The sequence below is a fragment of the Sorghum bicolor genome, chromosome 7 (genome assembly GCF_000003195.3).
Source record: "Sorghum bicolor cultivar BTx623 chromosome 7, Sorghum_bicolor_NCBIv3, whole genome shotgun sequence".
NCBI lineage: Eukaryota > Viridiplantae > Streptophyta > Magnoliopsida > Poales > Poaceae > Sorghum > Sorghum bicolor.
In genome coordinates, this window is record NC_012876.2 from 5,766,113 (window position 1) to 5,835,154 (window position 69,042).

Consider the following 69,042-nt stretch of genomic DNA (forward strand, 5'->3'; position numbering starts at 1 on the left):
CGGAGAAGCTCAACAAGCCGAACAACAACCAGAAGACTGCTGCTTATGCGGCAACAGTGAATAATGTGGCTACAGAGACAGTTCAGGAGGGACCAGAGATCATGATGGGTACGTTCAGCATCAACTCTATCCCTGCTACAGTTTTATTTGATTCTGGAGCTTCGCATACATTTATATCACAAGCATTTGTTAGAGTTCATAGCCTTCCACTAGTTGCAATGAAAACTCCTATGCTAGTTAATTCACCGGGTGGGACTATACCAGTTTCTTTATGTTGCCCCTCAGCAAGTCTTTCTTTAAGGGGGGTAGATTTTCCTATCAGTCCCATGGTTATGAGAACTTCAGGCATAGATGTGATCTTGGGTTTGGATTGGATGAAGCAACATGCGACAAATATTAATTGCAAAGAGAGAGTAGTGGCTCTGACAACGCCAAAGGGAGAAAGAATCAGTGTTGATGTAACAATGCAAGCACCACTCACAGCTAAAGTGAACCAACTGACTGATGATGTTGATCCTCCGAATCTGGTAGTGGATGAGTTTCCGGATGTCTTTCCAGATGAATTGCCAGGTATGCCACCTGACCGAGACATTGAATTTATTATTGAGTTACTACCTGGTACTGCACCCATAGCTAAAAGACCATATAGAATGGGGGTTAAAGAACTAGAAGAACTTAAGAAACAAATTAAGGAATTGCAAGATAAAGGGTTCATTCGTCCTAGTTCATCACCATGGGGTGCACCAGTTATCTTTGTTGATAAGAAGGATGGTAGTCAGAGGATGTGTGTTGATTATCGGTCACTTAATGAGGTCACTATCAAGAATAAATATCCATTGCCTAGGATTGATGACTTATTTGATCAGCTAAGAGGTGCTTGTGTGTTCTCTAAGATTGATCTGCGTTCTGGTTATCATCAATTGAAGATTCGGAATTCAGACATACCAAAGACAGCTTTCACAACAAGGTATGGGTTATATGAGTATACAGTTATGTCTTTTGGTTTGACCAATGCACCAGCTTACTTTATGTACATGATGAATAAAGTATTTATGGAGTATCTTGATAAGTTTGTGGTGGTCTTTATTGATGACATTCTGGTATTCTCTAAAACCAAGGAAGAACATGCTGAACATCTGAGATTGGTCTTACAAAAACTTAGAGAACATAAGTTGTATGCTAAGCGTAGTAAATGCGAGTTTTGGTTGGAGGAAGTTTCTTTTCTTGGTCATGTTGTCTCTAATGGTGGTATTGCAGTGGATCCTAGTAAGGTGAAAGATGTGTTGAATTGGAAACCACCTACAGATGTAAGCGAAATTCGCAGTTTTCTTGGTCTAGCTGGTTACTATCGTAGATTCATTGAAGGGTTCTCAAAACTTGCAAAGCCTATGACTGCTTTGTTAGAGAAGAATGCTAAGTTTGTATGGTCTGATAAGTGTCAAGCTAGTTTTGAGGAGTTTAAGAAGAGATTGACTACTGCACCTGTGTTGGTATTGCCAGATCTGAGTAAGAGTTTCTCTATCTATTGTGATGCTTCTCGTCTGGGTTTGGGTTGTGTTCTTATGCAAGAAGGTAGAGTTGTTGCTTATGCATCCAGACAGTTGAGGAAACATGAACTGAATTATCCTACTCATGATTTGGAGTTAGCAGCTGTGGTTCATGCACTCAAGATTTGGAGACACTATTTGATTGGGCATAAAAGTGACATATATACTGATCATAAGAGTTTGAAGTATATCTTCACCCAGACCGACTTGAACTTGAGGCAACGAAGATGGTTGGAACTGATAAAGGATTATGATTTGGAAGTGCATTATCATCCTGGGAAGGCGAACGTCGTAGCCGATGCACTTAGCAGAAAGAAACATGCTAATGAGCTTCGGGCGACACCTGAATCTGAAGAGTTGTGTGCTGAATTTGCATATTTGAACTTGGGAATCGTAGTAAATGCTATGGAGATTGAGGTCACTCCTACTCTAGAGGAAGAGATATTGAAAGGACAGTTGGAAGATGAGAAACTGAAGGAGATAGCACAGAATGTGGTACTAGGAAAAGCACCAGGATTCAGAATAGATGACAATGGTGTACTATGGTTTGGAAAAAGGATATGCGTTCCAGAAGTGAAGGCTATTCGTGATATGATTCTGAGAGAGGCTCATGAGTCAGCATATTCCATTCATCCTGGTAGTACTAAGATGTATCTAGATCTGAAACAGAAGTACTGGTGGTATGGCTTAAAGAGAGATGTGGCCGAATATGTTGCTTTGTGTGATACTTGTCAGCGAGTGAAGGCTGAACACCAGAGGCCAGCTGGACTGTTGCAACCAATGAAGATTCCTGAGTGGAAGTGGGAAGAAGTAGGCATGGATTTCATAGTGGGTTTACCACGTACACAGAGGGGATATGATTCAATATGGGTAATAGTGGATCGATTGACTAAAGTTGCTCACTTCTTGCCAGTCAAAACCACTGATTCAGGAGCTCGACTAGCAGAGTTGTATATGGAGCGGATAGTTTGCTTGCATGGAGTGCCTAAGAAGATTGTATCTGATAGAGGCACTCAGTTTACCTCTATTTTTTGGAAAGCAGTGCATGACTCATTGGGAACCAAGTTGAATTTCAGCACCGCGTATCATCCACAGGCAGATGGACAGACTGAGAGGATCAATCAGATATTGGAGGATATGTTGAGAGCTTGTGCCTTGCAGTATGGGACTAGTTGGGATAAGAGTTTGCCATATGCAGAATTCTCCTACAACAACAGCTATCAACAAAGTCTTAAGATGGCACCGTTCGAGGCACTATATGGTCGGAAGTGCAGGACACCTTTGTTTTGGAATCAGACAGGAGAAACTCAGGTGTTTGGTACGGATGTGCTTAGACATGCAGAACAACAAGTGCGAACCATCCGGGATAATCTGAGAGTTGCTCAGTCTCGTCAGAAAAGTTATGCAGATACACGTAGGAGAGAACTAGCTTTCGAGGAAGGTGACTATGTCTATCTAAAGGTGTCACCTATGCGGAGTGTGAAGAGGTTTAATATGAAGGGAAAGCTAGCTCCAAGGTATGTTGGTCCGTTTAAAGTTTTGCAAAGGTGTGGAGAAGTAGCGTATCAGTTAGAGTTGCCTGAAAGTTTATCTGGCGTGCACGATGTGTTCCATGTGTCACAGCTCAAGAAGTGTTTGCGTGTACCTGAGGAGCAATTACCATTGGAAGAACTTTCTGTTAAAGGTGATCTCACTTATGAGGAGTATCCGGTCAAAATATTGGAGATAGCTGAGAGAGTCACCAGAAGTCGGGTCATCAGAATGTGCAAAGTACAGTGGAATCGACATTCGGAAGCAGAGGCAACTTGGGAAAGAGAGGATGATCTGAGAGAATCGTATTCATATTTGTTTGAGTAAGTTCTGCTCAATCTCGAGGACGAGATTCTTTTAAGGGGGGTAGAGTTTGTAACACCCGAAATACTGATTTTCAATTTATAGGATTTAATTTAATTTAGTTAAGTGTTTTTGTGGGCATTTGAATCTAGCAAACAAATAATTTTGTGAAAATTAAAACTCATCATAAGTTCAGAAACATGTTATGCATTCATGCTGGAGCATATTTAATTCTGTGCTTTTGGCTTTTGGTTTGAATGTATTTGATTCAAATTCACTTGTGAAAATGCTTTGGAAAATAATAATAAAAAAAAAGGAAAACCCAGCCAACCCCCTGGGCCTAATCCCTTTCCCCCGGCCCGCTTCCCTTTCCCCCCACCGCACCGCAGCGGCCCAAACGGCCCAGGCAGGTGCGCTCCCTCTCCTCTCTCACCGCCAACCGGGCCCCGCGCGTCAGTCTCCCCTATCCCACCTTCCTTCTTCCTCCCTGCCGTGCTCGAGCAGGAAACGATTCCTCACCAAATCGGATCCGCGGATCCCGCGATTTCCTTGCCAAGCGCGCAATCCGACCACTATAAAGCTTCTAGCATCGCTCCCTCGACATGTTTTCGCATCTAGGTCGCCAAAACCGAGTCCCCGTGCCTTGTTTCGCGAGTTCTGGATCTCGCCGGGAGCTCTTTCCGCCGCCGCGCGTGGACACGCCCCTCTGCTAGCTCTCGGCCCGAGCCAAGCCCCTAGCTTCGTTCGCGGTGAGCTTCTCGCCCTCCCGGTATTTTCCTTTCAAAAAACGGTGCTCGGAAAGGAGAAGCCGAGGAGCTCCGGCGAGTTTCCGCTCTCCGGCCATGGAATCCACCGTGCCGGAGCTGGGAACCAGCCGGCCTCCGCCTGCTGCCCCCTGGAGAAGATGTGGACCGTCGGATTTGAGATCAAGGGCTGAGAATCAAAGATACCTTTTCAGGGCATATTTTGCTAAAGAGACCCTGGAAAATTCAAATATATAACCCGCAGTCCAAGGCGCCCTGAGTTTAATACGTTTTCCAACTGAGAAAACGTATTCTAACCGGCTGAGTTCAAAATACGTTTTCTGCTATTTACAGTTTTGCCACTAGATTTGTTTTGCTTATAAAATGCTCATTTTAACTCCGTTTTTGTCCATTCAAATTCCGTTGGATTCGTATTTACGATATCTACATGTTAGAAATATTAGTTTACTGTTTTGAAACTTTTAATTTCCTGGTTCTATTTAATTAATTATTTCTCTATAGAAATCTTAGAAAATTCATAACTTCTACGTTTTAAATCCGATTTTCGTGAACTTTACGTTTGTGTGATCGTAGCGCTGCGTAGAATATTTTGATAAACTTTTACATTTGTTTTACTACTGTTTGGTGTATTGCTCTAATTATATCTTGTTTGCTTCGTGTATGATTGTCTACATTGGAATGCGTGTTGTTGATTGATGATTGGGATTAGACGGTGAGTCGTACGTTGGTGACCAAGACCAAGCTTTTGAAGACCAGCGGGCTCCGGAGAGCTTTGATCAAGGCAAGTATAACTTGGGACTATCCTTGTTACCTATACACAATTAATATAACATTTATCATATGCATGTGTCCACCTTGATGACCTTAGCAAAATCATAGATGATTGTTATCTTGAATTCCTTGTTACCTATTTGGATATGCATTTGGGTAGTTCTTGCTAGTGCTTGATTATTAATCCATGATCTTGTGACATGAATATTTGAATATACAATAAACAATAAAATAAACTTTCTAGCAACTTGAATATAAAGGGTGGAAAGAACTCTGGCTTTTGCTAGATTGATCTTGACCCTCCATAAGGACTTATCCCTTGGCAAAAGCTGGGACAACTCGTACAACCATGAGGGCTATATGGCTCTGGCTTTAGTCAAGTATGAGTAAGCTTTTCTAGCTTGTTAGAGGTTACCCGAAAGGGCGGAGGGGCTGAACCGTTTTGGGTATAGTGCGAGCCCCTGTCCCTATGTGTATAGGCTGCGCGTCATTGTGCCATTCGGAAGGGGGGTATCTATATCTGCGCGCAAAGGAAACCTTGCGGCCCTAACTTGCTAGACGAACCTTTGAAAGACTTCATAGTGAACCCTGCCGGCTTTCCTTGGAAGTGAGCTAAGAGGTCGACGGGCCTCGGGCGAAAGGGTAAATCATGACTCATGGGTAAAGATGTACAACCTCTGCAGAGTGTTAAATCTGGTATACTAGCCGTGCCCACGGATACGGGCGGCCCGGAAAACTGACGGAATAGATGGACACTGATGAACTTGATTAATGATGATAAATGATAGTTTATTATGTTGTTTATATGTGTTATTCATAATTCCTGTATACAATTGATCATGTGGTTATGGGATTATTTATGCTACCTTGACATTTGTTATTTAATTATGAATATGCTATCCACCATTACAAGCAAACTGCAGTCAAACCAGTGTCAGCTATTTGAGCCTCATGAACCCCTGGTTATACTTGTTGAGTACGATATGTGCTCACTCTTGCAATTTCCCAACACCCCAGGATATGATATTGAAGATGACTGGAATGAGGATTACCGTAAGGAGTACTAGGTTTGGAGTCAACCAGTCAACAGTGTCCCTGTGTGGAGCTTCCGTCGAGAGCGTTGTTTACTTTATGCTATCATTTTTGTATGAGACTATGTGATATTTTATATTCCGCTATGTAATAAACACTGCGATGGTACATTTGAGATTTGTCTACTTATGTGTGCGACTGTTTCTGGGGCACATATGAGTCTTTTATGCATCCTATTTTGTTCTTAAAATATGGGTGTGACAATAACAAGCATTTCATTCTTGTAGATTAGATAACTAGATTTTGATTGAGTTATTATTTCTCTAAGGGGAAAGCAAAAGAAAAGGAAGATTGTTATGACCGGGCAAGTCTACTAGCGCCGTGAACGCAGGAATGGCTGAGGACCAGCAAGAATTCTGCATGCATCACTAGTCTCCAGGAGTTTGTTCATTCTCGTTTGAATTATTCCCATTGCATGTTAGAAGGGGACGGCAGTCCTTAGTTTCAGTATTTCCATTGCATGTTAGAAGGGACGGCAGTCTTTAGTTTCAGGAGTAAGTTTGCTTAAACAATTTGTATAAATATCGAATGTTGATGAAGGAAAGGATCAGCCTGGGATTGAGACACATTGTCTCCCTTGGGCACCCAGCCATACTATTCACTGTCATCCTCTTGTCTCCAACACTCAGAACCCCGGCGCCGAGCCACGGCGCCGCCAGTTCGTCGCCGCTCCTTCAAGCCTCGTCCTCCTCCCTCCCATAACTACCACCTGAGATCCCTACGCCATACCAACCTAGTACCGGAGCCCATGGCGACCTCGGGCACCGAAATTCCCCCCATCGCTCCCACCACCGCAACGCCATCTCCCAGCATCCCAGCGTCGAGGGACACCCCGTCCATCGGCGTCTCCGTCATGCCCACCGCTCCATCAGCCGAGTCCCCAATTCACTACACCGCTGTGCCCACCGATCAACTCACCACCCTTACATCCGCAATCTATGGCCTGCAGCAGCAGATGGGTCAGATCTCATCACGCCTTACAGCCGTAGAAGAGAACCGCCCGCCACCAGCCAGTCCTCAATTTGGCCTGCCGGGCGCTGGGAGCCCTCCGGCCCTGCCTGCCAATGCTACAACGGGAGTGACCACCGCATCCTCCGCGATCGTCTCTTCCCTTCCAACTCCGACCATATCAACGCTCCCGGCCCCAACTCCGGCCGTGACCAACACAACACCACCACCATATGGCCTCCCTCTGAACCAGATATGCTGGCCGAAATCACCATCACCAATCCCATCACTCGCCTCCATACAACAAATGCCCATGCCCATGCCATCAGCACCCATGGCGTCACCACCACCATTCCAGCATATTCCCCCCGCCCCTGACATGCCACCCAGATTCCACAAACTCACTTTCCCCACCTACGATGGCAAGGAGGATCCGCTGGGGTGGTTGAACCGCTGTGAGCAGTTCTTCCGTGCCCAGATGACGCGCCCGACCGATCAGGTCTGGTATGCGTCGTACCACCTCACCGGAGTCGCCCAACAGTGGTACCTGGTCCTGGAACGGACTGCTGGCCGACCTGATTGGGCGACCTTCAGGGAGCTGTGCCACCAGCGCTTTGGCCCTCCGATGACAACGAATCACCTGGCGGCGCTCGCGCGACTTCCGTTCACGTCCACGGTCGACGCCTACGCGGAGGCATTCCAGGCGCGCATGGCGCACGCGGGGAACCTGGAGGCTGTACAGCAGGCGCGCCTCTTCACCGGTGGCCTCCCTGATCACATCAGGGTGGACGTCGAACTCCATGAACCCCAAGATCTTCACCGTGCGGTCCGGCTCGCCCGCGCGTTCGAGATCCGCAACGCCCCGCCGCAGCCACCGGCGGCCCTGCACCGGCCGGTACGTCGACAACTTGCTACTCTGCCCGCACCAACCTCCACAACGTCGACTCCGTCCGCGTCGACTCCGCCCAGGCCATTCAAGCGACTCTCGCCGGCGGAGATGACTGAGCGTCGTAAGCTGGGCCTTTGCTATAACTGTGATGAACCTTATGTCAAGGGCCACAAGTGCCCCCATCTTTTTTATCTTGAGGTCACAGACTACACGGTCGAGGAGCCGGCAGACGACGACCGACCGCCACCAGCTCCGGCAGCCTTCGACCCCGACGAGCCGCTGATCTCGTTACATGCCATCACCGGCATTCGTACCGAGGAGACCATGCAGCTCTACGTCTCCATCGGCAACGAACAATTCATCGCGCTGTTGGATTCCGGCTCCACCAGCAACTTCGTCAGCCTCGACGTCGCGCACCGCACCAAGCTGGCATTCGACCACTGCCCCAGCTCTGGCGTCGTCGTGGCCAATGGTGACCGTGTCGCGTGTCGCGGGTACGCACGCGATGTCGCCATCCGCATCACCGACGAGTTCTTCGACATCAACTGCTACACCATTCCCTTGGGTACCTACGACATGGTCCTCGGCGTCTCCTTCCTCCGCAAGCTGGGCCCCATCCTATGGAACTTCGACGACCTGTGCATGGCCTTCTAGCACCAGCAGCGCCGCGTCTTCTGGCGCGGCATCGGCTCGACTCGCTACGACGTCCAGTCGACTCGGCTGCACGCCATCCACCACAACGAGACGACCCTGCTCGACAAGCTGCTCCACTCCTTCGACGACGTCTTCGCCACGCCCACCGATCTGCCGCCGGCTCGTTCCTGCGATCACAGGATCCACCTCCTGCCAGGGGCGGCGCCGGTGGCGGTCCGGCCATACCGGTACCCCCAACTCCAAAAAGATGAATTGGAGTCGCAGTGCCGCGCCATGCTCGAACAAGGCATCATCAGGCCCAGCACATCAGCGTTTTCTGCGCCAGTACTCCTCGTCAAGAAGCAAGATGGAACGTGGCGGTTCTGCGTGGATTACCGCGCCTTGAACCAGCAGACGGTGAAGGACAAGTTCCCGATCCCCGTCGTGGAGGAACTACTCGACGAACTCCATGGCGCATGCTTCTTCACGAAGCTAGATCTCTGTTCGGGCTACCACCAAGTCCGAGTACACACCGAAGATGTGGAGAAGACAGCCTTCCGCACGCATGAAGGGCACTTCAAGTTTTTAGTGATGCCATTTGGCCTCACGAACGTGCCAGCGACGTTCCAAAGCCTCATGAACACCGTCCTCCGGGTGTTTTTTGACGACATCCTCATCTACAGCCCGTCGTGGTCAACCCATCTACAGCACATCAACATCGTCCTCACCGCGCTGCACGAACACCACCTCCGGCTGAAGCTCTCCAAGTGTTCGTTCGCCCAGCCAACGGTGAACTACCTGGGCCACGTCATCTCAGGCCAAGGAGTGGCCATGGACAATGAGAAGGTCGCAGCCGTCGCGTCGTGGCCTCAACCCCGCTCGGTGCGCGGCCTACGCGGATTCCTGGGGCTGGCGGGTTATTACCGCCGGTTCATCCGGGACTACGGCACGATTGCCGCGACGCTCACCGCCCTCCTCAAGAAGGAGAGCTTCGCATGGACACCGGTGGCAACAGCGGCCTTCGACGGCCTCAAGCACGCGCTCTCTACCGCACCAGTCCTGCAGCTGCCGGATTTCGACCGCCCGTTCACGGTGGACTGCGACGCCTCCGGATCGGGCTTTGGCGCGGTGCTCCACCAGGGCGATGGCGCTCTCGCGTTCTTCAGCAGGCCCTTCGCCGCAAGACACCTCAAACTAGCGGCGTATGAACGGGATCTCATCGTCTTGGTTCAGGCCGTTCGACACTGGCGCCCCTATCTCTGGGGGCGGCGGTTTGGCATCCGCACCGACCACTACGCGGTCAAGTTCATGCTCGATCAGCGCCTGTCGACGGTGCCACAGCACCAATGGGTAAGCAAATTGTTTGCCTATGATTTCACTGTGGAGTACAGACCCGGCCGCCTCAACGTCGTGGCCGACGCCCTGTCGCGCCACGACACCGACACCGACGCCAACAGCATCCTCGCCATCTCTACACCAACATTCCGGTTCTACGACGACCTCCGCCACGAGCTCCCCACCGACCCTCACCTCCGCGAGTTCAGGGACACCGTCGTGGCGGAACGCGGTGCCCCCTGGCGCGTCGCGAACGGCCTCGTCATGCGCGACGCGCGCGTCTACATCCCGGCGTCCTCCACAACGCTGAACGCCGCGGTACAGCTCGCACACGCGGGCCACGAAGGCGTCCAGAAAACTCTCCAACGACTCCGGCAAGACTTCTTCATCGACCACGACCGCCGCATCGTCCGCGAGTTCGTCGGCGCCTGCAACACCTACCAACGCAACAAGACCGATCACCTGCATCCGGCGGGCCTGCTCCAACCCCTCGACGTTCCCACCAAAGTGTGGGCAGATATTAGCATGGACTTCATCGAGGGCCTTCCTCGCGTCAATGGTAAAAGTGTCATCCTGACGGTGGTCGATCGATTCTCCAAATATGCACATTTTTTGCCTTTGAGCCACCCCTACACGACGGCATCCGTCGCCAAGGCTTTCTTCGATGGCATCGTCAAGCTCCATGGGTTACCGGAATCCATCGTCAGTGACCGTGACCCTGTGTTCACGAGTCACCTGTGGCGTGACCTGTTCAAGATGACCGACGTCAAGCAGCGGCTCAGCACCGCGTTCCACCCCCAGACCGATGGCCAATCGGAGGTGGTCAACCGCACGATCGGCATGTACCTGAGGTGTGTCACCGGCGATCGCCCGCGTTCGTGGCTCGAGTGGCTACCGTGGGCGGAATACTGCTACAACTCCTCCTACCACTCGGCGTTGCGCACCACGCCGTTCGACGTCGTCTATGGACGACCACCGCTGGCCCTTCTACCGTACACCGCCGGCGCGGCCAAGACGGAGGCCGTCGATGCCATGCTCAGTGATCGGGACACGTTCCTGGCTGAGGTGCGCGACCGTCTCCTTCAAGCACAAGAACATGCCAAGAAGAACTACGACAAGAAGCACCGGCCCTTGGAGTTCAACGTCGGCGAGTGGGTTCTCCTACGCCTCCTGCACCGCCCAGCTCAGTCCTTGCTCCCCGGTCCGCGCGGCAAGCTGTCTCCCAGGTTTGCTGGTCCGTTTCAGGTGGTGGAACGGATCAGGCCCGTCGCATATCCCCTCCGTCTACCCGACAACGCTCGCCTTCATGATGTGTTCCATGTCGGCGTGCTCAAGGCATTCCAGGGGCCGACTCCTGCAGCACCTCCAGCGCTTCCTCCTCTACGCCATGGTCGTCTACTGCAGCAACTGGTCCAGGCCGTGCGCAGTCAGCTCCGCCACGGAGTCTGGCACGTTCTGATCAAGTGGAAAGGACTCCCTGACGATGAAGCTACTTGGGAACCCGTGGAGGCCTTCCGTGAGCTCTTCCTGGACTTTCAGCTCGAGGACGAGCTGTTTCTCAACGGGGGGAGAGATGTTATGACCGGGCAAGTCTACCAGCGCCGTGAACGCAGGAATGGCTGAGGACCAGCAAGAATTCTGCATGCATCACTAGTCTCCAGGAGTTTGTTCATTCTCGTTTGAATTATTCCCATTGCATGTTAGAAGGGGACGGCAGTCCTTAGTTTCAGTATTTCCATTGCATGTTAGAAGGGACGGCAGTCTTTAGTTTCAGGAGTAAGTTTGCTTAAACAATTTGTATAAATATCGAATGTTGATGAAGGAAAGGATCAGCCTGGGATTGAGACACATTGTCTCCCTTGGGCACCCAGCCATACTATTCACTGTCATCCTCTTGTCTCCAACACTCAGAACCCCGGCGCCGAGCCACGGCGCCGCCAGTTCGTCGCCGCTCCTTCAAGCCTCGTCCTCCTCCCTCCCATAACTACCACCTGAGATCCCTACGCCATACCACCCATGTGGAATTGTGATGTGCCTGATTTTCTGGTTCCAACACCTCACCACACAAGCCCAACTAGAAGCGGCCTAGCTACCTCAAAATTCATCCTCCTCTTCTCAACTTTTAATAGCTATACTCCTCCTACCATTGATATATCCCTTGGGTAATGGTAATGCTCCTTATAGGGCGTCCATCCATCCAAACGGACCTCGACTCGACCGAGCCACAAAGCCAAGCCAAGCAAAGTGACACGCTCCTGGCTCTTTATCCATTTGTTCGCCATCTCGTCCCTATGAACCCTGCCCACTCTCTACTCTGCTCACCTGCTCCCCCTCTGTGCTCCTCCACACGGCTGCACCCACCGCTGCTCTCGCTGCTGCTCTCTGGGACGGCTACCATGCTCACATCCATCTCGCTGTCGCCTCGACTGTTCACACTCCCTTCCTCTCTCCCTCTATGACCTCCATGCACTAGAGAGGAGAGTGATGGTGGTGACTTCCGGCGAGCCGTCCCTCTCTCCCTACCTGCCTCCCTCCCTCGCTCCTCGACCTCCATACAACCGGAGAGGATGGTGACGGTGGTGGCTTTTGGTGAGGTAGGTCGATCTGAGCCGTCCTCCTCCTCCTCTATCCCCTCCTCTAGATTTGAGCTATCCTCCTCCTTCTCCCTCTCTTTCTAATCCTCCTCCTACTCCTTTGGATTTGGATCTAAGAGACGTCATGGTGGCTAGGGTTCCAGCAAACTCTGTTGCAGTAGGCTTGTTTTGAGGTTTCAATAAGCAATATTTCTTTGTTGCATTAGTTTTTTTATGTTTCATCTTGCATTGCTTTTTTGTTTCTGTTGTTGCAATAATGTTATTTTGCAGTTGGAACAAGTAATTTTTCTTTGTTTCATTACTCTTTTTTTCCTAATGTTGCATCTCACATTTGCCTTTTTGTTTTTGTTGTTGTAGCAGCGTTTTTTCCTATTACAACAAATAATTTTCTTTTTTTGCATTAGACTTTTTTTTGGTTTTGCACTCTTTGGCATTTGCTTTCTTGTCATGTTTTTGTTATAATAGTGTTTGTTATGGTGTTACAGCAAGCAATATTCCTTTGTTGCATTAGTTTTCTATTTTTCTGTTCTTACAATTCATGTTGCAGTAGTTTTTGTTCTGTTGTTGTAGTCATTTTCTTACGATGATGTAGTAGAATTTGTTCCATGGTGAAGATGTCATGCACCTAGCAGGGCGCGGCAAGGGATGGGTCGGCACAACGGAATGGCAGTGCGACGGACGGCAGGGTGGGATGGCGGGATGGACGCGCGCTTGCCTTATTCGCCGATGCGGCTCGACTCCCATCCCGCTCTGTTGTGCTCCGCTCCTCTCTCCCAACCCACTGTCTTATGCTCTGCTCCGCGCTCCCTCCCATCCCGCTCTGCTCTGCTCGCTTCGTGCAGGGGGTGTTCCGTACGTGCAGGGGAGGAGGCGTTCTATGTGGGGCGTTCCATGCGGGAGGCGGATGGATCCTAAGTGCGTTCGGATGAGCCCCTGGATCCAGACATCCTAGCGCTAGTAGTGCCACTTTGATAACGTGCTTTGGTAGAGTAAATTTCGCTATAGGTTTTAGGTAAAATTGGTTTGAGGTATAATTGGCATTGCAAAGTATGTGAATTTGTAGATGCACGTACTTAAGGTAGAAGATTTAGGATATACTGGTCATAGTGTAGATGCTTTTGATAGCCCTGTATAGCACACTCGTGTAAAGTATTATGTAGATTGATGATTTAAGTTAAAAATATTTAACTTCTCGACAAGTGGAAAGCGAGAATAACCCTTATTTTGTTTTCGGATGGAGGGAGTACAAGGGTCTATGTGTTGCTGATGGTAAGGGTTCTGGAACAAGTGGGCCATAGTGGGCCACGCAGGTACTGTGGTGCAAACATGGACGTCTCTGGATCCATGAATCATGCACGAGTGATGTGTGGGGAATTTTTTTTTTTATTTTTAGTTCAAATTTGAAATAAATTTCAATTTTCACCCGGTTATGAAATTTTTTTTAAAACTAGACCGTTTGGCCCCGCCACCATGCATGGCGAGGCAAATATACAGTACCCCGCCATGCATGGCGGCGGGGTAGAGATGCCACGTGGCTACCACCTGCCAGCCCGTGCTGACGTGGACCCCGCCACGATCCATGACGGGTTAGCCGACCCCGCCGTGGATCATGGCGGGTTCAGTAGAAAGCCGGTGTCAGGCTCATGCTTTGTATTATTTTACCCAAAAATTAAAAACTTTTTAAGATTTCTCGTCACATAAAATTTTAGAGCACATGAATGAAGCATTAGATATAGACGAAAATAAAACTAATTGCACAGTTTGCCTGTAAATCACGAGATGAATCTTTTAAACCTAGTTAGTCCATAATTAGATAATATTTATCAAATAAAAACGAAAATACTATAGTGCTAAAATCCGAAATTTTTTCGCAACTAAACAAGGCCAAGGTCATTGCATCATGGCGGGTCTTTGCATGCAGCAGGCAGCAGCAGCAACACGGGCCAGCCTGACGCCTTGTTTAGTTCACAAAATTTTTTAGATTTCGACACTGTAGTACTTTTATTTTTATTTGATAAATATTGTCTAATTATAAAGTAACTAGGCTTAAAAAATTTGTCTCACAATTTACAAATAAACTGTACAATTAGTTTTTATTTTCATGTATATTTAATATAATATATATGTGCCGCAAAATTCGATGTGACGAGGAATCTTGAAAATTTTAGAAACTAAACAAAACATCATCATATGCATGTATAGGCCTGAACATCATCATAGGCCTGAACACCACCAGACCACGACCCGGCGCGGCGGTTCACTGTGCTCTCCTGTCACGTGTTGTTGCTAGGAAAGCTGCCGCTATGCATTTACGATGACGGATGAGGAGACTATATAGGTGACAACACTTTGGCTTTGTTAGTTACAAAAACATTTCAAGATTCATATAACATCGAATCTTGCGACATATGCATAAAGTATTAAATTTAGATAAAAATAAAAATTAATTATATAGTTTAACTATAATTTATTAGATGAATCTTTTGAGTCTATTCCATAATTAAACAATATTTGTTAAATAAAAACGAAAATGCTACGCTACTACCTAAAATTTTTGACAAGGCCTTTGTTTATTACCAACTAAACGGGTAAATGATGATGAGTTGCCCCCAGAAGATAATGAAAAAAAAAAGAGACGCTCGTTTGGGAACTAAACAAGGGCGAGGGTCCTGGGCTCCTGGCAGCCTTTGCTGCTGCTGGGCGTTGTCGGCTGCTGCTTGGTTAGCATACCATACCAGACTACTCCTCTTGCTAGTCTACGGCCTTGTTTTCTTTCAAAACCCTAAAATTTTTCAAGATACTAACTTTAACTTGTTTACAAAAGATATGTGCAATATTTCTAACTTCAAATAAATTTATTAAATAATTAGATATAAATATCTAACTAATGATACTAATATTATATTATATATATTAATATTTTTAATAAATATTTAATCAAAGTTTTTTTAGAAGCGAAAACAACAAATATTTAAGAATAAACAGTTAGCATAGGACACCACTGCGCACAAATCTCCCCGCACTGTGCAGCACACTGTGCAGCGGCACCGTGCACTGTGCAGCACTGTGCGCACTGCTGCGCCACTCTTGTCTCTGTTTCTAAATCTGTTATTTTTGCTCCTCGAAAAATAACTTTATTACATATATATTTAAAATATTAATATTTATAATATAAAATTAATATCATTAAATAGATATTTAAATTTAAATTTTTAATAAATTTATTTGAAATTAGACAGAAAGGGCGGAGGCCTGGGGTAGACACAAAGAGCAGGTCATTTTCTCTGACAGGGTACCCCGTCATGATACGTGGTGGGTTGTAACCCGCCATAATAAACGGCGGGGTGTCCTAACCCGCCACCGCCATCGGAGATGGCGGGGTCCACGTAAGCCAGCCCCGCCAACCGAGCGCTACGTGGCTGCCCTACCCCGCCGCCATGCATGGCGGGGTACAGTAAATTTGCCCCGCCATGCATGGTGGCGGGGCCAAACGGCCTATTTTTGAAAATATTTTTCAAAGCGGTTCAAATTCGAAATTTGTTTTAAATTTGGACTAAAAAAAAAAATTCTGTGTGGGCGGCTCAATGATGGAGCCTAGCTAGGGCCTTGTTTAGTTCCAAAATTTTTTTTTGTTTTCAGTACTGTAGCATTTTTATTTTTATTTAGTAATTATTATCTAATCATAGATTAACTAGACTCAAAAAAATTAATTTTGTGATTTACTGATAAATTGTGCAACTAGTTTTTATTTTTATCTATATTTAGTGCTTCATGCGTGTGCCGCAAGATTCGATGTGACAGATAATCTTAAAAAGTTTTTGGTTTTTGGGTGAACTAAACAAGGCGGACCAGCTAAGATCGGTACATGCTACATTGCTACTGTAGCTCGGTACATGCTAGCTCGTACGTACTGCACAGGCTCAGTGATCGTGATGGATTGTTTTCCTTGTGCTCAACGTGGATGGTCCAGGTGCCGAGCAAGAGGAAACTCAATAGGACAACGCATCTGTGTTGTGGGACCAATATATACAGAGTGTATCCGAAAAGCCTGGTGATGACAGCAAAGGCAGTGGATTATGTGACGCTTAAGGCCTTGTTTAGTTCGCAAAAAATTTTAAGATTTTGGGTCACATCGAATCTTTGGTCGCATGCATAGAGTATTAAATATAGACAAAAATAAAAACTAACTGCACAGTTTACCTGTAATTTGTGAGATGAATCTTTTAAGCCTAGTTACTTCGTAATGGAACAATGTTTGTCAAATAAAAACGAAATGCTACAGTACCAAAAACACAAAATTTTGCGAACTAAACAAGACCTAATTATTAGAGTCCAGGGAGCCAGATTGTGAGATATGGCGGCCAGGTTCACTGTCTGATGTCGTTTATGTTAACGATTTTCAGGCCTTGTTCAGTTCCTAAAAAGCATGGTTTTTGGTTACTGTAGCACTTTCGTTTTTATTTGACAAACATTGTCCAATTACGGAGTAACTAGGCTCAAAAGATTCGTCTCACAAATTACAGATAAACTGTGCAATTAGTTTTTATTTTTATCTATATTTAATACTCTATGCATACGAGATTCGATGTGACGAAGAATCTTGAAAATTTTTGCGAACTAAACAAGGCCTCAGTTTTTGTGAATAGCCTACTGCCTAAACGAGGCGTGGTGCCAACAGTGCCACACAGTGAATAGCCTGATATGGAGGGCAATAACAGGAACAATGTCCAGCAAAGGATGTGCCAAGCAAACAGCAGAGGCGAAGCCAGCAAAAAACTTCACTTGGTCTTTCAACATTGAAGTATGAGATTTTCCATGTTATAAACATTGTATATATAACAGTGATTTATCACTGATTTTGCCAAAAACAATTGGAGTCAGCTCTGCCTCTCTGGAGCCATGACAAACGTGAACGTAATTATCAAGTAAATAAAAAAAAGTCAAAGCTATATATCTAGTGTCAATAAAACAAACTAAAAGCTACACACATTCGTATTGATTATTTCCATGGCATTGGAGGACTTCGATCACTACTACATAAATAATAGCTTTCGCCAACACCACTTCCGCTGATGCTTTTTTAAAAGCATTAGCAACCCTAAACGTTACTCAGTAAAAAAAACAAGACTAAAAGATATATACACGTATGTATTGATTATCTCCATGGCATTGGAGGACTTTGATCACTACTACATAAATCATTTTCACCAACATCACTTTCACCACCGCATTTTAAAATTGTTTGTGATGATTTTCCGGGGTGAAAATCGGGCCAGTTTTTATCAACGGTTCGTAATACAAACCAACAGTGGAAATCATTTTCACCAAACATTTTTAATCATTGGTCTCTTATTTAGATATAGAAGTCAGAAGATATAATAAGCACTTGGAACATAATGCCGTTTAATTAAAAAATAAATAAGCAGGTAGATGTCAGGGCAACATTTCAAACGTAACACATAGTCAGAAAAGAAAAAACGCCACCTGCATGAAGAGACCGCTGTCAACGTCACAAAGGTGCCTGGCTGGAGCAGTATTGCTTGGCGACCTGAATCGCCTATAAATACATCTACAATGCAGCACCTATAGGCATCAACAAATAATCCATCAGAATTATCTGCAAGAGAAGAATATCTAGACCGGAATTGAGAATATGGCGTCTCCTTCCAGCAAGGCAGAGGAGGTGCGAAAGGCTACTACCTTCCACCCAAGTCTGTGGGGCAATTTCTTCCTGACTTACCAGCCGCCAACTGCACCTCAGGTAACAATTAATTACATGTCACTGAAGATGATCAGGGAATAAACTTTGTTTGCATATAGATGAAATAGACTTTGATCAGGGAATACATATATGATGAAATTGACATGTACATGTCCTCCGCAGCAAGCATACATGAAAGAGCGAGCCGAGGTATTAAGAGAGCGTGTTAGGAAGGTTTTGAAGGACTCAACTGAATTACCAGAAACATTGAATCTTATATTAACACTGCAACGACTTGGACTGGATTACCACTACGAGAATGAGATAGAAAAGTTACTGCACCATATTTACAACTCTGATTACAACGATGAAGATCTTAACTTAGTTTCACTGCGGTTTTATCTTCTTCGAAAGAATGGTTATGATGTGTCATCAGGTATAATATCTTCCAATCAAGACCAAATGTCAGATCAAATATTTTAATTTTGAAAATAGGACATGACTATTATTCATGAGCCGATTTTTGTAGATGTATTTCTAAACTTCAAAACAGAAGAAGGTGGCTTTCGTTATGATGACACGAGAAGCTTGTTAAGCTTATATAATGCGTCATATTTGAGGAGGCATGAAGAGAAGGTACTAGATGAAGCAATTTCTTTCACTAGATGTTGCCTTCAAGATATCCTTGTACTTCCAGAATCACCATTTGCAAAGGAGGTGTCTTCTTCCCTTCATACCCCTCTTTTCAGAAGGGTTGGAATATTAGAAGCGAGAAATTACATACCAATTTATGAAAAAGAGGCTACACGGAATGAAGACATATTGGAGTTTGCAAAATTGAACTTTAACCTTCAACAGCTTATTTTTTGTGAAGAGTTAAAGCATTGCACAGTGTAAGATTATTTTAATCTCACTTCAAATTGATGGTTCTGTACATTTATTCAGTCCTAATTTTTAATTGGCTTTTCTCAATATGCATGTGGTAGGTGGTGGAAGGAGTTCCAAGCCAAATCAGAGATGACTTTTGTTAGAGATAGAATAGTAGAGATGTATTTTTGGATGAATGGAGCATGCTATGATCCACTATACTCTCGTTCACGAATTATACTAACAAAGGTCACAGGTCTCATTGCAATAATTGATGATATGTTTGACACATATGGTACCACAGAAGAGTGCCTGGAATTCACTGAAGCACTTGGCAGGTAACAAAATCTTCCAAACCACATGTCAGATAATTTTTATTTTAAAATTAGTACATGTATTAACTATTTAATACATATTAGATGGAATGTCATTGATTTAAATACAAATAAAACGAAAGAAATTGAAATTTTTCTTTGTGGGTCTGTAATGGGATGACATTTGGTGATGTGTCCAGGAACACAGCCCTTTTGGTACACGCATAGGCATGGCATGCAATGTGCCTTGCATCATTTACAATGGTTTCAGTTAAATAAAAGAGGACAAAAGCTACATTGTATAGAAAAATTTTGTGTTGGAAAAATGCTCTCCGCACTCCCCAGCAATACAGTGAATCGAGAACCTTCTCACTCGGTGCCGTGAGAGGGTGAACAGTAACGAACGGTGGGCTCAACAGTAGGTGAATACAATGAATGTCCTCTCTCTTTTATTAATGACGGCGTCACGCCCCTTATATAGGGCTCAGAAACCGACCTAATGATATTTACAAAAATGCCCCGTGACGGTGGGGAATATTCCAGCATATTCTTCTATTACAGTCTACTGGCCCTAAGTCATCTGTGTAATTTCACATTGCAAACCCTACGCGTGTCTCCTGTCTAGGGCTTCAGCTAGTCGGAGGCTCGGATCCTCCGCCCAATCGCAGATCCTTCGTCACTCCGTACGTCGGAGGTTCCTTAGCTTGGGCGCGTCGGAGGTTCCTCGGCTCAGCTGCCCCGGAGGTTCCTTAGCCCGCTCGGTCGCCGATCCTTCGACGCTTCTCCGTCGGAGGTTCCCTGGCCTGGGCGCGTCGGAGGTCCCTCGCCTCCGCCGCGTCCCTGGCCATCCTCGGACTTGGGAGGGTCGGAGGTTCCTCCTTTCTCTGCTTGTAGGCCTCCGCCAATGTCAGTCCCTGCACACATTTAGCATGACAAGACGAGTCATCAACGCGAGTCTTTTTTCAGGGTCCTCCGCATGCATTTGCACGGAGGCTCCCTGGGTGAAGGTTATCCTCCGATGCTTCAGAAGTCGGAGGTTACTCGAGTAAAGGGTATCCTTAGACGCTACCGGGGGGAAGGATGCGGCCATCCCCCAACAGTTTGAATCACAGAAATCATTGATATATATATTTTATAATGCAAGATGTAAATTAAGAAAAACATCAAACAAACTTATACAAGCAACAAAGTTAATTGACTATATCCTCAAATAATAATGTTGTTCAAGGAAAGTTAGAGATCATTTGTCAATAATAATAATATTTGTAACTTTCTTTGAACAGCTTTAATACTATAGGAAACAAAGTTCTAATTTTGTAAAATGCAGATGGGATGAAAGTGCAGTACATCTCCTTCCAGAGTACATGAAGGGTTTCTACTTATTCCTGTTGGAGACATTTCAGTCATTTGAGGATGTGTTAGGGCCAGAGAAGAGCTACCGTGTGATTTATCTAAAACAGGCGGCAAGTATTCTACATATGTATACCCTCTTATGAGTGCCTTTATATATGCTTGACCATTCCCAATAAGGAACACAATCATTACAATCAGCTAAACACTACGTTCTATAATAATGAATTATGCCTGACATGAAAACAAAAACAAAAGATAGTCTACATCGAATTTGAGTATTAGGTAAAGAACACTGAGGCTGAGATGTGACTATCTATTGTTGTCTAAAAAATTCTCAAAAATATAAAAAATGCTGTATTTTTTCATATAAATATATCATAATAGCGCATCAGAACCATCGGAAGTTGCAGCCAGAAAATAAGCTTCGTGACTGCAGTCATAAGTGAAGCAAAACCCGTAGATAAATTTGGTTGCCAAATATTAATAAAATAGAGTTCTTGTAATAAGTTAAAACATGGATGTGTGTTTGTAGGAACTAGTCTGATGCTTCTCGAGTGGATTTTTTTCCATTAACTAAAAAAACTAATACAACTGGAGTAGATGCCTAAAATTATTCCATGACTTAGATACATGTGGTTTTGGGCTATTCATGAAATGCCTTATTTGCTAGTAATTGTGTATTGGTAATTAACAGACATGAAAATAAAAAAAAACAGTGGGAGTTAAGCAACCAATCTTTCTTTTGTTTCAAGCAGACAGCAACAATATCAGAACCATAAGTAACTTTCACACGTTTTTATATTTCATATAGATGGAGCGCTTAGTTCAGCTATACTGCAAGGAAATAAAATGGCGTGATGAAGATTATGTGCCCACAATGAGTGAACACCTTCAAGTTTCAGAAGAAAGCATTGGATCCATCGCTCTAACATGTGCTGCATATGTTGGAATGGGTGATATAATAACAGAGGAGACCTTCAAGTGGCTTTTGAGCTATCCTCAATTTCTAACATCTTTTGGTACATTTGTACGGCTCTCCAATGATGTTGTATCAACCAAGGTCTTTTTCTATCCTTAAACAAGTATAACATTGTGTTTGTTCTAGAAAGTAGATTACTTTGTGCAAAATCTGTAAATTTGAGTTCCTTTCATTACTGGACTGTCTAATGAATTGGGTAACTTCTATTCATAATATTCATGACAATGTTTACATCAGCAATGAAGCTGGATGTAGATCTATTTTAATATAATGTCAATGTTATTAGGAGCATTATTAATTAACTAATTTATGTTATAGCATACCTGACATTCCTTCTTACTACGTGGCAGCGTGAGCAAACAAAAGACCATAGTGCCTCGACTGTCCATTGTTACATGAAGAAGCATGGAACAACAATGAATGATGCATGTGAAAAGATAAAAGAACTTACCGAAGATTCATGGAAGGATATGTTAGAGCAATGCCTTGCACTGAAAGAATTACCAAAGGTTGTGCCACGAATAGTGTTTGACTTTTCAAGAACCGCGGATAATATATACAAGGATCTTGATGCATTGACTTCTTCAGAAGCACTCAAAGAAATGATACAACTACTACTCGTGGAGCCAATACCCGAATGAAGCTTGAGGCTTATCAAGTGGTGCAGGCGTACAGCCATATAAGTAATTATTACATATATTATGTGCTTTTGAAATAATATTAATCAGACTCTTCTTTAAGGACAACTACTATATTATCAAGTGATAAAGCTTATGTGACACCCAAAATCAAGTCAACAACTATATATGATGCTTGATGGAACTTAATAAGTATTGTCATATAGCAAAATGAATGTACTATGTTCTTGCTCCAGTGTAGAACGACAATAGTCCTACTGGTTGTTCTTGGGTTCTACTAGAAATTGTATTGTATTTTGCTTGTACTCTCAAGTGATAATAATTCCAACGTCCTCACCGACACCAGTGACACACACACCTACTTCCCTTAACCGGCACCACCAGAGCAGGTACAATAATAGGCTTATAACCAAGCTAATGCTGATGTGAAGGAGACCAAAAAAAAAGAGATGATAGCTTGGCTCTTATGTAAGCACCAAGCTGGGCAAGTGTTGTGAGAAGAAAGAGAAAAGAAAATATGTTTTAGAGACAAATATGAGACAATTTATTGTATAACTTGGCTCTAATTACTTGGCTTATAGCCAAGCACTTGGCTCTATTATTGACCTTGATCCCCTGCCATGCATCGATATGCTGCATGCATGGCTCCCCATGCATGGAGGATTTCTTGTGGTGCTATAGACTCGAATCACAAGTGATGCTATACTTCACAAATAAGAAATTTCTGAAAGATTTTTTTTTGACGTAGTGTTGGAATTAATAAAGGACACATCATGATAGCTATTAGGCCTTGTTTAGTTCTCCAAAAATTTTGCAAAATTTTTCAGATTCCCCGTCACATCAAATCTTTAGACGTATGATGATGTATTAAATATAGATAAAAACAAAAACTAATTGCACAGTTTGGTCGAAATTGACGAGACGAATCTTTTGAGCCTAGTTAGTCTATAATTGGACAATATTTGTCAAATACAAACAAAAGTGTTACTATTCATATTTTGCAAAAATTTTTGGAACTAAACTTGCTAGATACTAAGCTAGTTACACGTTCATCATGGAGTGACACTATAAAGCTTGTTGGTTTGATCTTGTCAGCCAAATTTATCAGTCATTTAACAGTATTTTTCTCTTACAATAAATTAGCTAACAATACTTTCTGTCATGGCTTATCAGCCAACAATAATTGGTGATGAGTGGCCAAAGTGCCAAACCAACATGCTGCTAGTGCTAAAGGTTTTCTGGGCCGCAGTTCAAAAGTTACACCTTTGTCTAGTGCCAAACCAGAATGCAAGAGAAGAGGTTCAAAAGTCTCATGGAGTATATATGTTTTATATATAAATGTTTCAAAAGTTCTATAGTCTGTCTTATTTAGTAATTATACATGGAATTAATTTGGGCCTAATAATTCCCTTAATTTATCTCAATAATCCTTCGAACACCACACACACACATTCCTCCCATCCAATCTCCTCATGCCTCGGCGGAGTTGAGCGAGCTGACCCCGAGCGCTGCCACCGCGCCCAGCAGGTTCTCGTGCGACGACCCGCCGGCGCCGGCAGCTTCCTCGGCCACCGCCTTCCACCTCGCCGCGCTGCTCCGGACCTCCTCGCTCTCCATCACCTCGCCGACACGCGCAGCGACCTGCTCCCTCCTCACCTCCGCGTCCAGCCGGCGCCCCACGCCCCACACCTCGCACACGTACTTGCAGACGGTGAACTGGTCCGCGAACACCGGCCAGCACACCATCGGCACGCCGGCGGCGAGGCACTCGCACGTGGAGTTCCACCCGTTGTGCGTCAGGAAGCACCCCACGGCGCGGTGCCGCAGCACCCGCTCCTGCGGGCACCACGCGGCCACGCGGCCCCGCTCCGCCGTCTCCGCCGCGAACGCCGGCGGCAGCAGCGCCGCCGCCGGCCCGCCGCCGGCGACGGCGACGAGGTCCTCCCTGATGACCCACAGGAACGGGCGGCCCGTCGCCGCGAGGCCCCACGCGAACTCCGCCAGCTGCGCCGCGGTGACCACCGTCAGGCTGCCGAAGTTGGCGTACACGACGGAGCCCGGCGCCTGCGCGTCCAGCCACGCCAGGCACTCGGTGTCGTGCTTCCACAGGCTCAGGTCAAGCGAGCCGCCGCCGGCGGCGGCGGCGGCCTCATCGTCGTCGTGGTGCCGGAGGCGGAGAAGGGAGCCCAGCGGCCCGACGGTGTAGACGCGCGGGTACTCGGCACGGAGGGCGGCGAGGACGTCCGGCTCAAGGGCGTCGAACGTGTTGACGACGAGCGCGCCGGCCTTGGTGCAGTTGTTGGCCTCGGTGTCGTTGAACCACAGGCCGAAATCGTCGGGATCGGTGGTGCGGACGAAGCTGGAGATGTCGCCGAGGCTGATCGGCGGCATGCCGGGGATCCAGTCGATCATCGTCGTCTCTAGGTAGCCGTTCGTTAAGCAGCTGTCATCTGGAGAGATGAGATTAAAAACGAGCAAATCCATACATAATATACATATGCTAACTTTTGGTTCCCAGCTACTGTTTTTTGAATAATAACTATGATCGATCCATTCACAAGTTTGAGTAATTTTTACTCAAAATTTGCTAAATTCCACCAAATTTAGAGAAAAAACAATAACATCTACGGCACCGAAAGTCAATTTTGAAAATCAAGTCTAGGCTGTTGGACAATGAAGTACTTAGCTCCTTTGACTCGCATGTTAGATTGTGAGCTAGTTGAGCTAACTCATTAACTTAACGAGGTAAAACACGAGACTGGCTCAATTTTTTTTGTGGCTTAGAAAAAGTAAACAATCCAAGCCGACCAAGTAAGCTAGCAAGTTGTAAGTTTTTCGGCCCTACGTACTAACCTGACAGAGTGACGGTCATCCCCCGTCCTCCTATTGGCGGTGCGTGGGCCCTCATCTTCCTTCCCGCAGCGGTGCACAGTCCTTGCCCTTTGTAACAAAAATGGACCATCGGCCTATTTAGTTTGGATTTTGGTCTTTAATATCAACAAGACTAAATTAGACTAACGTGTTTGCATGTGTTTCTTTTTGTAGTCCAACAGGTTGTGTAGCTGACATAGATTTATTTGGAGCAAGAAGACTTTGATCCAGGGGCGGAGGCTCATGGAGGCGAAACTGCCCCCACCCCCCTCCCTCTGTGACACCATTAGTTTTGGTTGCCTATAAAATGTAGTTGTAGTTTCTACAACTAGCTAATACAGCAATAGTTTTTACAATCTGGCCCTCCTTGCTTTTGATCCACCCTCCGCCCCTGCTTTGATCACACTGAAAATAGCATATTAAAAGAGGTGTTGACAACCTAGAAGATTCAAGAGGCAAGTTGGAACCAAGCTCTGGACAAGAGATGGCGAAGAAACAAAGGGAAAAAGAGAAATGTAGGGCATCTCGCCCTGTCATCATCTAGGCGTCAAACCGTCACATGTACAGTCCGACGGTTGAAGCAGCAGTACAGGCAGCAACGTCAGCGCGCCGGACTATAAGCATTCATTGTTTATTAGGCGCCAGAAATGTGAGGCTAGAGCCTACTTACATGGTAGCATTGAACCATATACCTTACATATATAATCTGATGGTTCCTCTTTTTTCTCGACTCAATTCTTTTATAATTTAAGATGCATCAGAGTTACAATCTATGGTCACCAGGCCATTGACACATGATGGGGCATACTACCACTCACCCAACCTAGTGTCTCATGAGACTTACAAGATCTGCTAGCATATAACAATAGTCCGCGGTTCCGAGCGTCAGATCTAGTCTGCCCTGAGGGCGTTGAACCGTCTGACAACGATGATGCAATGGTCGGGAAGCTTCGATGGTCAGCTCACAATAGAAACCGCAGCGGGGGCATCGGACCAATCCGACAATATGGACAGCTAGCATGGTTCGACGTGTGGCAAAAAGATCCTTTTGGATCCCAACAGCTACTTCATCCCCATGGGGCTATAAAAGGGACCCCAAACCGGCCATTTGTGATGTGGAGAAGCTGGGAAAAATATACCAAGTGAGGTAATACTCCATTTTAGTGATCTCAACATTCAAAGTGCTTAGTGAAACATTTGGTGATTAGCATATGTGCTTTGTGAAGTGCTTAGGTTAGTTAGACTTCCGTTTTGCGCTTACTCTAGGTGTTAGGCCTAGTGTTTAGTGAGGTTTGCATACCTCTTACCACTTGGTGTTTGTGCACACCATTGTTGTACATAAGAGGGGTTTCTAGTCTTGCGAGACCACACTAATCGTATTTGTGGTGTAGCCACCACCGTGAACTAGAGGGAATAAAGCCCATGGCATTTTAGGCGGAAGCTTGATAGTGAATACGGCAGAGAGCGGTCTAGAAGAGGCTTACCGGAAGCCAAACCAGAGACCCACATGCATGTGGGGAAAACACATGGCTATCCATGGAGTAGTTACACGACCGGGAGCTTAGCTCTTTGCAAGGGCTTCCTTGAGAGGGGCTCCAACTAGATCGATGGAAAAGCTTGAGAGCTTCTAGATACCTCAGTAAAAATATTGTCGTTGACGGAAGTTTGCGTATATATCTCTACCTTACTCTTTAGCTTCTGTATTTATATTGTAATCTAGATTGTATGCTTTACTTTCGTAACTTAATGATAGGCTAGTTGATAGAATTGGAGCCTAGGTTGCATAACTCTTTTGCGATAGAGATAGCAACACACTAGTAAAACCGTAGTTACACTTTTAGATAGTTTGTTTATTTGCATAGGTTTTTGCTAAGGTAAAAATTAGAGGCCCAGTTAGAAGTAGATTCTTAAGTTAATTCACCCCTCTTTTTACGCGTCATGGTCCTCCCTCCATACCGACGGCAGCACGGATCAGTCACAACAATCACCGGGCCTCAAATCGAGCGGATCGGGCAGGGGGCGGTGCTCGGATTCAGTGACAACAAACGCTGAGTTCAATCCGTTGGGTCTCTCTATCTCTCTCTTTCCCTTTGGATGAAATTCGTGGATTTGATCCAGTCTTGCTGTCTCAAGCAGGCTCGGAAATGAGAATGGCACGTACAACTGGAAGGCATCAGGAGCGTCAACAAGTCTCCGCATTGAAGTGATCTCAAAGGGTAGGCACTGTGGGCTGTTTTCTTTCTTTTTTTTTTCTATTTTATTTGCAGATGTAGGCATGTACATCTGTCTATGCATCTAAGTCTGGATTTACGCAGGCATTTTGCCACTGGCGGTCTTGACACATCCACCTCTCAAAATTTGTTTTTGCCTATCTATCTCTGTTAACCTATGCTATTCTTCTGACATGCACAATTGCACATATTGTAATGGTAAATATATAAAATGTATACTTGACCATGCATTTTACGTGAACATAAGCCTGCATCATATATTATATTATTTTTCATAACCTGAATATAACCATGCACTACCAAAATGGTGGAGTTCTCCTAGTGTTTTTAGTTAGTAATAAAACACTACCACTAGTTAAAACACTAGGGAATCCTTACTATGAGGTATTTACTAGGGAAAGTTTATACTAAATTTTGAATGCTAAAACACTAGAAGAACCCCATACTACTGGGAGAAATTAAAAAATGTGGTTGTGATGCATTTTACTTATAAAATACTAAATGAATTAAGTATCAAAAGTTTAGATGAGCGTAGCCCAAATTATCATTTTTTCTAGGCGAGTAGAAGTTCAGAGACGGAGCATCAACGGATCAACCAATAATGGCCTCTACAAGCAAATAATCTTGTGATGATCTACACCCTCCGTCTAAATTAAGCTCGGACGACCTCGAAGCATTAATTACTATGCGTTGGGCTTCGCAGAATTTGAAAACTAGTGCGGCCGGCTGTAGTCCAGCCAGGATTCATACTTTACGTGAAGCTACTTGCAATGAAAAATGTGAAGTAAACGCAGCTGGCCAATAATACAGTTAATAACATAATATAAAAACAACTTGATCCACGGAAAAGATATTTTGTCACTGGCACTAGAACGAAGAATAGTTATATATCATCTAGCAGTTGCACAAACGACAGATCTGTGAAGGAGTACTACTAAGAGCTGTTGTTTCATCAACTACTAAGAGCATCTAGCTAGGTGATCAAAAGAGGCCAAGGCAAAGAGAAGAGAGACAAATATTGGTTTAATTTTACATGTTTTCTAGGGCGATGGAGGCGGTGATTAATTGGCTTTAAGGGGCAACGGCATTAGATAGGAATTGGCTTTAAAAGTTATTACATCTAGCTAGGTTAAGTTCCACGTCAAGATTTATTAGCACAACAATAGCAAAACGCATGAACATGAATTTTGCTTTATTTGAAGTTTGAGTTTGAAACAAACGAGGCCTGAATCATAAATTTGCCAAACTAGGTTTATTGCCATTGCGTTAGTTTGCAAAAAACTCAAAAAAAAAAATGCAAACTAAATCCATAATGTCCCAGCGAAATGTTTCCTTCACCTTCTAATTTTCATTTCGAGCCTATTAGATTATTAGATCATTACAAGATGCATGTTTAGGCAAAAGATTAGACTGCGGTACCATACAGTACTATTTATTTGTATATTCAAGGGGCCGGGGCGTCGAGAGTACCTTTGAGTGGTAGGTAGCCTCTTTCCCTGAGCTCCCGGAGCCTCATGTGGCCCATGAGCGCCGCCGCGCTGCTGGTCCAGAGCACCATGCTGGGGACGCCGAGCTCTCGGGCCACCTCCAGGGCGAAGCTCATGAGCGCCGTGGGCAGCACACACGTGACGGGAGGCACGTCGGGCGTCGCGCCGCCGCCGCCGCCGCGGAGCCGCGCGACGAGCTCCCTCAGCGGCGCCGCGCACCGGTGGGTGGTGGCCTTGGACAGGCCGAGGTCGTAGTCCTGCTGGTCGCGGTCGGCGTCCACCAGCCCGTCCGGGATGGTCTCGATCCGGAACGCGTCGTCGTCGCAACCGCTCACGGCGCCCTCCTCGGTGGCGGCGGCCTGGGCGCGGCGGAGGTTGTGCTCGGTGACGACGAAGGTGACGAAGACGCCGTGGTGGCGCAGAAGCAGGGCCAGCTGCAGCGCCGGGTTGATGTTGCCGGAGCCCGGGTAGGGCACCACCACGACGTGCGGCTGCGGCATCGGCGGCGTTCGTGTCGCTTGCACGCTCGATCGGTGACTGGCAACTTGGCTTGGCCTCCTTGGCTTCGATCTGTGCTTGTCCTAATGCCCTGCCATTGTGCATGTTAGTCGCTTTTATTAATCATAATTAGTCAATTGAAATGAATAGAAGGTCCCTGCGAATCAAGCGACGCCGATATCTGGAAAAAAAAAAAAAACAGTTTCAACTAACGTTGCTTCGTTTTTCGAGGTCCAAGAAGTCTTAGACGCTAGTGGACATATCAAATGGTGGAGAGTTGCTTCTACGATACATGCTATTTTCACTAGGGCATTGTTTAGTTCTAAAAAAATTTATACAATAAACATGGTAGTACTTTCGTTTGTATTTGACAAATATTGTTCAATCATAAACTAACTAGACTCAAAAGATTCGTCTTATAAATTACATGCAAACTGTGCAATTTGTTTTTATTTTTATCTGTATCTAATACTCCATATATACGTCGTAAGATTCGATGTGAAGGAGAATTGAAAATTTTTTGCAAAATTGTTGGGGAACTAAACAAGACCTAAGTGTCAAACAAATTAGAACTTGAGTCCTCAACATTCACGTTACCTCGAGCGGCCATACCAATACTCGAGTCCTGAGAGTGTTTTGATTATGGATTAAGAGCTCTTTGGTTCGAAACTTGGAGCCAGCACTGGAGCTACCGGATCTGCCAACTGTGCATGTCCACGTTAAAGATGTACTACTACTCCTAGAATCTTCAAAATCTGTAGCTTCAGTTATACACAAATCCATTGTCGTCTAGTCCGGTTAGGATACCTGGCTTTCACCCAGGCGACCCGGGTTCAAATCCCGGCAATGGAATATTTTTATTTTTTTTCGTTTTGTCACTGATAGCACTGACTGATATGTTATTTTTCTGCTGTACCGGTACAGCCCAGCTCTCTCTGACCTATACGGAGAACCAGATACTCTGACGTCACTTTTTGCAAAATCAGGTGTGGATTAACACTAATTAATAGTTTGTCCTAGTGTAAGAAACATTGGCAGAATACCAACCCCCTAGCTCTTAAGAGCCTAAGTAATTTGTTTTCTGAAGTTATTAAAGTGCTCCGGTATCTTCAGAAAGAATGGCGTTGTTTATGTTTTCTCTCATAATAAATCAGCGAACAGCGAACAATATCATCATAAGCTAATTTTTAACGAAACCATGCAAGAAGATGAGAAACTCTTCTGGACTATCACAAGGATTTTGACTTTATGCTCCACTTAGACTTAATGTTGTTTAGGACTTTCTCATTGTCCACTATATTGATCGCTATAATCCAAGAAACAAAAAAGCAATTGTACCAATGATCAACAAATATATATGATTGCTTGAACCTAGTTGTTAATTTGCGGCTTACAAAGTTTAGTGGTCATTTCAATGAGGTAAACTTTCAGCTGCTTGTATTGTGCCTTCGATCCCAAGAATTTTTTGAGGTCTTCAAATTTGAGAGTTTAATATAGTTGGCTAAATCATACCGCGATGATTTTAATTCAAAGGTTCTTGATCATAGGCTTAATATTTACATTGATAATATAGAAGCTGATGAAAGATTTGCCAACTTGAACACTATTTCTGAGGTTGCTAGAATGATGGTGGGTAAAAACCATTTTGTTTTTCCTTTGGTCTATTGGATTCTCAAGCTAGTACTTGTCTATTGGAGAGGTGCTTTTTAGCAATAAAATTTATGACTATAACACTGAGAAATCACATTGGAGATGGATTTATGAATGATTATATCATAAGCTTTATAGAATAAGGATTTCTAGCTACATTTTTAATCGATGATCTGATAGTTCTCTTTCACAAGATAGAACATCATAGCCATAGAGGGAAATGTATAACATAACTACCGTTGTGAAAGCTCATTTTGCCATAATATATCAGTTGCCATTTTATTATTTTGATGCTATGCATGACATCGATATCATACTTGTCGCAACACCTCGTGTGCACTTAATACCATGCATAGCATCGAATTAATAAAATAACTGATATATAATTGTGGAGGATTATAACATGTGCCAATTATTTCCAATTTTATAAAAAAATATATAAAGATATTTCGTAAAAGACCATTCATTTTCATATGAGAAACACAGGATTCAAAAAAAATCCTATTAATGAATCCAAACAGATCCACTCCCTGTGGACGGTCTGACTCAGGATTACTATTTGGGCCAAGTGGCCCTGCTTTGCGAGCTTAATCCGGCCCGTAAAATCCCGGGTCATGGGCCGGCCCAACTGCTTCTGGTCGGACCGGCCCATGGTCCACCCCGATCCGCATCTGACGTCATGCCAGCTTCTTCTTCTTCCTCCCTGTTGCCGTCCTCCTCTCTCCCCAATCTGGTCGGCCTCCGACGGAGCGGAGAGGAGGACGCCTATCCAGCCAAGCTCGCACTCGGACCTCTCTCCTCGGTAAGATGCCCGGCATCGCTTCGGCGGATGTGGATTACCCCTTTTTTTTTCCCCTTATTCTTCTGCTCAACGAATTCCGTTCCATAGGATATGTAGCATGTCTTGATCTTTCCCAGCTGCGGCGACCGAGGAATCAAATCGAACCCTTTCTCTGTCCTCCCCATCAGACCGTGTCGGATTCGATTGCTTCAGGGTGGGTTGCTACTGATCCAATCCGTACGTCATTCATCTTGGGCCGATTGCCAGGGAAAGAGGGAAGGATGGAGTTCGGGAGGAGGAAGCCCATGAGCCTTCTGGAGCTCTGCATCCGGAAGGCCATCGACAACCTCCGCTACATCGAGAGCGTCGACGGCATCGAGATGGATCTGCTCAAGCGCATCCTGCCGCACTGCACGCTGGAGCATCTCACCAAAATCGAGGAGAACACCAAGGTCAGCCAATTTCCATACCTTCTGCTTCTCTTGCTACTGAGAAAATTGGATATTTGGGAGTCAATTCTCTTGCTACTGAGAAAATTGGATATTTGGGACTCAAAAGATTGACTCCTTGATTATGTTGCCACTCGGGTGGGATGATAAATGGATATTATCAACTTTCAAAAAAAAATGGATATTATCTCTGCATTGTTCTTACATTCTTTCTTGGAGATTGGATTGTTGTGATTGTGTATGTGTGGCTGCCTTGTTGGAACAGATGGATCTTAGCTCGGTAACTGATCCGCTGTGGAAGCGATTCTATTTTCGAGAATTCGGTGAGGAGCATACGAACAAAGTTATCGCGAGACTGAAGAGTCTGAAGGAGACTCGGTCAGACACGAAATACACATGGTGGAAGCTCTTCGAGGTAAATTCTGTTCCTTTCTTCATTTTATGCTTCCATAATGTTGCTGGGGGTTTTGTGTTTTCAATAAACTAGTTGAATTCCCCGCGCGTTGCTGCAGGATTTTCTTAAAAATAAATCATTATATACATAGCATTACTATATGGTATTCAGTCTATTATGTATATATACATATGAATTTGACTTGCATGTATTTTATTGTATTAGATCTAGTAAAAGATAATAGAACAAAAACTAATATTTGGTTACATTATAGAGGAATTAATTGGTGATGAAACAAATAGTGTAGTACATGACTTGTATGTTAATAGATTAAAGATTTAAAGTGTTTCACATGATATAGATGACATGGTCATTTTTTGTAATTAATATGGGATGACATGGACTTAGTGGGAAATGATGTGGACACCTTGTATGAAGAGATAGAATATTTGGTGGGTCACTTAGTGAAGAATGATGTGGACACCTTGCATGAAGAGAGAATTCATCTAGTGGGATTTAGCTTTATAAGAGTTATAGATTACCTTCACCCTGTACTAACTTGGTTCCTGTTAACTTTTGTAGGCGAGACAAAAGAAACAGAAGCAAGCTGAAGATGAGATGGTTGAGAAATTCACAAAGAAGTTTCAGGCAGAGAAAGCTGGTAAGTCTAACTTTATTGTGGAGTTAAATTAGTTGTACTTTGACCAGCTCAGCTCAGTTTCAATGGGAGAATACACATTATATACGGTGGCCTTGACTTTTGAGAGTTTTTAGCCTACTGACAGAATGTCACTAATACTCTCTTCCTCTAAATCCTATGCAGAGAAACAAAGCAAACAAATTAAACTTTGTACAAAGGTGCCTCCAAGCAGCAAAAGAAGTTTCTTTGGAGGTGATCTCCTGTTTCTATTTCTGCTTCTGCTGAACTTTCTGTCCACTCAGCTATTTCCCGTACTAATCTAGGATGTATTCTTACAGGAAGTGGACCTAGCAGTCTATCCAATTGCAGCTACAAGAGCCCTATGCTGAAAAAGGCTAGGATGGAGGCTACCAGGTAATGGTTACTCTTGGTATTATGATCATAAATAGAAGTTGCTATTTCTGAAACTGTCTAATTCTGTGTTGCAGTCAAGCAAGATTGCAATCTGCTATCCAAAAGAACACTTTTGCGAGGTTTGCCCCATTACTGTCCCACCAGTCCACACCGACATGAATAGTTTCAGAAAAAAATGCACTTTCAAGTGTGAAAATTTGTAATTTCAACTTCTCATGTTGCAGGTCATCTCAGCCAATAAGGACGACCTCTTTTAGTGGACAGCCAGTGAGAACAACTACCATTCATAGACCCAATTCAACCATCACTACCACCAAACCGATTCATAGACCCAATTCAACCATCACTGACACCAAACCGATTCATAGACCCAATTCAACCATCACTACCACCAAACCGATTCATAGGCCCAATTCAACCATCACTACCACCAAACCGATGGTAAAAAGCAGGCAAATTCAGAACAGCAAACTGATGGAAAAAAGCAGGCAAATTCAAAACAGCAGGCCCAAATTCTAGAAAATGGTTTGCTGCGATGTCGCAAGATCAACTTCCAGAGCTCATGTGTCCTCTGCAGAAAGCACCTCTTTTGTACAAGATGTGTTACTTTGCACCCGTAGCTGTGCACTTGGAACTGTATCTCAAAAGGAGTAGCACAATTTTTTTGCAAAGGAGAGACTTGCCAATTGTAACATATGAGGGCGCATTACCAATATTTGTAACAAACAATTTCTTGTATTAAAGAAAAAAAGGTTTTGTTTCTTGGTTTCTCTCTTTGTTAGTAGACAAATGGTTAATGAATTATAGAGAATATTAAAAGTTGAGAGAGAGAGAGAGAGAGAGAGAGAGAGAGAAGCACAAACATTGGCCTCTATTTTCACATCAAATGCAATCTCCTGAACTGAAGCAAATGGCATTTTTGAGTGGCTACAAAATTCAAAACATGTAAAAAGCAATGGTACACAGAAACAAGGGGCATCAAGTAAAGAATCTGTAGAATGGTAATTTGTATAAAAAGCAATTAATATTGAGTTTTACAACAGAGGAATAACAATGAAGAATTACTATTACATTAACAAAAATCATCTGATAAGAAAATATGGGTCTTTGTTAGTAGACAAATGGTTAATGAATTATAGAGAATATTAAAAGTTGAGAGAGAGAGAGAGAGAGAGAAGCACAAACATTGGCCTCTATTTTCACATCAAATGCAATCTCCTGAACTGAAGCAAATGGCATTTTTGAGTGGCTACAAAATTCAAAACATGTAAAAAGCAATGGTACACAGAAACAAGGGGCATCAAGTAAAGAATCTGTAGAATGGTAATTTGTATAAAAAGCAATTAATATTGAGTTTTACAACAGAGGAATAACAATGAAGAATTACTATTACATTAACAAAAATCATCTGATAAGAAAATATGGGTCAAAACTTGATCCTGAATTGCCCACTTGGTCCTCTGGCTTATCTGATGATCTGAACCTCTCATGTGATAATTTTACAAGACCGTAAAGATTAGAAATCAAAGGGTTCTTGAGGAATGGTGTGATAAACCCTTCAAGGTTTGAAAATTCTTGCAAATAAATTGCACGGTTGTCCTCCAATTGTTCCAGAGAGCCAGATTGCGTGAGTGCATATAAGCCTAGCAGAACTGCATACACTGATATGAACACGTCCTTGTGGTTACCTATGCCTCCAATCCAATTGTTCTTCCCCTCTTTCTCAAGATACCCACCAGTCAGTGAGGTGAGCTGGTTTAAAAAGGTCTCCCTCCAATCCTGCAGGAACAGTTTAGTTTTTGCTCCTGCTTCCATCTGACATTTTGAATGCAAAAGTTTCTGAATATTCGAACAGCAGATTTGACATATCAATAGCTTCTCCTCATGGTGGTTATCTATTTCTTTATCAAATATCTGACGGACCAAATCGCCACGGGAGTTCAGAGCGTTTCCAGTGTCCAAGACTACCCTTAACAAGAATTCAATGTATTTCAGCCAGTGGCCAAATAAAGAAGTTAAATAGTCCAAGCTTAATTCAATGACTCTATCAACTTGTAGTGGTGTGGAATCATCACAGAAGGTATTAGCTGAACCCTTAGCGATTATTTTCTGAATATCCTTCGCAAGTTTTTGTCTCAGATAGGCATCCTCATCCTCCAGCAACTGAATACATACAAACCATAAGTCAAGTATCTTGCATGCATAAAGACTGATAAATTCAAAAACGCTAGCTTCCATGCATTTCTCTTTGATAGGGCCTTCATCAAATTCTGGAGAGTACATGTTGGACACAGATGATGCAACGTAGTTTGCTTCTTCAAGAAGACCAGAAGCAACAATTGCCTCAGCAGCAGCCCTTCGAGCATTCACACTTTCCGATGGTTCACTTTGGTTCTTGACAAGAGTGACAAACAAGTTTACTCTAAGCATGACATCAGATAATCTATTCCCTTCATTGATTCTGACAAAGGATGCAGAGATCTCACTGGTCTTAAGACAATCCATTGAAACACCACCCCTAGATAGTTTAGTGAACAGTTTCATGCACATACCCATGCAACATAGAACTATTTCTCTGGTTTTTGCATGTGACATCGTGCTGTTTAAATGAACTAACCTGTCCCACAAGGACAAAAGTGTGCTAGAATCTTCTCCATTGTTGAATGGGAATTCCATGTTCCATGAAAAGATGATCTTCAGATTATAATAAAGGCACTTAGGGTGTTCTTCCACAAATAACCGTTCCATTAAAGCAGGCTGCAAATTAACTCCTGCCCACTGGTGCAAAATGTTTTCTGCATCACCATGTCTGATTGATTTTGTGAGCCAAAGAATCCTCTTCAGCACTGTAATTCTAACATCATATGAAGGATCAGTGAGACATGACATAATCTCCTTGTGTAGTTCATGAAGGGAGTAGTCCTCTCTAGGCATCTCTGAGGTTGGTTCACCAAGTATTTGCAACTGCACATCTTCATCGTTAGTTTCATTGTTTTTCTTAGAAAGACCAACACAGCTCAAAAATGATTCAGTTGCTTGTTGTTTTAGTTCAATACGAGTTGGATCATGGAATGCGTACTGGGATGATACTGTATTGCTCAAGCACTGAGAACTTAACTCTAGCAGCAATGCCTGAATGACTTCAGTATGTCTGCTTTTCCCTATCCTTGCAACATCAAGCATGAGATCCAATACCCGCAAGTAAGATGTAATTACGACAGGGCATGAGCATAATTTCGTGCAGCCAAGCCAAGAACATCTTGAGAGAACCTCCAGTAGTAGGCCAATAATCTGATCCTTCGTGCTACCATCTGTCAAACATCTAAAGTTGTTATCCAGAAGAGAAGCCAGCTGCAGCAGAAGGCCATGGATTGAATTGAATGACTTAGAAAGCAGTACATTTCCATTTCCCATATTAGCTGATACGGCAGCATCACTATGCTGAACACTGTGAACCATTGCTTTGTGATTTCCATGAGGTAAACTATCCAGTATATCACTAACAACATACTGCAGTCTCTCATTAGATACCAAACCAGTTAATGCCCTTGATGCAAGGATACGGACCCGGTAGTTACTCTGGGTAGCACATCTTTGAATGAAATGCAAAAGCAAAAAAGGGTCTAAAGAATCATCAGTTCCACAGCTTATAGGTGAAGGCTTAAGTCTTGATAAAAGAATAAGAATTGGACACAGGCTAGGGTGTATTGCTTTTGTAATGTGTGACTCTAAATTGCTGGACACTCCATCAGCTAGTTGTTCAGTTGCGGTTTGCAGTTCACTAGAAAGGAAAGGATGAAGGGCTGGGTACCTACATAAGAAAACAAGGAATAAATCTCAATTGAAAAGCTGACCTCATCTACTTACGTACTCCCTCCACGTTGGTAAAAGAAATTGTTTTGGACAGCGACACAGTCTCAAAGCATAAATTTGACTTCTTATTTTTTATAAAAATATTTATTGAAGGGTGATATATGTATGTTTTTATTAAGGTACTTTTCAAGACAAATCTATTCATATGGTTTTCACATTTCCAAACTCAACAACTTGAAAGTTATTCATGATTTGTATTCCCAATGTTTGACTCAAACCTTGTCCATAGCGACTTCTTTTACCAACCTGGAGGGAGTGCAAATTAGTTTGAGCACTTAGGATATTGATGTTTCACCACAAACACACACAATAATAGAAAGTTTTTTTTTTCAAACACACAGGAGAGCTGTGCATCTTTGTATCAAAGAGAGAGACAACAACTATCTGACCTCAAAACAGCAACGATGATAAATTCTTTTCTGATCAATTTACTCATGTCCATGTATCATGTAAAAGCTACTGAATTGCTCAACCAGAAAAAAAAAAAGGTTACAAACTTTATATTTGCAACACATTACGTTTCTGTCTTTCACAAAGAGAAGTGATGCACTATAACTTCACATGACCACAATTATCATATTGCAAACTATGGATAAACGTTATGAACTTGCCTGTGGAAGAATTCAAGGCCCGTTAAAGATCGACGTGCCGATTCACGCTTCTGCACATTCAGAAACCCAACCATGCGACGAACTAGCGCAGTATACGCAAGGCAAGCTGCATTGCGCACTTCCCAGTAAGGAGATGAAAACGCACGTATAGCAACCATTGTTGCATCAGCACTGAAACCCGAAGTGTCAGTTGCCAGATTTGCATCATTGAAGGCAGCTCTAAGCACATTGAACACATGCACGGTGGGAACAACACCCTCATCTCGGCCTTTAGATAGGTTACCGTTAGAATGTACACTTATTGTAGTTTCTGATTGTGATTCCAATAGCTCTCCAAGACCATCTTTCATTACTCCAGACCTCTGGTTGGAGTCTTTCTGGAAATTAGCTAAAGAGTTCTTAGCAAACTCTATCAGCCATTCCAATGCCCTTGGAAGTAGTTTCTTTGGTGTTCCTTCTGGCTCTGCCAGGAACAGGGCGATAAATGCTGCCGGAATTCCTGCACTCCTCCTTATCAAATCATCCACAGTTTGACCTTTAGCAATTGTCCTATCCATTAGTAGCACCATCCATGATTCTGTCATTTTGCACAGCCTGTAAACAACAAAGAAAGATCCTCATAAATGTGTACAAAAATAACTAGACCAACCTAGGTGACATTGTAAATACAAAATAGGCACCCAAATTTATCTTGATTAGGACTCAAACCTTAGTTGTGGGGGCTGTACACCCACACCTCCCACCAACAGAGTTAGGCTCACTTCCGCACAGAAAGTATACAAGTTATCAAAAGTTTATATTTACACACGATATGCAATTGTAGACTGGTTCAGATGGCAAAATATGTGGCGGGAACCACATACTAGGTGGAAACATGGAAACCAATTCAAAAAACGTATTTTGGTCAGTCAAAAAAAATGAAATTTGGTATATCATAGCGCATACAAATATGTACTCACATGCAAAAGTTGAGATGCAAACTCAAAACTAGAAAAATTCATATGAAAATGACAAATTTTAGATGCATATGCATGTGCACTAGAAAACATTTAGTGGCATGCACCTGAAATTTGCCATTTTCATATAAACTTTTTAAAAGTGAGTTTGCATCTCAACTTTTCCATGCGAGTATATATTTTTTTAAAACTACCAAAATACGTTTTTTGAATTGGTCTCCATGTTTCCACCTAGTATGTTGTTTCCACCACATATTTTCCCAGTTTAGATGAATGTTTCAACTCCAGTATTACACATACATGAAATCAGGTTCAACAAACACCACAATAAAGTAATGACGCCTATTATACCATGATTCCTTTACTACAATAAGGCATTTATAAATTATTCAAACATCGGATTGTTTTAGTTTGACAGTTATGTTTCAACCTTCAGAATATACCAAAATTATTGGTGTGCAGAGTTAATGCATGTATATGCACCAGCAGTTGATTCAATATGCTTATATAGTTATATATATGGAACAGATGAAAAAATAGTAGTGTGTTTTTTTGGGATGCCTGACAAACTCAAGGCTTAAATTTCATTTGTTATGTAAACATTCTGAATCTAAACAGAAACTGAAACATAAGGTTTTATGCATATGAATTCCCATCTTTGGGTGAAGAGGTTCATGAACTGGCCTCTGTAAGAATTGAACATACCTTGAATCATTTGAGCAAAGAAGACGGTTGCAAAGGGCAGTAAACCCAGCCCTTGTTTTATCTATTGCACCGTTATGCTTCATTTTAAGAAGAACCTGTAAAAAATGGTCACCCATCATCTTTAACTGCCCCACATCAAGAATTTCTTCAGACATGCTTGTCTCAGTACTGTCAGGCAAACCATTCTGAGATGAAGCTGAATGAGAACAGCCAGGCAATGGTATCTTCCTGATGATGGTTCCAAAAAGTAAACTGACCTGAAAAGTAAAATGGAGAAGTTACATCATGAAAACTTAAAAAGACATTTAAACATACCTGCAAGTCTGCAATGCCACAACAGTGTGAAACTAAAATAAACTAAACAGCTTATCAATGGCAGGCTAGTATAGCAAACGGCCTCGTGCTATAGTAGAGGATGTACTTATACTACCCTAAAGAGGATCCATTAATGGGGTGCATTTTTCTTAAGACAATTCTAGGCAAGACCTTGATGTGGGGCGGATTGGCGTAGATTGGTGTGATGAGACAGATGCCATGAGAAAGCTTTTTTTTTCCTTTTTTGACTGGAATCTACAGTTGTCAACCAATCCAGTGAGTAAAACATAGGGGAGGGCATCATGCATATAGTATGATCACAGTATGATGGTAGCATGGCACAGGTCGTGGCATTTGTGAATCTGCTGAAACGTAGTTTTTACCAACAAAAAAAAAGAAGGTTAAGGGCCCCTTTGGGACGCAAGAATTTCACAGGAATGATACAGAAGTTTCACAGGAATCAGTTCATTTTCACAGGAAAAACGCAAAACGGGAAAAAAAAAACCCACATTCCAAAGAGGGTCTAATAAGGGGTAAGAATCAACTCATTACCTCCTTCATAGCAAGCCAGCAACCAACCATAACAACTTGTTCGGCTGGTTTGCCATTACTCCCTGGTTTTGTGTTCTCCTCTCTTTCTGAAGCAGGTTGATCCTCCTCATGTATATCTGAGAGGAGGGAACCATCATCAATCACGTCATCCATGTCATATGGCAGACACAATGCGTCTGAAGAAACCACCCACAGGGCTACCGAAGTTACACGCATTATGAGTTGAAGTAGCTTTTCTACCAGGCACCTCATTTCAGAAATACATGATTGTACTACCTCAGAGTTCCAATCCATCTCATCAAATGTGTAGCGCAGAGTAAGAAGAACTCCATGAACAAAGCTCTTCTTACATGCTTCAGAAAGATCCCTCTCGCCCTCTTCGACAACAATACAGAGCCATTGAATGAGTGAAGAGATATACTGTGCAACTGGGTTTTGACTAGTCACAACTTCTGTATCTCCATTCATAGATTGTGTGTAACATTCAAGGCAATCACTTTCTTTAGAAAAGACAAGAATACATCCAAGCTCCAAAACATACTTCCTAAATATAAGGCGGAAGGTTAAAGCACCAGCATCACTTTCTCGGACTCGTGGGCTTAGAACAAGTTTTTTTGCCCATCTGATAACATCATTTATGGATGTACTCAAGGAAATCCCAGGAAGTGGCGTTGGGAACTGCAGTAGAATGCGAAAAGAGTTTTCCCTTAATCTGTCCCAGCTATCAATTATAGACCCTACAAATGAAATTGTTGAAACTGGCAATATTATGCTGTCATTGTAAGGATAAAGATCAATTTTCCCTTCAGAGCGGCAAATAGGCCATACATCTAGTAGTGTAAGAATAAGTTTCATTGCAATTGTTTTCCTTTCATAAGGGCCAGAGGGGTAACAAGAATTAAACAGAAAGGAACTCAGCCACTTCATGAATCGGAAGAGATCTTCAGCCCTCTTGACAACTGTGGCCTCAGAAGTATCAATAGAGTCAGCTGCTTTAACACTAGACGTTAATGATGGAATCCATGACCCCTGCTTTACCTGTCTGTCAAGTGCAGTTCGCACCCTAGCAAAAAACTTCCGAAATAAACTTGTCCATTTCATTTGAAATGCCGTTGAGCTACAACGCATATTCAATGGAACAGCCTCTTTGAGCAAGCTCAATTCCAAGGAGGATGGAAGACTTGATGTCTTTGGATTTAGAAAGAGGGATTCAGCTGCATCTATACGGAGACTTTCATCACTGTGTGTCAGTGCCAAAGCAAACCAATTAACAGGAACTGTAACCTTAATCCCTTTAATAGATATAACAGCAGCACCCTTACTATCCATCTGCTGAGGCTGTGACAATTCATCAGGATCCAAATCAATGTCCCCTTCAACAAGAGCCAGATTTCGTGAGACCTTAAGCAGAGAAACCAGTGCAGCTATACACTGGTCATTTTTCAAAACAACATCTAGTTTAGTTTCCTTTGTGCTAGGACCAATGGAGATGAATCCAAGCATTGTGAATATGCTCTCTGCATCAACTTCAATTAGAGCAGGTAAAGCATAAGTATTTAAGTTAGAACGTAGTTTTGAATTTCCAGATACAAGTCCCCGCATGAAAGGAGGCAAGCACAAATCTCTGAAGGCATCATATCCTAGCTCAACACCATCATCATTCCAACATTCACCTCTTAAAGTCTCCAGGAAGGATTTTAAAAATGTTGTGGCAGCACAACAAACATCATCATCTATGTACGCATAAGCTGTTTCTGAAAGCAGATATGATTTCAATATTAGAAGAGATTTGGCACCCAATCGCTTTGTCAAAGAAGCTAAAGGGACGTATCTCCCTTTGCATCGCGGACCTAGGCGAAGTAAATCATTTGCAATATTGCAAAGGAACAATTTGTTGTTATGTTCATGGTCTTCTGATGCAATACACAATTCAATATCTAATAGGAGATCAAAGATCAAATGCACCTGTTTTACTGTCTGACTCAAAGGATCTTCCAGGTTGCGCCATATGATTCCTAATATACGGTTGACAACATCTCTTGAAAAAGGCTTATAGTCCCCAGAGAAGTCAGTGAAATCAGATGAAATCGATGTCTTTATCTGCTGCAAACATATTTGTGTCACTGTAAGAGCATGGAAATTGAAGTGGCTATCAACTGGGTTCTCACAATGCTTGCAAAGCTCAGGTAAAATTCCATCATACAAAATAGTCCATAAAGGTCCACTTGAATGAAGTTGGCGCATGTTGAGTACTGTCCTTGGAATAGATGTCAAAATCCCTCTTAGCAAACAAAGTCTACTCAAAACTGAAAGATCTCTGATTTGTTCACACAGATCAAAGTCTGAAAATACATTGTGCACAGATTGATTTTTTCTATCTTCGTGATTTGCACAGATGTCAAATAGACCTTGATAAATAAACCAGGAAATCTCCTCTGAGCTCATGAAAACCTGAATTGCAGCACAGAAGCTCACTCCAGAGGCCACCAGGCAATCCCTTGAAAAGGCAGATGACTTAAGAACAGATAGTATTGTCCTGACAGCACTCTTGAAGACACTTGATGCCTTGTCAAGGCCCGTAAACTTAGACGGGTACCGCTGCAGCAAGTAGTACATGCAAGACATGGCCTCTTGGCACTGCTCCATCACGACAGGAGATGGTCGTGACCCTTCATCAATGTCATTAGTCACTCCATCAAGCCCATCAACAACATCCAGTGCCATGATCTCTGCACACCTCTCTACTGCCTCATCCAAAAATCCCAACTTTGGGTACCCAATAAGCGACAAGGCTGCCCGAGATACCATAAATCTCTTCTTTGCCTTACTACCAGAGCCACCATACTCCTCACAGAGCAAGGCAAAACACCCACTGATCGCTGTGGAGAATTTCTTGCACTTGGCGAGCACCGATATGAGCGTGCGGTGGAGAGGGAGGGAGTTCTCAAGGAAGAGGATCTCCAAATAAAGCTTTGTGGCAGCGAGCACTGCATCATCAGGAATCCCTGTAGTGGACAGAAACTGCACATATGCCGAGGCAAGATCCTTGACCGCAACAACTTGCGAGTAAGTGGAGGTCAGGGAAATCAAGTCGTTCAATCGGACAAAGAAATCGGACGAGGAGACCTCAGCCGGCACGACGGCTAGGGCATCATGGTAGTGTTTCGGGAACACAATCGAGGTGTAGGTGTACCGGTGCCTATGCTGCAGTGACCGCCACTTCGCAGACATTGTTCCCCCAAATTAGCTCTTTGACTTCAATCTGAAGGATAACAATGAACAAACAAAACTGAAACTTCCAGCAAAACCACATTGAACCCTTAAACAGGCATACATAGGAAGCAGAAGCCGATTGATTCACCTGAAGTCAATACAGTTCCACCAGAAGTCTTCCTCCGGGAATTTGAAATTAACGTTACAGGCTGCCAACCACAAACCTTCCCTCCCTAACAAATCACACAAAGCTTGTTCAGTAGATTTTCACCCGTGTGAACACAACAACGAACTATTCGGGCTGCATTAGAACACGCCTTCTACTACAGACAGCGTAAACAAGCAATCAGAGGTTCCATAAGCAGCGATAATCGGCAAACAAATAACCTTCAATCCCGTAGACAGCCGTGCCGCTCTCCTCCTCCTGGAAGGCGGCGGTGCCCGTCGAGTGCAGCGGCTCGGGAGCCCGGCGAACAGCAACCGGGATCAGGCGGCCAGCGAAAGCAGCAAGAGGCAAGGCCAGCAGGCTGCTGCAGCGAGAGGAGGCGGGAGCGGGGGTTTAGGGTTTGGTCCTGCGATTCTCTCTCCCCTTCCCCCCTCGCTTGACTGTTTTCTGCATCGCCCTGACCAAAATACCCCTACGCCTCCGCGCGCCCCCACCTGTGCTTTGAGATTCGCGCTTCGTCGCCTCCTAGCTACCTCGTGTCTCCCGCTGACTCGCCGGCGAACGCTCGCCTCTTGGAGATGCCGCCCGCCGCGGCGACGCTCCTCCGGCGGGCCCCAGCGGTCCCATTCACGGCACGCCGTACCGCTGTTTCCCGCTCGGGCATGGCGCGGCGTCTGGTGACAGCGAGCGCTGGGGCCGGCGGGCGGGCGCCGGCGTACGGTGGGCTGCTGCTCGACGCCGGCGGCACGCTGCTGCAGGTCGCGCAGCCGGTCGCCGAGACGTACGCCTCCATCGGCCGACGCTACGGTCCGTACGCCTCCAACCCCAAGAATCCACCGCCACCTATTCCTCAAAAAAAAAATTCCACCGCCACCTCGCACTTTTCTCCCACTTCGATGTCTCTCGTGCTCTGCATTTCGTCAAACGTTTGGCGTGTGGTCGGTCTCGTGGTGCTCCTGACTTTTGGTCACTCGCTCTCCAGGTGTGATGAAGCCTGAGAAAAGAATCATGGAGGGGTTCAAGCGGGCATTCTCGGCGCCATGGCCCAAGACACTCAGGTACCAGGTAATGGACATGATGAGACGCACAGGAATTGCATTCGCAAGGCTTGAAATTGTGTCGTGGTTGCTCTCGAGGTGACGACGTGTTGGGTCTTGGACTGTAATTGCAGGGAGATGGGCGGCCATTCTGGAGAATTGTCGTGGCAGAAGCTACCGATTGCACCGATGACGATTACTTTGAGGAAGTGTATCAGGTATACCTCATGTGACCTTCCGGGAAAGCGTAATTTGTTTTTTTTTTCGAAAATATGGAGTGTGTCTAAGGTTGTTCGGACGAATACCTTTTTTGTGAATGTGGGTTTGTTGGAGTATTTGAGCATGTATTCATGTGCTTGTGCTTGGTATCTGATTAAAGAAACTCGTGATCTCACATGCTAGCTTTTGTTACTACTATGACGAAATTGAGCAAGAACTAATGTTTTGAGTCCTGACTAAGTGACTATGCTGTTAGTGAACAGAAGCCCAGGCGATAAAGTTCACCGCTCTCAAATATATTTAGTTTTTTCTAAGTTGAAGGATTCCAGTTTATTAGTATGTCGAATGTTCAAACCCATACAATGTGGCTAATGGATGGATCATTGTTTCTTTCAGTATTATGCACATGGAGATGCTTGGCGTTTGCCTGTTGGAGCAGACACAGCACTGCGTGAGCTGAAGGATGCTGGAGGTTAGAAGATACTTCCTCTGTTCTTGGTTCCTGAATTTCAATTCTCAGTTGTTTACTGCAATTAATATCTGGCTTTCCACATTCAGGCCCTTATCTTACTCCATCAGTATTATTGTGTCTCAATTTCAGTTAAGCTAGCTGTTGTATCTAACTTTGATACAAGGTTACGGAAATTACTTAAGGACCTTAATGTCTCTGATATGTAAGTACCTATAAGTTGGCCTATCTAATTAATTACTTCAGTCGTACTTCAAAACGATGTCTTTTTACATATATATTGTTTTGTGAGTAATGGCTATATGTTAACAGACCTTGAGCTCTCCAGGTTTGATGCCATTGTGGTATCATCAGAGGTCGGATATGAGAAACCTGCTCCAGAGATATTCAAGATAGCATTAGGTATAAAGTCGAATCTCATTTGTGAAAGATCATGAAATTTTTCTATAAAACTAATAAATGTGGTTGTTTTCTGTTTGTCAGATAACATTGGTGTGGAAGCCAGCAAGGCAGTGCATGTAGGAGATGATGAAGCTGCAGACAAGGCGGGTGCCAATGCTATAGGACTTGAATGCTGGTATGCAGAGTACTTTTTCCTTTGTATTTCCATATTTGGACCATGTTAAGTCTTCGATTTGTTAAAATGTGATTGGGTCGCTGATTACTTTGTCATTTTCTCTAATGTAACTGTTTTAGGCTGTGGGGTGATGATGTGAAGACATTTTCAGAAATACAGGACAGGATTCTGACAACAGATGATCCTCAATGAGTGTGGATTTAGCATGGTGCAAGACCGCCACGACAGTTGTTTCTTTATTCCTTCCTTTTTTTTTCTCTTAATGCCTTCTTTTCCTTTCACCTCTTGTGCTGGCATGTCCATTTTGCTTTCATGAAATAAGCTCATTCCATGACTACTGCTGTCCCGTCACATTCTTTTGCATTCTGTGATGAACACTTTTATTCGTCACAGGCAGCAGATTGCAGATGAGTCATGAGTGATTCTGCTTGCTATGTGAATGTGATTTGCATGTAAACATTATCCTAAGTACAAGTGTATAACTGACAGAACACACATGTGAAAATGTTGCATACTGCTGCTGCTCCCCTACATGGATTGCTGCAGCGATGGAATGTACACGTAGCCTCAGGCTGCAGCTACGAGCTTATTGTGCTGTGTCTACAGAAGATTGCTGTTTGGCTGCCGGCACACCGACAGCAAGCTCTATCTCTATTATTATCATAGGAGCCTCGACGGGCTCTGGTAATGGGCACCAAGGGACGACGAGGATCAGAAGATGATATCCTCGTCCCTGTCGCCATTCTCTAGCATGCTCTCCGCAGTGTCGACGGAAACGACGCCGCGCTTGAGCGCGACCTCGCCGGTTGGTCGTCCTGATGGCCGCGTCCAGCGTCAGGAACGTCGTCTGCAGCGACGCCAGCTCCACCAGCACCTCCAGCGCGCGCGCGTGCGCCGCCCGGCACGCCGCCACCTGCTGCCCGCCGCCGGCCAGCCCCGCGAGCGACGTCGAGCTGCCACCGTCGTCGGCCAGGTAGCTCTGGAAGCGAGGGAGGCGGACGCCGGCGATGTTGTCCTGGTGCGCGCGCACGCGGAGCCTGGCGGGGCCCGGAGAGACGGACTGCTGCACGACGTGGCGGAGCGGCGCGCCGGCCACGTAGAGCGCCTCGGCGAGGGAGAGCGAGGCGGCGCGCATGGCGTCGCCCATGGCGTCCTTGGCGGACACGATGCGCTTCAGGATGGCGCGGAACTGCACCGTGAGCGCGTCCGACTTCTTCTTGAGCAGCGCGTGGCCCCGGGTGGCGCCGGCCAGCCGCGCCTTCACCATGCCCAGCGTCGTCACCGTCGGCACCACGTTCAGGCGCTGCTGCCCCTGCCCCGCCATCGCTCGCTCGCACCACACGCCGCCGCGCCGCACTTGCGCTCGCCGTCGCCGAAGCCGAAGACGATCGAACGCTGCTCTTGGAGCTCACCATCGTGTGTCCATGCCGCCCTGGGTGAGCAGCAATGCATGATTGGGTCGGCGGGCATGGACGCGTGGTGTCACGATGGTTCAGGAGAGACTGAAAGCGATGGCAACATCTGTGCTGTGGATGCACTGCGACTTCAAATACTTGTCGTCGTGCTCTATTTGTGCATACCTGAGCTGGCTACAACATATATTAGCAGCACATCAAATGAAACAAATTAATCACCAAATGGATCTGGCCTCCATATATAATAGTACAAGGTAACAAAAGAATTTGCTTATCTGTCCATCGAGTTGAAACGGAGCCATTCCTCACATCCCCGTTCCATTTTGGGGCCCAATATAAATTTGATACCATGACAAATCATCCCCGATTACCCGACCATAATCTCTTCTCAAATCTTGACAAATTATGACCATAATCTCTACTCAAAATTTAACAAATGACAAGTCAAATATACGATCAACAAAATTAAGGAGGCTTTACGCTGAAGCACCAGCAACTTTTTGGTCATAAATCGCAATCCAGGACAAACCAACTGTCATAGCAATGCCACCATGTGACATGCAGCACACTTCTGGAAGCCACGCACCTCATAGCATTGCAAACGATAGCACAATTTTGTAGAATATCATCCTAGCATCATTTCAGTGACATCCAATCATCCATCAAGCCACAAAAGGTCAACCTTGATACCTTGACAGCAACCAGATCGCCTTTCTGAAGCAGCAACCAAAAAGAGAGCATTGCTTCGCAGCCAGCAAGATCATATTCTATAGCATTAGCATGTATCCCAGCGCAAGATGTTATAGAAGCTAAGCTAGCAACTAACTGGACAAACCCAGCAAAAACCAGTTTCAACTAAAAGTATCACGGGATGCAGAGACCCATTTCCTTCTATGCATAAGTACATGGATCAAGGTCTGTTTATATGATACGGGTAGCATATAATGAAATTAAATTCCAAAGACAGGGGAGGTTGTTTTTAGGCGAGATAACGGTACATCTTCCTGTCCGTCTTGTCCCGCTCCAGGAACTCGCGCTCGATGAGCGACTCAATCCGCTTCTTGATCACCACGGGGTTTGGCATGAAACGGGGCTGCAACTGCTTCGTCACCTCCATCATTATGCTGTTGTGGTCTAGAACCCTCCTCGACTTCATGATCCGCACAATGGCCGCCTCGATCTGCGGCTTCCTATCCTCCTCGACCCGCTGCCGTGTCTCTAGCTTCTCAGGGTCGGTCTCCTTCTGCGCCGCCACAGTGCCAATCTTCACCTTGAAGAGCTTGCTGGTGAACTTGTCGTTCACGAAGAAGCTGTCATCATCGGCAATGTCCCGGCTCATGGGCTCTTTTCGCAGGACTTGCTTACCTTTCACAAGAGCTAGCGACTGGAGGCATCGCTTCAGGTCAGTAGCTGGTATTGCTGTAGACTGCTCAATTTCACGGTAAGTCAAGACATCGGATGAGTTAAACAGCATCAGAACACACATCTGGTATGTTGAGACGTTCAGTTCATGCTTGCTGCCATTTCCAAATGTTGCTTTTATGTCAGCATGCCCCATGTTTGTTTGCCATGTTAGCCTCCTGCCATTATGTGTGCCAAGGTAATAAGCCCGAAACTTCTCTGAGATAGGGACAATTTCAGGGGGAAGGTTGCAGGTATTGCAGGTTTGTGTTGGCCATGACCCAGTGGTGAGTATCTGGACAGATATTGTGGGGGCATCTGCCAGAAGCTCCGAGGAAGTAGATGCATAAAACCCTTGTGTAGTATCCTCAGAAGTCTTCAAATCATTGAACATGCCCTCCAACTTCGAAGTAAACTGGTAGCCACATTCTGTCTTCAGCTTCACAAGCATGCTTCTCTCAGAATCATCAGAAGCATTCTTCCCAGAAAGAAGACGCTTTGCCAAGTGTTGCTTGTAATATTTCTCAAATAGATCTTTTTCTTGCAAATATCTAAACAGCATCATCACCTTGTCCAGGACAGTTTCAAGATCTTCCTCATTAGCCTCTTTCACCCCCTTCCGCAATTTGTCATCAACAAACAGTGATATGAACTCAGGGGATCTGTTGTTTAAGTTTATGAAGTGCTCAAATGAGGAATTAAGAGCATTCAGGAAACTCTTGTCATTGCTAAATGACACATTGATGATATTGTCATACTTATCCTTCATGTTAAGAAGCCGCTGAACAAAATCAACTGGGTCCTTTAATCTCTCAGGATCTGTTACCAAACTTTTGCCAGTATCCTTAATATGAGATGCCATAACAGATCTGATTGTTGTGAGCCCATCAGGAACATGATTAAACAAAGTGTACATCCTGGTCAGGTCTTCATACCTGTCTTCAACAAGCATATTCACAAGCCCCGAGTTCTCCATAAGAATCAACCTCTGCATGTGATTTGCGAGCATCTCATTCACCACAACAGCAGTAATTTTCTCATGGGTTTTGACATCCAAGTATTGGGACACACGCTCTGATTCTTCAGAGAGGCGCCTCTCAGCCTGCTTCAGATACTCACCACAAGCACAGCACTCAATGAATTGTTGTGACTCACCACTATAGAAACTAGCAGAAACCTCAAGAAATGGCCTTTCAAAATCATCCTGATAAACAGACAACCCTAGATCCATCAACATTTTTGTTGTAGTCCTCATCAAGCCTCTATTAATCACATCGCCTGTCCTTTCACTATGTATGAGTTCAAGAAGCGTGTCAGACAACCTCCTCTGAATTGTGGGAGACCGGACTATGGTATCCCTCCAAAGCTCTAATCCATGATCAAAGACAGGTGTCTTTTTGTTAGTAGGAATATAAGTCCTGTCCATATACATCAGGATGTCTCTAATCATTGTCAATGCCTTGTTGTGGTCATTCCATTTTCGCTGCAACTCTTCCAGGAACAAACCACCTTGAGCAGCATCTATACATGTGCGCATATCTTCAAGATGTTCTTTCATGTTTTCTGTGAGTTTCTCATAGAGCTGAGGAGCAAACTTGTTCAGGACCATGTTATAAGCAGTCCTGCCATAATATAAGAAAAATATTATATTAACCAATATATTCAAGGACATTTTAAACACACACAGAGTTTTTATGTTATGTTAAACACATACACAGACATAGTTATGTTAAACACACACAAAAATATATTTTTTTGGAAGAGGACTGAGCAGGCCCAGCCGCCCAGGGTTGTCAGTTCTTGTTTCTTTCATACAGTTATGTTATGTTTTTCATCAGTATTAAGAGCTGGTTCAAGGTTCATAGAAAAAGCATCTGCTTCCTGTATGCTGCAGCAACTATTCTTTTTAACATAACAGTAATAATAGCCTGAAGAAAATAAGTTTCTACAGACCAAACAGACAGGAAAATCACTTCTCTTTTTAGACAGCAAACTTACAGAAGAATTTTAATACTGTTTATTCAATTGTATAACTTTGAGTTTGATAAAGCAACAAAGAGAAAAAATAACAGAGAGAACAAGGATGAAGGATCAATCATGGGAAGTGATATATGAAGTACGACTGAGTTATATCATAATCATGAATTCTTGATGTATGAACATACTTATCTATTGCTTCACTGATGCATTCACATACACAGTTTGGAAAGTTTAAACGCTGCAACATGCTAAAAAGTAGTCCACTATAAATAATGGTAAAATGAATTATAGATAAGGTAGTATAGTACCACAGCTTAACACTATTAGCCAAAAGAAGAAAGAATTGCTGAAGACAGAAGGTCTGAGAATTCCAAACTAAACAGAAGCAAGCAGTTGCAAAAATTTAACTAAACAAGTTCCTCTTGTGTTTTCAGGTTTACTAAGAACATTCGTAGTTGCCTGCATCTGATGCTGAGAAATTAGCTCATGATAGACCTCCACGAGTCCTCACGAACTGCAAAGTCTTCATACATATGCACATACTGCTATACTATCACATTAGTCACAGAACAAGTTCGATGGTTTCTTTTATTTCCATCAAACTTCATGTTGCTTAGCATGCCAACTTAGAGGAGGCATCCAAAAGCTTACATGACCTAAACTGAATGATGAAAGGGATTACTAAATTCAGTGTTGGAACAGACATCAATTTATGCTTCAATGTCGACTGAAAAGCTCGTTCTTCATCACCAAGATCTGATTCTGTTCTTTATGGTTTGGAGTGTGGCAGATATCTGGATCTTTTACATAAATTAAATGACATCCAGCTCTGTTGCAGGCTTGCTATTGCCAATACGTATGAGTTTCACCTTGGTCACCATGCATACAAAGTCATAAATCCTAGTTGTAACGCATCCGGACTCCTAAGCACCTATTCGATGGTTAGGCACTGGAAACAAAATAACAAGTAATACCTTGTAAAGTAGGAAATTAAAAAAATATTTCAAACAATCCTACCAAGCCATGCATGGAGAGTGATTGAGCACGATAGTGGCAACTCTCAGTTCAGTAAACAAGGGAATGGTGCAACCTGTCCACATGGACTGCTAGATGCTAACTATGCGGGGGGTACCGATGCCATGACATATCAAGTGTATATATATAACTAAGGTAACAAATTAGGAAGTACAGGAACACGTGCACAAGATCGTTGAGAGAGTTCTCTTGATAATAATAAATAATATTTATGTAAACTATAGATGGCAGTTCTCGTCGGTTCAGCTCTGGAGTAGGCATATGTAGCCCAAAGGTTAAAACGGTAGCATCCAGTTCTCTGGAGTAGGCATATGCAGCCCAAAGGTTAAAACGGAAGCACATCCAGTTCCTTTTCCATAACGGCCCGAACCCGAATTTCCTTACTTGCATAGCAAGGAATTAAAACAATAATTCCAACCGTTTAGGCATTTAATGCCGACACCGAGAAAACAACACTGCAAATGGCCTGAAGGCTTCAAGCAACTACCAAAATTTAATAGTACACAAAAATAAAGCCACGGACCAATAAATAGAAGATCCTAATATCTTGTTGACAAATCATGGTTACAGGACAAGCCCTACTACACAAATAATAGGACATATCAGTCAAGATCAATCTATTCACAAACATTCGCATATCATCATCTCACATGCATACAAGCCCACAGAAGGTACAATTTATCAAATATGAAAAAAAAAATACAGATCGCCAATCAGCACAGCAATCAATCCGTTCATGGTCGTTATCTATCCGAATCATCCGCGATCATACAGCGCGACCTAATCGCGTGGAACAGAATCTGACGGAACAGAGGGGGGGCAACCAAAAACAATGTTAACCTGTAGAGCTCCTCGAAGGAGAGGCCGCTGGCGTTGTGGTTGTAGATCTCGCGGATGGCGTCATGGAGCTTCCGCCACGACTTGTCGAAGAACTTGGGGTCGGTCTCGACGCGGTGCCGGAAGGGCTCGATCCTCGTGCCCCGCTTCTTCTGGCCGCCGCCGCCGCCGTTCATCGTCTTCCTCCGCTCCTCCGCAGCCGCGGCCGACGGGGGTGCGTTGACCCCGTGCTCCGGCGAGGCGCCGGGGTTCCGACGAGGTGGGGGAGGGGGGAGGAGGAGGCTAGGGTTTCGTCGTCGCGTGGCTGCGAAGGGAGGGAGGTGCTGGAAAGGGATCAGAAACGATGTTCTCGTTGGGATTTTGTAATCTGCTGGTTTTGGTCGACCTTTTTAAGTTTGGGCCTCTACGATCCTAATCTATTTTTGGCGTCTGGGATTTCAGGCTGTGGGTCCAACAGGCTGTCAGGGCCTAACTTATGTTTGAACTGACAAGATTATTAGGATTCAGGCTATATTTTATCTTACATACATTGTACTGGTATAAAAAAATGAACTTACATGTAGCTGCTGTTTGGTTCACCTAGGTGGTAGATTATGTTTGATTCTCTTTGTTTCATTACAGCATTAGTTAGGTCATAGCGGGATGGCATGTAAAAACTTCGTACCGTCTACATATTCACCCCATGAATTGCTACCCGTCGAGCCATTATCTTTTGCACTATGCTTAGTTAATTCCTTGCCTCTAGCAACATGCCCCAACTTCTTCTAGTCTCCACACCTATTCGATCTACCTCAACCCCATTCTCGTCATTGTATCTTGTTCGGTTGCTTTTGTGTCTGTTTCCTTGAAATTATCTGCCGAAACTGCCAGCTATTCAGTAGTGTTTTTCTCTCACAATGAATCAACGAATAGTACTTTCAACTATGACTTTTCAACCAAGCGAACATTTGTTATTCTGATGTTGCCAAGGCACCTCCATTATCATTAGGATCCTTGTGCTAGCCTCCATCTATTACTACTTGCACGGATGCTTCGTCGGGCTTCGCGTGCTAGCCTCCACCTATTCCTGCTTGTCATGGACACCACGTCTGCACGTTGAGGGTCTTGCCAACCGCTTTGGGTTCAAAAGCATGGTGGCTTGAGGATATAGAGCAACTTCAAGAGACTTTCTAAATCCTTCCTAAATGCTAGGAATAGAGATTTTGGTAAAAAAAATTACCCTCCAACAGCTTGTCTAAATGGTTATGCAAATATAGCCATCTTCTATTCTGGATTTTTCGCTAGCCAAAAAATAGAAGACGAGAATGGATCTCTAGAGTGCGCATGAGAGATAGAAAAGTTGTTGGAGAATGAAGAAATATAGAAAGCGATTTTTATGAAAATAGTTCTCTAAATGATGATTTAGAGAGTGAGGTTTGTAAAGACTTTTAAAGATGCTCTAAAAGGATGGAGAGGGCTAGTCAGGATAATCTGCTAGATGACGGTATCTCTCTTAGCGGCTTGCCACCGATGAGCAACTTGCAACTTTCCATTTCCGTTACGGCGTGAGGTCCAAACAAAGACAATCTTTCTTTACCTTGGTAATGCTACCTGTTTTTCTGATTACCTTTGCACTTGGGTTACAATTTCTAGATCAAAGAACACTGTACGGTGGCAAAATCATGTGGCAAATGTAAGATGATCTGGTGTGTGAAAATCAATTCTTGAATTATGTTAGCAAAGGTTGTGAGGCATCGATTTTGTCCAGTACTCAATGCCTGCCGAAACTTTTCAGGTCTTGAAGCCCTTGATGCTCGAAGAATAAAAGAATGGCACCAACAACAGTTACCGTACTAACCAATTCTCACTATCCTAAGTGGAATCCATAGATGATGCTTCAACACTCTAATAAAAATAGAAATTCAACATCTATGTGATTAGACAGGGGCATCAAAATTAAGGTGATACATTTGTGGGTGCTCTAAATAGACAGAGGTTTTATGATTGACCAATTGCAAAATGTCTATCACGGCGACAAGTGATAGAGATGTGGTAAGCCTCGAAGGGTGCATTTGCTATAGGTTCTCTTTCAGCTTCACAAAGTTGTTTTCACCTTCTCCTACAAACATTTCAACTCCTCTCACATTCACAGTTCTCTAGTTGAAGCTGGTGAAGCTAAAAATACTAGTTTCTTCCAGCTTTCTCTCTTTCTCTCTGCTATTTTATATTAGAAGTTGTTTTACCAAGCTGTTTTATGGAACCGAAGGCAAAAATAAAAGTGCTTCACTAGTGAAGCTAAGTTGTACTGAATAGGACTTAAAGATGATGCTCACAAGAAAACATAATGTCAAAAAGGTTGTCAGTTCACATTCATATAAAACAAAACTGTTTTATTACAACAATCCATGTTAAAATTCCAACTGTCATTTTCATATTTATTTAGAGAAAAACATCACAGTACCACCTAAGAGATTCTTTTTGCAAATAAATACAGATAGTGTCCACTTGTTTAATTGACAAATGGAGCTAGTTATATATTAATTATGGCTAATATTATATTAGTATTTACAAAGGAGAAATGCAAGAGTTATCAGATCAGGAAGAGTCTACATTGAGGAGGGAGATTTTTTAATAATATTCGGAGATGAATCACGCTTGGTATGGAAGAATGTGCTGTTTTTGGACTTTGAACAGTAGAAGGTGTTGATTCTTTCTGGTTAATATATCTTAGAGATAAAAAATAAAAAAATATCTACCTAGTGATAGTACCGAAATAAACTTAAATTTAATTAATCTAGCAAAATAAATTGCCTAATGTAATGTTCCGCCTCTATGAGGCCAGGCTCACTTACATCTGTTAGTTTTTCTAAGACATAGTCAGCCCTTACAGAACAACACCAGTTTTTTTTGCGCACTTTGTTCTCGCTCATTTTTTTTAATATTCGGAGATGAATCATGCTTAGAATGCGCTATTTTTTGGACTTTGAACAGTGGAGGGTGTTGATTCTTTCTGGTTAATATATCTTAGAGATAAAAAATAAAAAATATCTACCTAGTGATAGTACCGAATTAAACTTTAGTTAATCTGGAAAATAAATTGCCTAATGTAACGTCCCATCTCTACGAGGCCAGACCCACTTACATCTGGCAGCTTTTCTAGGGCATAGTCAGCCCTTACAGATCAACGCCCGTCTTTTCTGCACACTTTGTCCTCACTCGTGCGCACCCGGAAAGAACTTCTCAGTCGATCACTCATCCCTAAATTTCTCTAAGCCAAGCACACTTAACTTTAGAATTCTTTGGAAATGAGTTTTCGAAAAAAAAAGTTACAACTTGTTGGTATGAATATTCTATTAATAATCCTATTAAGCTCTGAGTTGGGTGTTACACCTAAGCATACTATTAAACTCAGACTATAAAAGTGATCAAATTTGGTTATCAACGACCCTCATGGAATTAGTATGTGTAGCGAACACCTTGCGACAATGTTTGGTTTTCTCAATGGTTTTTAAAGGAACAAATTATGGATGTGAATCAATGAAAAAAGGCTCGTCCGTACATTGATGGTGATGGCAATGAGGAAATTAAAAATTCTAAATAGATGGCAACGAGAGAGGTCTATAATTTTGGATGGCAATAACGGCTCATTTAGTTGGGATAACTGAAAGTAGAGAATTAGAGTTTACAGGTAGGAGTTTAGAAATCTTTTGTTTATTTTGTGGGAATAGGAGTTTAGGTGGGAAGGAAAAAAGAGTTTAGAGGGTCAACTCTCGCTAAGCAATTCCCTAGGCGAGGGGTGAGAATTCGGTGGGAGTGTTTTACTTGATAAAGAAAAAAAAATAGATCTTCACCATCCATTGTGACTTGTTTTTAAATTTTCTTCTTAAAATCCCCACACCAAACAGGGATATGAAATCTCTTTCTCATTTTCATCCACGAACCAAATAAGAATTGAGACTAAAAATCAATTTCTTATCTTAATTCCCTCCATCAACTCTCACAACTAATTCTCATAACTTCTACGTAGGCAATATTTATTTTTCTGGCTAACTTCTAGCCTGCCTAGAATCTTAACCTGGGCAGCCTTAGCATGTTTCTATTAAGCCAATCCATGATTGTTTGGTTGTCTAAACTGTCTAAGTCTAGCTAGCCCTATAGTGTGTTTGGTTGCCGATATCTTTTGATACAGTCACCTCTACTTCGAATCGGTAAGGTTATTGAAAGTGCATCTAGCCCTTTGTGGGTTTTGGTGAATTGAATGACAACATGATTAAAGGTCTAATAAGTTTGCTAAGTGTTGATCAGGATATTGAGTCTATTGCACATACTTATGGATTGTGTATTAACAAGTATGTTCAAGGCTCAACAAGCAGGCAAACTTGATGATATGCCACATAGTGTTGAAATGAAGGCCAAATTGTGTATTGTTGTATTATAGGATTATGGAAACAATCTAGGTCAAGCAAAAGACAATAATGCAAATGAAATCTATGGAGTGGCTTCTATACTGTGGGATATCATAACATCATGAGAAAGCAAGCATATTTGACAAATGGCAAAAGAGACATGAGTTGATGTTCACGGATTGGTCTCTACAATGGTTTGCTTTTCATGAACAAGAAGAGTTTGATAGCGAACTAAGTTTGATCAAGCTAGAAGTATGAAGATAAAGATTGAAGTGAGTATTAAGTGTCAAGCCAAAATAGAGAGGATATAAGGAACTGTGAATTGGCTTGACCATATTGATGCTGATCCATATATGTCTCTATGTGAGTCAAACTGAAGCTTGATTGATCTCAATATTTATATCTAGAAGATATTCAAGCAAGGATCATGATATTGAAGAAATGGTTATTCAATGGATGCTTAATATTATATGACTTGAGTATGGCTTGATAAGGTGAAGATAGCAAGGAAAGGGCTTCGAGGGACTAAGCGGAGGTGAAGGGACAAGCGACGGCTTAAGGACCGAGGTACCATGGCTAAGGTGAAGAAGAGAGTACTTGTATTGAGTCGAGGAACTAATCAAGCTATGAGGAGTCATATTGTGTTGAGAAGCAAATAATTAGTAGAAGTGTCTTGAAGCCATGGAGGTGAACTCATATGTGTTGAAATGGGTCAAGTCACATGCTCAAGGTATGTTTGCTCAAAGAAAGGAGACAAAGTTGATTGCAACCCTTTATGGAGTATTTTTGAGAAGAAATGGCATATGAAGACATTGAAGACTCAAGTGGTTAAATTGTTTATATTCTTTTGTTCTTGAGTATAGGTATGCCGTACTATCAAGGGGGATGCAATACGAATGATAGACAAGTCTCAAGTGCTCAAACTAACCGAACCCAAGTTCTAACATGAGAGAAAACACTTAGCACTGCACTTGCACAAGTTGATCTTGGAGCTTGTTCTCTACAGGGTTGGATAGCCCTTGAAACAAACTTTCCGGAAAGTCCAAGATCACTGCAAATGGAGTTCGGAGTAAAAAGTTATGACTTTTTTCGTAAGGTGACCTATGCTGTTTTTACAAGGACGGCAGTGCCGCCCATGATGGGCGGTAGTGCCGCCCCTGTACAGTCACAACGGCTAGTTTTCGAATCCTAATGGCTAGTTTGAGTGGGATGAGTATATATACCCATCCCACTGCTTCTGGTCGTGCTGCTGATGCTCCAGACTTTCCAAAGCCTTCCCAAAGCCTCTCCCAACCCTCTCTTTGTGGGAGTGAAGTGCTTAGTGCACAATTAAGTGTTGGGCCTATGTGATTAAGTGTTAGAGAGCAGATTAGAGCAATCCTAACCTTGAGCACTTGCTGGGCTTCGTCGATCTTCGTTGTGCATTTGTTACTCTTGGAGGTGAAGCCTCCTAGACGGCTAGGCGTCGCCCGGCGAGCTCCCGTGCTTGTGGTGAGCAGCGGGAACAGTTTGTAATCATCTCTTGCAGCTAGTGAAATCACCCCTCCTTCAAGAGGTAACACTCTTGTTTGGAGAATGAGGGAAGGGCAAGCCATTAGTGGCAAGCCGGTCCTTGTGTGGGCACCTCAACAACGTGGACATAGGCCAGCCTTTGTGGCGACGCCGAATCATGGGATAAATATCGTGTGCTGATTTACATTCTTGTATTGCTATTGTTGTTGAGGTGTTTGTAGGGTTTGTGGCCGATCTACTTGGTGGTACTTGTGCTACTACGTATATTTGTTATTCAGTGACTAATATACTTGCAGGAAGCTAGGAAATTTATCTGATCTAAATTTTCTTGGTTGAATTTTGAATTATACTAAGTTCGTCCTGCGCAGGGCGTCAGTGCCGCCCTCTAAGGCCGGCAGTGCCGCCCTCTAATCTGATAGAATTTTGAGTTGAAACTTTGCAGATTTGTCACTGGATATCTCAAGTACATCTTCACCAAGTTTGGGCTCTGTTGGACTCACGGTTGCAGGAAGGGAGTGCCGCCCTCAAAGGGAGGCAGTGCCGCCCTGTGTTTTAGTTTCTGTTTGAGCAGAATTTGCAGGCCTATTCACCCCCCTCTAGGCCTCCTTGGCGACATCAAGGTCCTTTCAGTTATCCCCTTTGCGAATAAGTGGTAGGCATCCTCAATAACTTGATGTGTCAGAATTCATCGCATAGATTCGCCATAGGTTTAGAGCTAGCTTGCTTGTTGCTTCCACCTGCAGCTGCCGGCAGGCACAGGGTAGTGGAGCGAAGCTAGGCACTTGCCCCCCCCCTTTCCTACGAGCGATCACTGCATTAGTTTGTATTTGTGCTTGTCTGCATGCAGACTTTCTCAAGAGTAGTACGTAGTACTCCGTAGGCTAGTAGAGTACTAACACTCAGGTCTCAACTTTGCTGTGAGTGTCAGCCATACTGTGTTACTTCACTGGATGTAGTACTACCTTAAATGCTTAACTGCCCCCCTCTAATTGACTCCACGCTCCGCCACTGCCAGCAGGGTCGTCTTCGTTCTTCATCGTGTAGGATGTCCGGAGACCGAAGGAGCAGATGCAAGCCAGCATGCCGCCGCTGTGTTCTTGGCGGTGGCCCGCATCTTGGAGCTCCCATCCGCGAACTTGCCGAGAAGCATCCTCGTCCAATCTACACCGCCGTCGGAGATGCTCGCCCGCACCTCTTAGTGCAGCCCCAGTCTTCTCGCGTGACCCCGGTCTCATCCCCGTCGCCGAAGATGCTCGCCAAGCCTGACAGTTCACACAACTAGAGGTCAAGATCGAGCTCGCTATCACGGGCCCTTGCTTGGTGAATTCACGAGTAGGAGGAGCGCTGAGGAACAGATGTGGGCCACCGAAGGAGAAGCAGATGCGGATTGCCAGAGGCCGCGCTAGGGCTAGGGGCTACATTGAAGGGGAGGGGCACCGGGGGGCGAGGGGTGAGGGCTCCACGGATGGGGAGGGGGGCGCCGGGGTGTCGTCGTGCCCGAGGAAGGGAGACATGCCGAGCGAGCACACAAGGAGGCAAGGGGCCTCCATGGCTACGAACACAGAGGAGAAGAGGAGCGCGAGCGCAAACGAACCGGGCGGTGACGAGATGCCACTGCGGGGCTTAGCCAAGCCTGACCACGGAAAAACAAAATGCCATCTTATTTTTCCACAGCCCGGCTAAGGTCTCTAAAGTGGCTTAGCTGAACCTGCCTATAGACTATTTAGAGCATCTTATTACAAGATTTAGCTATTATGTAAAATAAAAAACTCACTCAAAGCATAGAGTTCCACAACAGCTTTTGTATATGATAGCTAGTGAGGACGACATGCTATATATAACAAGCGAGAATTTAGGGATAGCAAACTTGTTATTCTAGCAAAGCAGATAGCACATCTGTTGGACTTCAATTTGTGCTTTAAAAATGTAAAAATAACCTAGATAACATGAATAACATATCTGTTGGAGTTGCTCTTATAAGCAACCAAACAATTGAAAGTAAACTTCATAGAGCTTAATTAAGAGCCAGTGACCCAACTAAAGAGGCCCGTAATTGCCCGATACACCCTGAAGAGATTTATTTTTCCTTTTTCCCTGTCTCAGTCCAAACAGGCCGGAAGGGGAGGGCGTTTCTAGTATCTCCGGTTCGGCAGTATGGCAATAGTGATGGTGATGGCCACACGGATCAAAGCAGTAGTCACCAAACCAAGTTTGATGGCCACGAGGCCCCTGAGCAGCTTCTCCGCGCGTCCCAGATCTCCGGGCACCGCCGTCTGGTTCCTCCCGGCCGCCGCCCTCCTCCTCCTCGTGCTCCTCCGCTGGTCGCCCATGGGCTCCTACCCTCCCGTCTCCCCTCGTAACAACCCTTAAACCATCCATTCGTTTGCAGTTTCTTGATTCCCACCAATATTTTGTTCCAGTCGTGAAATCCCGCCCCCTTTTCTGGTTTTCGCGTCCGCAGGCGGCTCCGGCTCGGTCCCGGCCCAGCGCGCCGAGCTTTACTCGAAGATGGCGCGTGACCTCGACGAGCGCGGCGCGGCGTTCCTCAAGGGCGGCGAGACGTCGCAGTCGCTCACGCTCTCGGACCTCTTCGACACCGCAGCTGACGGTGCCGTCGTGCCCAGGCTCAAGGTGCGGGCTTTCTTCCCCAACCCCGTGCTCTGCTGCTGCTCACGTTGGTTGACATGTGCTTGGCTGGGATGGTTGTCGCTGAACTGAAATGTGCTTGGCAGGCCGCCGACCCGCCAGTGCGCGCGAATGTGCTCTATATGGACCCCAAGTTCGCTGCTGTGATCTCGTGAGTGATGTGCTTTGCCCAAATCTATTGGCAGCATGCAATTATGTTTAATTGTTCCTGAAATATGATGCTCTCTCTCCCTGCAAGAGAGAAGAACTAAGTTAGTGAGCCTGTAGTTGGTCAGTTGTGCTGTGTAATTGTTCCTTTTGGGAGGTCAGGACAGTGCTTTATTCAGTATGTTTTGTGCTTGCAGGAAGGCTGTCAAGGACGTATTTCTTCCTTATTTTGATCAAGGTACAGCTTCTGTTATGTTATGGCATCCCATACATGTAGAACTATAGAATTTTATCTACTGAATTCAATTGGCCTGATATTTGAATGCTGCTAAGTAGAGTTATCACTTATCAGTTCAGTTGCCTGCTGATTGCTTGGTTAGTGTCACAGAAACCAACAACTTTGTTGAAGCATTTTATCTTGAACACTTTGCTTGGTTGATTTTTTTTTTTTTTTTGCAGCTATCTGGTTCCAAAATACGAGCATGTACCACTTCAGCATGTTTCACGCCTCCCATCACTTGGAGCCCATTGTAGCAACCGAGGATGAGGTGAGCACACCCTCTGATCAACCTCTTTGAGCATGGCAATTGGAGTTTTTATTGACATATCTATATGTGATATCCTTGAGATTGAAGCCGAAGTGGAGGCAGTAAAAAGAGCCGCCGAGAATTTTTGCCCGCTTAAAATTGTATTGGACAGAGTGGTTTTGACCTCAACCGGTGTGCTTCTTGGCCTGTGGCAGGTTTGGATCTTGAGAGACCCTGTTCTGTCTGATTTTTTCTGATTGATATTAAGCTCACATAACCTTAGTATGCAATCCTCTATCCTGAGTTCCTAAGAAGTATTCGAACTGAAATATAGATAATTATATTTGGTGTGTTTAGGTTGAATCTGGCACTGATCCTGCAGAAATCCGCTCAAGATTGAGAGAAGCTCTTCCTCGAGCACCTCAAAAGCAACTGGTATGGGCAGCCCAAGATTCGATAGAACTGTTAAGTGATTTTTATTCCATTGCCAAGAGATAGCATTATCTTGGTAAAGAAACGTCAACAAAAGAACAACATTTGCCTAACAAATTGCTTTTGGTACCTGGCTAAATTTAATGTTCAAATATAGCGATGCAGTATGTAGTCATTGGTACAGATGGCTATTTACATAATATCTTGCACATTTCAATTTAATCTGTCACCTAACCTGATTTTTGGATTTGACAGTATGACCCTGTTCTGCTTCACACCTCCTTTGCACGAATTCTCGGACATCCCAAGCTCCCAGAAGAGGTATCCCACTTATAATTTGAGTTTTACTTTGCAATTTGCACAGTTCTGTCTTTCCATCAACGTAAGGCATGTTTTAAATTTTTACAGTTGAACTTGCAAGCTTTGACCAAGAATTTGTTGAATTATATATGTTAATGTACAAAAATTGCATCGAGAAATTTGTGTGCAAACTTCAAAATATTTTTAGGATGGTGTTGATTTTGCTGCAATTGACAATATATTGTTATTTAAGAGACAATAGAGGTACAAATGTACTTTTAAAGACTCCCACCTTCCAAAATATGTTTTGCACTGATGGCATATGGTGTATTTGATTCCATTTTGGTCCTTAAAAGATGTTTACATTCATACTACTGGGCAGCTAGATTCTAAGTAAAACCACATAATAAACCCACAGATTAGTGTTCAGAACACAATCATATCCTCTGCTGTACTGCAGAGGCATTATGAGTTACTGATATGTGGGCTTGCTCTCCCTTCTGGCTCACATGCCAGTGACTCTTAATGCCTCTGCAGTACTTCAGGGGATATGGGTCTGTTTGGAACTGCTGTGTCTTATAGAGAAGTGTTTCCTCTTTATTTTGCTATACTTAAGGATGTGTAACCAAACAGAAACTTTAAATACTTTCTTCACCCTTTTTAGGGCAACTTCATCTAATTTTATCTACATGATAGTGCATGGAAGTACAGTAATCCCAGAGCAGATAATGCAGTCATAGTCTTTGCATGTTTGCTTTGTTACATCCTTTAATTGTTTATTATTTAATCTCATGTGAGACTCCAATTTCTATACCCTCCTGTAGCAAAGTGCGTCGTCTTTTGATCATGTCAAGTTCTTCCATGAGCTGGTTGTTCAAGTTAATGAGAAGATACGTGGCTTCCAGGTAGACTTCTTGCTGCTCATACCCATGAGCTGGTTGAATGCAAACATAGCATGCATGGTTACCTATTTACTACCACTGTTTTTCAGGCGACGGTATCAGAGCTATGGTATGTCGAAGAGTATGATGTTCTTGCGCTAGCACTGAATGGAAAGATGAAAGTGCGGAGGCTCCACCTTGGATGCAATCATCCGGGCAATTAAAGTTATAGAGGTCATGAAAACGGGAAAGGATTAGGAGATGCGCAGCCACGAAGCATATTTTTTTGCTTGCCTAAAGGGCCACCTCAGCCTTGGTTCTGCCGAGCTGAAAGAGATGCTCTACAGTCTGAAACTGGACTTACCAACAACTGACAAGCTATATTGACGAATGTTTATGTAGGAACTGTATGCATGTTTTAGTGGTGTATGTAGTGTATTACTTTTTTTTGAATGCATGTAATGTAATTATTTGAGCACAAAAACTATAAAGTTTTTGCTCACTATGTAATGAAATGCAGCTTATGTTCATATTCTGTTTAATTTCTCCCTCATTCGATGAATGAAGAACTGAATTTCTTGTATGTGCTGCAGCATAATTGTGCCACAGCTTTAAGCTCAAAAAACAATACGCCTGTGCACATAAGGTGTGGTGTCATTTTACATCGGCTCGTCTTTAAACGTTGTGTGTGGTTTGAAGACAACGCCATAAGGTGCATGTTTGGTTCTTTTAACAATTTTGCCTTGCTTTGCTTGCTTGGGCAAGGTTTGCCTTGTCAGATTAGGCAAAGCCATTTCCACTCTTGCTTTGGCAAGAAAAAAGTTGCCAGCATAAGCTCCAAGGTACTCTAGCCAGATATCTAAACTAACATCACCCTTCCATAACCTTTGCTTGGTGAGTTTACACATTTTCTGACAAAAACAAACTTGCCTGAAAGATAATATGTTATCAAACTTGCCCGAAAGATGAGATCATTCCATATGTGTATTTTGTAAGACCTTATTTGGATGTTATCGGATTCACCTCGATTGATGCGAATCTGACTACATCCAACACAAGGCCTAAAGGGACAGAGACTCCATCCCTGGTTTTCCAACACACTAGGACTCCGTCCCTGTTGCCCCCAACTAAACACTAAGGGGGTATTTGGTTAAATGTGTTAAAGTTTAATAGATACTGTAGTATTTTTGTTTTATTTAGTAATTAGTGTCTAAGCATAAACTAATTAGGCTTAAAAGATTCGTCTCGTAAATTATTCTCTAACTGTATTTTTAGTTTTGTAAATAGTCTATATTTAGTACTCCATACATGTGTCCAAACATTCGATGTAATGGGAGTTAAAAAAAAACAGGCTTAAAAACTTATAATGTCCTCCTGCATAGGCCGAGTTCATCTCGAAAAACAAAATTATATGATATAAAACTACCTTGGTTCAAATCTATTAACATTATTTTTAAATGGCCAATCTCACTATTGGGTGTGAAATCAAAAGTTTTAAATGTTAAGACTGCACCCAATCTAAAACGCCATTCTCTCTTATGACTGGAGGCACACCACTCTGAGTGACTGGAGTAATTGCAATCAGCCCATGTTCTCTGAAACTCAGAACAATGGAGCTATCATGTTATTTGGTACTCCTATTTGCAGACTTTGCAGTACAACATTTCAAAGTATCTTTGGTCAAAAAACATTTCAAAGTATGAATGTTTATCCTTGAACAGTAGTGTAAGTCCATGAAAAGCACGGTAAGAACCACCGCCCCAACCAGCAACGACAATGTGACTTCTGCAGTGACAACTGACATCAAAGGTTAGTAATAAGACCTTTCTGTGAGGCCTTTACAACATCACATTGTCCTTTCGAGCCGGATAAATACTGGCTTGACAAGACGGCAAGGAGATAACTCACCAAAGGGGGAAGAAAAGGTACCAGGAATACCAAAAGGAGAGAAAAATATGATGACGAAAGAAATGAAATAAAAACTAATTTACATGTTGCTATTCTAGATCTATTGCCCAGCGTGCTTCATAACCTCCGATGGACCTTCCAGATTCACCACCTCTGACGGACCTTCTAGTTTTCTCAAACCAACTTCACAGTAGTTACTAATGTCAAAATTGGTAACAGCATGAACACCACGGAGCTCGATTGCTGCTAGGTCATAAGCTTCTGCCGCCTCTTCTTCAGTTTCTGCAAACCATAGTCAGTTTCAATTAAGGATAATTGCGGCAGTAGCTTTCTAGCTGATAGAAAAGAGAGATTTACTTGTGTGGCCCTTAAAAAAATGCCTCTTCCTTGTATGGCCTCTTTTTTTTTTGGACTTCCTTCTATGACCCTTAAACGAATTTTCATTCCTTCTATGGCCTTCCATCCGTTTTCAGCACTTAACGGTGTTAAGTGGAGGGTAAAAAGACCATAATACCCCTGGCATGAAAACTTTTTTCACAAAGTTTGGTTTGTTTCTTGTATAAATGAAAATTTTGAGCATATACTGTGCTGTGATGCTGTCGAAATATTTATTATGATCCAAATATGTAGTGTTATAATGTCTAAATTGTCAATTTATTTGTTTACTATTACTCAAAATATACAAGAAACAAACCAAACTTTGCAAAAAATTTGACGCCAGGGGCATTATGGTCTTTTATCCTCCACATAACACCGTTAAGTGCTAAAAATGGACAGAAGGCCATAGAAGGAATGAAAGTTCATTTGAGGGCTATAGAAGGAAGTTAAAAAAAAAGAGGCCATACAAGGAAGAGGCATTCTTTTGAGGGCCATACAAGTAAATCTCTCGATAGAAAACCTTTGGAAGTTCCACAAGGTATAAGTAGTAAATTACAAAACTTCACTCACCAAAGGTCCCAAGATAAATGTCTTTGGTGTCTCTACTCTCACCAATCCTACCAATTCTTGCTTGCCATTTACCATCCTTGCGTCTGTTGGTAAAAAATTGATTAGAGAAAGTTGAAAACTTGCAGCAGGCAACTAAAACTTCCTTAGTTAAGCACAACACAAAAAAATTGTTGTGTTCAAAGGAAACCAAATGATTATTAATAGCAAAGCAGGAACGGCACCTGGTTACACCACGGTATGATGAAGTACCTCTTGAGAAACAACTGCTTTGCCTGTAATAATAAACCATAATGACAATAAATAATTATCACATAACTACTACAATATAATTTTTTCGACTGTACCACTGACCTCCTTATGTAGGCCACAAATTCATCTTGAGACATGGTCTTCATAACCTCAATTTCTTTCTCATAATCAGAAATCTGGTAACACGTAAAGCTATTAATGCAATTTACTTTTCAGTTCTTGAACAAGAAATGCCAGTTCATAGCATATATCATTAAGTGCTAAGCAACATGAGATTCTTACATTGAAGTTCAATTTGGTGTTTGGTCCTGTGCCCCAATATTTAAGGGCAGCCAAATCATGTGCCTTTGCAGCCTGCTCTTCATTAACATAGCTGCCTGTAATGGCAGAAAAGAAGTTAAAACTTGAGCAGTTTTTGTGTTCCAAATGAGCCCCCTTCGATGAATAGCAACACTCACCTAAGTACACTGAAGACCACAGTAGCAGCCAAGAACAGAAGCCAGGTTCAGATGCACAAGATTAAATGAAGGATCAGCTAAAGAAGACAGGAAATTTAGGACTACTGGACAAGTAAGCTTTCAGGTGTTGATGACTCTTCATCCAAATATTTACATGGGCATCAGATAAAATCATGGACCATAATGCATTTTTAAGCATAACACTTGTCTTGATCATCAATTCACTAATAAAAGATTGATGGTACCCGATGCACCCATAGGTATTAACTTTGTTAACCCAATATCAGTACTATCCTAGTCCCATGATCTATCCCCACCTTTTGAACAAGAACTGTTAGAGCGTCCGCAGCGGCGCTATCGATTTCGATAGCTGCCAGTAAATTACTCTCTTTAGCAGACACTGTGATCGCCGGCCAGAGGAAAAAGCAAAATGCACCTATCAGCGTTCGCTTTAACAGACTCCGCGCTAGCGCCAAAGAAATCGCTAGTGTTTCACTTTTTACTCGTTTTCTCCCTGCCACGTCAGTACGAACCTCGTACCGAGCCTACTGAGCTGGCGATTTCATCGGCTGTTGGGGACGCCCTTATAGGAATGCTAGGTGACTTGCTGACCATTGGTTTGTGTATTGAAGTCATGAAGTGTCAATTAAGACACCCTGAAAACAGGCAAGGAATAGGATTGTAGTTATATTTCACTGAATAACTACTCTGCTGGGAAAAAAAAGAAACACAATTCTGGACAGCTGATCTTGCAATCTGGTATTAAGTATACTTGTGTCGCTGATTACCAAAGGTGCTGATTACCAAAGGCCATGAATTTTTTTTATGCGACACCGTCACAAGCACTCAGTGTGCGACACACCGACACCCTGTGATCCCATGACACGTGTACTACTTGCTCCATTCGGTCGTTTGGCTTTGCAGGAATCACGCACTGTGCGACTCGCTCCATTCGGCGGTTGCCTTACTTGTTGGGCATGGATACACGCGTCAAACAATCACAAGGTGTCGCACGTAGGGTGTTGTACGACGGTGTCGCATATAACTCCTTTCCAAAGACAATCGTGCGCACATGGCATTGGCATCCCTAGCTAAACCGCAGCAACGTTCTAGCCGAAACATTCAGACGATTTGACAGTGAGCTAGAGCTCGAGTTCGAGGTTGGTAGCGCACATACCGTGCTTGCCCTTGCGCTTGCGGCCCTTGACCTGGCTGGTGTTGTCCCATAGGTGCGCCTCGTACTTGCCACTCCACTTGAGCCTGCCCCCGGATCAAAGCAGCAGGCAGCAGCAAACCACCCAAATCAAACCAGAGCACAACCTCAAAGTCACCGACTGACAGGCGTGGCAGCACCCGCGCACCGCCGCGCTCATACTCATACCTGGTGACGCCGTGGAACTTTGACGACCGCGGCGCGGCGTACTTGCGCATGGCCTCCGCCACCAGCTTCCCTCCCCCGCCTGCTGCGGCTGCGCTAGCAGCCACGGCCCCGGCCACGGCCCCGGCACCGGCCAGCCTCCTCTCATCGCCGCTGCCGCCGCCACCGCCGACGACGACGGCGAGCTGCTTGTCGAGCGCGGCGATCTCGCCGCCCCCGCCGCTCGCCTCCGCTCCG

The 69,042-nt window shown here is 43.8% G+C and overlaps 8 protein-coding genes, 1 non-coding gene and 1 pseudogene across 11 annotated transcripts in view; 5 read left to right on the plus strand and 5 right to left on the minus strand.

The window, feature by feature from the left end:
- LOC8069660 (sesquithujene synthase A) lies at positions 18,060–22,261 on the plus strand. The gene is made up of 7 exons (XM_002443883.2): positions 18,060–18,167; positions 18,291–18,543; positions 18,637–19,000; positions 19,094–19,312; positions 20,616–20,751; positions 21,453–21,701; positions 21,971–22,261. The coding sequence occupies exons 1-7, from the start codon at positions 18,060–18,062 to the stop codon at positions 22,259–22,261; spliced, it is 1,620 nt and encodes a 539-aa protein (XP_002443928.2).
- LOC8069661 (7-deoxyloganetin glucosyltransferase) lies at positions 23,572–29,514 on the minus strand. Its single transcript, XM_021464682.1, has 2 exons — positions 28,831–29,514; positions 23,572–24,708 (listed from the first exon to the last, which is right to left on the minus strand). Exons 1-2 carry the CDS (start codon positions 29,345–29,347, stop codon positions 23,729–23,731), a joined length of 1,497 nt encoding a protein of 498 aa, XP_021320357.1. The 5' UTR covers positions 29,348–29,514; the 3' UTR covers positions 23,572–23,728.
- Positions 30,124–30,197, plus strand: TRNAE-UUC. Its single transcript has one exon. It is a non-coding gene; the product is annotated as a tRNA-Glu (tRNA).
- LOC8080879 lies at positions 31,672–34,435 on the plus strand. Of its 3 annotated transcripts, none has more exons than XM_021464679.1 (8): positions 31,672–31,797; positions 32,044–32,228; positions 32,491–32,640; positions 33,202–33,280; positions 33,443–33,511; positions 33,598–33,673; positions 33,748–33,792; positions 33,898–34,435. In XM_021464679.1, exons 2-8 carry the CDS (start codon positions 32,058–32,060, stop codon positions 34,190–34,192), a joined length of 885 nt encoding a protein of 294 aa, XP_021320354.1. In that variant the 5' UTR covers positions 31,672–31,797; positions 32,044–32,057; the 3' UTR covers positions 34,193–34,435. The 3 variants fall into 3 exon arrangements, with proteins under 3 accessions (XP_021320354.1, XP_002443929.2, XP_021320355.1); XM_002443884.2 differs by having other exon boundaries at positions 31,683–31,797; positions 31,885–32,228; XM_021464680.1 differs by having other exon boundaries at positions 31,712–31,797; positions 31,914–32,228.
- Positions 34,657–44,487, minus strand: LOC8069662 (thyroid adenoma-associated protein homolog). Its single transcript, XM_021464678.1, has 7 exons — positions 44,286–44,487; positions 44,047–44,131; positions 40,686–43,947; positions 39,819–40,075; positions 38,158–38,751; positions 35,082–37,484; positions 34,657–34,759 (listed from the first exon to the last, which is right to left on the minus strand). Exons 3-7 carry the CDS (start codon positions 43,914–43,916, stop codon positions 34,756–34,758), a joined length of 6,489 nt encoding a protein of 2,162 aa, XP_021320353.1. The 5' UTR covers positions 43,917–43,947; positions 44,047–44,131; positions 44,286–44,487; the 3' UTR covers positions 34,657–34,755.
- Positions 44,542–46,950, plus strand: LOC8080880 (haloacid dehalogenase-like hydrolase domain-containing protein 3). Its single transcript, XM_002443885.2, has 8 exons — positions 44,542–44,871; positions 45,047–45,129; positions 45,236–45,319; positions 45,717–45,792; positions 45,922–45,994; positions 46,118–46,191; positions 46,273–46,366; positions 46,486–46,950. Exons 1-8 carry the CDS (start codon positions 44,643–44,645, stop codon positions 46,556–46,558), a joined length of 786 nt encoding a protein of 261 aa, XP_002443930.1. The 5' UTR covers positions 44,542–44,642; the 3' UTR covers positions 46,559–46,950.
- Positions 46,799–48,004, minus strand: LOC8069663 (annotated as a pseudogene).
- LOC8080881 (cullin-3A) lies at positions 48,526–53,409 on the minus strand. The gene is made up of 2 exons (XM_002445084.2): positions 53,038–53,409; positions 48,526–50,804 (listed from the first exon to the last, which is right to left on the minus strand). The coding sequence occupies exons 1-2, from the start codon at positions 53,208–53,210 to the stop codon at positions 48,761–48,763; spliced, it is 2,217 nt and encodes a 738-aa protein (XP_002445129.1). The 5' UTR covers positions 53,211–53,409; the 3' UTR covers positions 48,526–48,760.
- LOC8080882 lies at positions 61,061–64,447 on the plus strand. Its single transcript, XM_002443886.2, has 10 exons — positions 61,061–61,287; positions 61,393–61,562; positions 61,664–61,728; positions 61,922–61,962; positions 62,184–62,272; positions 62,353–62,466; positions 62,609–62,686; positions 62,939–63,004; positions 63,808–63,888; positions 63,975–64,447. The coding sequence occupies exons 1-10, from the start codon at positions 61,086–61,088 to the stop codon at positions 64,086–64,088; spliced, it is 1,020 nt and encodes a 339-aa protein (XP_002443931.2). The 5' UTR covers positions 61,061–61,085; the 3' UTR covers positions 64,089–64,447.
- The window catches only part of LOC110437035 (AP2-like ethylene-responsive transcription factor AIL1), a 3,739-nt gene continuing 236 nt past the window's right edge, over positions 65,540–69,042 (minus strand). Inside the window, exons 1-8 of the mRNA XM_021465097.1 lie at positions 68,809–69,042; positions 68,605–68,687; positions 67,428–67,436; positions 67,252–67,346; positions 67,072–67,145; positions 66,942–66,992; positions 66,721–66,803; positions 65,540–66,054 (exon numbers count right to left, since the gene is read on the minus strand). The exon at positions 68,809–69,042 is cut by the window's right edge and continues 236 nt beyond it. Coding sequence (XP_021320772.1) covers positions 65,873–66,054; positions 66,721–66,803; positions 66,942–66,992; positions 67,072–67,145; positions 67,252–67,346; positions 67,428–67,436; positions 68,605–68,687; positions 68,809–69,042 — 811 coding nt within the window. The 3' untranslated portion in view covers positions 65,540–65,872. The remainder of the gene's footprint in view (positions 66,055–66,720; positions 66,804–66,941; positions 66,993–67,071; positions 67,146–67,251; positions 67,347–67,427; positions 67,437–68,604; positions 68,688–68,808) is intronic.

Excerpts from the sequence above, each read along its gene's own strand:
- LOC8080882 (XM_002443886.2), top strand. The coding sequence starts at position 61,086 with ATGGCAATAGTGATGGTGATGGCCACACGGATCAAAGCAGTAGTCACC. Across the intron at positions 62,687-62,938 it reads GAGCACCTCAAAAGCAACTG|TATGACCCTGTTCTGCTTCA; the intron begins GTATGGGCAGCC and ends TGGATTTGACAG. Across the intron at positions 63,005-63,807 it reads ATCCCAAGCTCCCAGAAGAG|CAAAGTGCGTCGTCTTTTGA; the intron begins GTATCCCACTTA and ends ACCCTCCTGTAG.
- LOC8069660 (XM_002443883.2), top strand. The coding sequence starts at position 18,060 with ATGGCGTCTCCTTCCAGCAAGGCAGAGGAGGTGCGAAAGGCTACTACC. Across the intron at positions 19,313-20,615 it reads TTCACTGAAGCACTTGGCAG|ATGGGATGAAAGTGCAGTAC; the intron begins GTAACAAAATCT and ends TGTAAAATGCAG. Across the intron at positions 20,752-21,452 it reads TGATTTATCTAAAACAGGCG|ATGGAGCGCTTAGTTCAGCT; the intron begins GCAAGTATTCTA and ends TATTTCATATAG.
- LOC8080879 (XM_021464679.1), top strand. The coding sequence starts at position 32,058 with ATGGAGTTCGGGAGGAGGAAGCCCATGAGCCTTCTGGAGCTCTGCATC. Across the intron at positions 32,229-32,490 it reads AAATCGAGGAGAACACCAAG|ATGGATCTTAGCTCGGTAAC; the intron begins GTCAGCCAATTT and ends TTGTTGGAACAG. Across the intron at positions 33,674-33,747 it reads GCTAGGATGGAGGCTACCAG|TCAAGCAAGATTGCAATCTG; the intron begins GTAATGGTTACT and ends TCTGTGTTGCAG.
- LOC8069661 (XM_021464682.1), bottom strand. The coding sequence starts at position 29,347 with ATGCCGCAGCCGCACGTCGTGGTGGTGCCCTACCCGGGCTCCGGCAAC. Across the intron at positions 24,709-28,830 it reads AGGCTACCTACCACTCAAAG|ATGACAGCTGCTTAACGAAC; the intron begins GTACTCTCGACG and ends TCATCTCTCCAG.
- LOC8080881 (XM_002445084.2), bottom strand. The coding sequence starts at position 53,210 with ATGAACGGCGGCGGCGGCGGCCAGAAGAAGCGGGGCACGAGGATCGAG. Across the intron at positions 50,805-53,037 it reads TCCTTCGAGGAGCTCTACAG|GACTGCTTATAACATGGTCC; the intron begins GTTAACATTGTT and ends ATATTATGGCAG.
- LOC8069662 (XM_021464678.1), bottom strand. The coding sequence starts at position 43,916 with ATGTCTGCGAAGTGGCGGTCACTGCAGCATAGGCACCGGTACACCTAC. Across the intron at positions 40,076-40,685 it reads GCTGGCTTGCTATGAAGGAG|GTCAGTTTACTTTTTGGAAC; the intron begins GTAATGAGTTGA and ends TTTACTTTTCAG. Across the intron at positions 38,752-39,818 it reads CTTTGCTCAAATGATTCAAG|GCTGTGCAAAATGACAGAAT; the intron begins GTATGTTCAATT and ends TGTTGTTTACAG.
- LOC8080880 (XM_002443885.2), top strand. The coding sequence starts at position 44,643 with ATGCCGCCCGCCGCGGCGACGCTCCTCCGGCGGGCCCCAGCGGTCCCA. Across the intron at positions 45,320-45,716 it reads ACTTTGAGGAAGTGTATCAG|TATTATGCACATGGAGATGC; the intron begins GTATACCTCATG and ends TGTTTCTTTCAG. Across the intron at positions 46,192-46,272 it reads GATATTCAAGATAGCATTAG|ATAACATTGGTGTGGAAGCC; the intron begins GTATAAAGTCGA and ends TCTGTTTGTCAG.